The sequence below is a fragment of the Carcharodon carcharias genome, chromosome 6 (assembly GCF_017639515.1).
Source record: "Carcharodon carcharias isolate sCarCar2 chromosome 6, sCarCar2.pri, whole genome shotgun sequence".
Classification (NCBI taxonomy): domain Eukaryota; kingdom Metazoa; phylum Chordata; class Chondrichthyes; order Lamniformes; family Lamnidae; genus Carcharodon; species Carcharodon carcharias.
The window spans coordinates 181241632-181313720 of record NC_054472.1 but is presented as its reverse complement, the minus strand read 5'-3'; positions in this window follow the sequence as shown (position 1 = coordinate 181313720).

Below are 72089 nucleotides of genomic sequence, written 5' to 3'. Positions count from 1 at the left end.
ATACAAACACGCATTAACACACACACACATTAACACACACACACGCATTAACACAAACACACACGCACTCATTAACACACATGCAAGCATTAACACACACACATTAACACACACACACATTAACACACACGTGCATTAACACACACACACATTAACACACACACACGCATACACATTAACACACAGACACGCATTAACACACACACGCATTAACACACACAGACGCATTAACAAACACAAATGCATTAACACACACGCATGCATTAACACACACGCATGCATTAAGACACACACATTAACACACACACACACTAACACACACACAGGCATTAACACACACAAACGCATTAACAAACACGCACGCATTAACACAAACACAGACGCACTCATTAACACACACGCAAGCATTAACACACACACATTAACACACACACACACATTAACACACATGCATTAACACACACACAAGAATTAACACAAACAAACACACGCACTCATTAACACACACGCACGCATTAACACACACACACATTAACACACACACATGCATTAACACACACGCACACGTTAACACACGCACGTATTAATACACACACACATTCACACACACACACGCATAAACAAACATGCACACATTAACACACACACACGCATTAACACACACACGCATTAACACGCAAATGCATTAACACAGACACACACATTAACATACCCACACGCATTAACACAAACACACGCATTAACACACACGCACACATTAACACACACACACATTAAAAGACACGCACGCATTAAAACGCACACATGCATTAACACACATGCACACATTAACACACACACACACACGAATGAACAGACACACACGCATTAACACACACGCATGCATTAACACACATGCATGCATTAACACACACACACGCATTAACACACACACACACACACTATAACACTCACGCACACATTAACACACACACACAATAACACACAGTCACACATTTACACACACACACATTAACACTGACACACACAATAACAAGCACACGCATTATCACACACACTCGCAGTAACACACACGAATGCATTAACACTCACACACGCATTAACACATATGCTTTAGCACACACGCACACATTAACACACACACACACATTAACACACACAGACATTAACACACACAAACATTAACATAAACACACATTAACACACACGCAAACATTAACGCACACACACACATGCATTAACACATACACTCGCATTAACACAAACACACTCACACACACATTAACACAAACACGCATTAACACACACACACATTAACACACACACACGCATTAACACAAACACACACGCACTCATTAACACACACGCAAGCATTAACACACACACATTAACACACACACACATTAACACACACGTGCATTAACACACACACACATTAACACACACACACGCATACACATTAACACACAGACACGCATTAACACACACACGCATTAACACACACAGACGCATTAACAAACACAAATGCATTAACACACACGCATGCATTAACACACACGCATGCATTAAGACACACACATTAACACACACACACACTAACACACACACAGTCATTAACACACACAAACGCATTAACAAACACGCACGCTTTAACACAAACACAGACGCACTCATTAACACACACACACGCATTAACACACACACACATTAACACACACACACACATTAACACAGACGCACACATTAACACACTCGCACGCATTAACACACACATGCATTAACACACACACAGTAACACACCCACACGCATTAACACACACACACGCATTAACACACATGCACACATTAACACACAGACACACATTAACACACACACGCATTAACACACACGCATTAACACATATGCACGCATTAACCCACACATGCATTAAGAGACACACACGCATTGACAAACATGAACGCATTAACACACAGACACATGCATTAACACACACACACGCATTAACTCATACGCTTGCTTTAACACTCACACATACGCATTAGCACACACGCACACATTAACACACGCACACATTAACACACACACACACATTAACACACACGCACACATTAACACACACACAAACATTAACACACACACACATTAATAGAGACGCATGCATTAAAACACACACACGCATTAACACACACGCACACATTAACACACACACACAGATTAACACACTCACATTAACAGACACCGACACATTAACATACACACACATTAACACACACACATGCATTAACACTCACGCATGCATTAACACACATGCATTAGCACACACGCACACGTTAACACACACACACTAACACACACACACGTTAACAGACACACACATTAACACACACAATCATTAACACAAATACACATTAACACACACACACATTAACACACACACACACGCGCATTAACACACACACTCGCATTAACTCTCATGCATGCATTAACACACACAGATCAACACACACACACACATTAACACACACACACGCATTAACACACATGCACACACATTAACACACGCACGCATTAACACACATACACACACATTAACACACATGCATTAACACACACACAAGAATTAACACAAACACACACACGCACTCATTAACACACACGCACGCATTAACACACACACACACATTAACACACACACATGCATTAACACACATGCACACGTTAACACACGCACGTATTAATACATACACGCATTCACACACACACACGCATAAACAAACATGCACGCATTAACACACACATGCATTAACACACACACGCATTAACACGCAAATGCATTAACACAGACACACACATTAACATACCCACACGCATTAACACAAACACATGCATTAACACACACGCACACATTAACACACACACATTAAAAGACACGCACGCATTAAAACGCACACATGCATTAACACACATGCACACATTAACACACACACACACGAATGAACAGACACACACGCATTAACACACACGCATGCATTAACACACATGCATGCATTAACACACACACACGCATTAACACACACACACACACACACTATAACACTCACGCACACATTAACACACACACACAATAACACACAGTCACACATTTACACACACACACATTAACACTGACACACACAATAACAAGCACACGCATTATCACACACACTCGCAGTAACACACACGAATGCATTAACACTCACACACGCATTAACACATATGCTTTAGCACACACGCACACATTAACACACACACACACATTAACACACACAGACATTAACACACACAAACATTAACATAAACACACATTAACACACACGCAAACATTAACGCACACACACACATGCATTAACACATACACTCGCATTAACACAAACACACTCACACACACATTAACACAAACACGCATTAACACACACACACATTAACACACACACGCATTAACACAAACACACACGCACTCATTAACACACACGCAAGCATTAACATACACACATTAACACACACACACACATTAACACACACGTGCATTAACACACACACACATTAACACACACACACGCATACACATTAACACACAGACACGCATTAACACACACACGCATTAACACACACAGACGCATTAACAAACACAAATGCATTAACACACACACATGCATTAACACACACACATGCATTAAGACACACACATTAACACACACACACACTAACACACACACAGGCATTAACACACACAAACGCATTAACAAACACGCACGCTTTAACACAAACACAGACGCACTCATTAACACACACACACGCATTAACACACACACACATTAACACACACACACACATTAACACAGACGCACACATTAACACACTCGCACGCATTAACACACACATGCATTAACACACACACAGTAACACACCCACACGCATTAACACACACACACGCATTAACACACATGCACACTTTAACACTCACACGCATTAACACACACGCACACATTAACACACAGACACACATTAACACACACACGCATTAACACACACGCATTAACACATATGCACGCATTAACCCACACACGCATTAAGAGACACACACGCATTGACAAACATGAACGCATTAACACACAGACACATGCATTAACACACACACACGCATTAACTCATACGCTTGCTTTAACACACGCACATACGCATTAGCACACACGCACACATTAACACACGCACACATTAACACACACACACATTAACACACACGCACACATTAACACACACACAAACATTAACACACACACACATTAATAGAGACGCATGCATTAAAACACACACACGCATTAACACACACGCACACATTAACACACACACACACACAGATTAACACACTCACATTAACAGACACCGACACATTAACATACACACACATTAACACACACACATGCATTAACACTCACGCATGCATTAACACACATGCATTAGCACACACGCACACGTTAACACACACACACTAACACACACACACGTTAACAGACACACACATTAACACACACAATCATTAACACAAATACACATTAACACACACACACATTAACACACACACACACGCGCATTAACACACACACTCGCATTAACTCTCATGCATGCATTAACACACACAGATCAACACACACACACACATTAACACACACACACGCATTAACACACACGCACACACATTAACACACGCACGCATTAACACACATACACACACATTAACACACATGCATTAACACACACACAAGAATTAACACAAACACACACACGCACTCATTAACACACACGCACGCATTAACACACACACACACATTAACACACACACATGCATTAACACACATGCACACGTTAACACACGCACGTATTAATACATACACGCATTCACACACACACACGCATAAACAAACATGCACGCATTAACACACACACACACATTAACACACACACGCATTAACACGCAAATGCATTAACACAGACACACACATTAACATACCCACACGCATTAACACAAACACATGCATTAACACACACGCACACATTAACACACACACACATTAAAAGACACGCACGCATTAAAACGCACACATGCATTAACACACATGCACACATTAACACACACACACACGAATGAACAGACACACACGCATTAACACACACGCATGCATTAACACACATGCATGCATTAACACACACACACGCATTAACACACACACACACACTATAACACTCACGCACACATTAACACACACACACAATAACACACAGTCACACATTTACACACACACACATTAACACTGACACACACAATAACAAGCACACGCATTATCACACACACTCGCAGTAACACACACGAATGCATTAACACTCACACACGCATTAACACATATGCTTTAGCACACACGCACACATTAACACACACACACACACATTAACACACACAGACATTAACACACACAAACATTAACATAAACACACATAACACACACGCCAACATTAACGCACACACACACATGCATTAACACATACACTCGCATTAACACAAACACACACACACACATTAATACAAACACGCATTAACACACACACACATTAACACACACACACGCATTAACACAAACACACACGCAGACTTTAACACACATGCAAGCATTAACACACACACATTAACACACACACACACATTAACACACACGTGCATTAACACACACACACATTAACACACACACACGCATACACATTAACACACAGACACGCATTAACACACACACGCATTAACACACACAGACGCATTAACAAACACAAATGCATTAACACACACGCATGCATTAACACACACGCATGCATTAAGACACACACATTAACACACACACACACTAACACACACACAGGCATTAACACACACAAACGCATTAACAAACACGCACGCATTAACACAAACACAGACGCACTCATTAACACACACACACACATTAACACACACACACACATTAACACACACACACACATTAACACAGACGCACACATTAACACACTCGCACGCATTAACACACACATGCATTAACACACACACAGTAACACACCCACATGCATTAACACACACACACGCATTAACACACAGACACACATTAACACACACACGCATTAACACACACGCATTAACACATATGCACGCATTAACCCACACACGCATTAAGAGACACACACGCATTGACAAACATGAACGCATTAACACACAGACACATGCATTAACACACACACGCGCATTAATTCATACGCATGCTTTAACACACACACACGCATTAGCACACACGCACACATTAACACACGCACACATTAACACACACACACATTAACACAGACGCACGCATTAACACTCACGCACGCACTTACACACACACATTAAGACACACAGACTCATTAACACACACAAATGCATTAACACACACGCGCTCATTAACACTCACGCACGCATTAACACACACACACATTAACACACACACGCATTAACACACACACATTAACACACACACACGGATTAACACACACACACAATAACACTCACGCACACATTAACACACACACACATTTACACACACACACACATTTACACACACAAAAACTAACACACACACATTAAAACACGCACACACAGTAACAAACACATGCATTAACACACAGTCACAGTAAGACACATGCACGCATAAAAACTCATGCACGCATTAACACACATGCATTAGCACACATGCACACATTAACACACATACACATTAACACACACACACAGATTAACACACACACATTAACACACACACACATTAACACACACGCACACACTAACACACACACAAACATTAACAGACACACACACACATTAATAGAGACGCACGCATTAACACACACATGCATTAACACACACACGCATTAACCCACACATACACATTAACACACACGCATGCATTAACACACACGCATTAGCACACACGCACACATTAACACACACACACACATTAACACACACACACATTAACACACACAAACATTAGCACAAACACACATTAACACACACACAAACATTAATACAAACACACACGGATTAACACACACACGCAATAACACTCACACACACATTAACACACACACGCATTAACACACACGCATGCATTAACACACAGAAACACGCATTAACACACACAGACATTAACAGACATGCACGCAGTAAAACACACACACGCATTAACACACATGCACACATTAATACACACACAAACATAAAGACACACACACACATTAACAGACAAGCATGCATTAACATACACACACGCATTAACTCACATGCAGGCTTTAACACACACACACACGCATTATCACACACGCACACATTAACACACGCACACATTAACAAACACACACATTAACACACACGCACACATTAACACACACACATATTAACACACACACACACATTAACACACACATGCATTAACACACACACACATTAACACACACACACACGCATTAACACACACATACACATTAACACACAGACACGCATTAACACACACACGCATTAACACAAATGCATTAACACACACGCACGCATTAACACTCATGCACGCATTAACACACACACATTAACACACACACACATTAACACACACACATGCATTAACTCACACACACGCATTAACACACACACACTCATTAACACAAACACACACACACTCATTAACACACACGCATGCATTAAAACACACACACACACATTAACACACACGCACGCACGCATTAACACACACACGCATTAACACATATGCACACATTGACAAACACACTCATTAAGAGACACACACACGCATTGACAAACATGAACACATTAACACACACGCACACTTTAACTCACACACACGCATTAACACACACACGCACACATTAACACACAGACACACATTAACACGCACACGCATTAACACACAAGCATTAAACAGTTATGCATGCATTAACAAACACACTCATTAAGGGACAAACACACGCATTGACAAACATGAACACATTAACACACAGACACACGCATTAACACACACACACGCATTAACTCATACGCATGCTTTAACACACACACACGCATTAGCACACACGCACACATTAACACACGCACACATTAACACACACGCACACATTAAAATACACACAAACATTAACACACACACACATTAATAGAGACGCATACATTAAAACACACACATGCATTAACACACACACACATTAACACACACACATGCATTAACACACACACATTAACATACATGCACGCATTAACACACACACGGATTAACACACACGCGCATGAACACACACGCACGCATTAACACACACATGCATTAACACACACACACACATTAACACATCCACACGCATTAACACACACACGCGCATTAACACACACGCACACATTAACACACAGACACACATTAATACACATGCATTAACACACACGCATTAACACATATGCACGCATTAACACACACACGCATTAACAGACACACACACATTGACAAACATGAACGGATTAACACACAAACACATGCATTAACACACACACACGTTAATACACACACATTAACGCACACACACATTAACACACACACACATATACATACATACACATTAACACACACACACATTAACCCACATGCATTAGCACGCACGCACACATTAACACTCACACATTAAGATACACACACGGATTAACAAACGCACGCATTAAAACACACACACGCATTAACACACACAAACACGCATTAACACACACACATGCATTAACTCGCAGACACACGCTTTAACACACACACACACATTAACAGACACGCATGCATTAAAACACACACATGCATTAACACACACGCACACATTAACACACACACACACATAAACACACACACACATTAACAGAAATGCATGCATTAACACAAACACATGCATTAACTCACACGCATGCTTTAACACACACACACATGCATTAGCACACACGCACACATTAACACATGCACACATTAACACACACAAACACATTAACACACACGCAAACATTAACACACACACAAACAATAACAGACACACACACATTAATAGCGATGCACACACATTAACAAACAAATGCATTAACACAGACACATTAACACACACGCGCATTAGCACACACATACACATTAATACACAAACACGCATTAACACACACAGACGCATTAACACACACAAATGCATTGACACAAACGCACGCATTAACACTCACGCACACACTTACACACACACATTAAGACACACAGACTCATTAACACACACAAATGCATTAACACACGCGCGCTCATTAACACTCACGCACGCATTAACACACACACATTAACACACACACACGCATTAACACACACACACATTAACACACACACACGGATTAACACACACACATGCAATAACACTCACGCACACATTAACACACACACACATTAACACACAGTCACACATTAACACACACACACACATTAACACACACAAAAATTAACACACACGCACATTAAAACATGCACACACAGTAACAAACACACGCATTAACACACACAGTCGCACTATGACGCATGCACGCATAAACACTCATGCACGCATTAACACACATGCATTAGCACACACGCACACATTAACACACACACACATTAACACACACACACAGATTAACACACACACATTAACACACACACGCATTAACACACACATGCATTAACACACACAGACACATTAACACACACAAATGCATTAACACACACAGACGCATTAACACAAACAAATGCATTAACACACACACACACGCTTTAACACACACAAACGCATTAACACACAGAAACATGCATTAACACACACACACACATTAACAGACACGCACGCATTAAAACACACACACGCATTAACACACACGCACGCATTAAAACACACACATTAACACACACACACATTAACACACACAGACACATTAACACACACACACATAAAGACTCACACACAGATTAACAGACATGAATGCACTAACACACAAACATTCATTAACTCACACGCATGCTTTAACACACACACATTAGCAAACACGCACACATTAACACACGCACACATTAACACACACACACACACACATTAACATACACGCACACATTAACACACACACAAACATTAACACACACACACATTAATAGAGACGCATGCATTAAAACACACACACGCATTAACACAAACGCAGACTTTAACACACACACACGGATTAACACACACAAATTAACATACAAACACATTAACCCATACATGCATTAACACACACACACACATTAACACACACACACACATTAACACACACACGCATTAACACACACAGAAGCATTAACACACACAAATGCATTAACACACATGCACACATTAACACTGACGCATGCATTAACACACACACGTTAACACACACACACATTAACACACACAGACACATTAACACACACACGCATTAACCCACACGCACGCATTAACACAAACACACATACACTCATTAACACACACGCACGCATTAACACACACACATTAACACACACACACACGTTAACACACACGCACGCATTAACACACACGCATGCATCAACACACACACATTAACACACACACACATTAACACACACACACACATAAAGACTCACACACACATTAACAGACATGAATGCACTAACACACAAACATTCATTAACTCACACGCATGCTTTAACACACACATTAGCAAACACGCACACATTAACACACGCACACATTAACACACACACACACATTAACATACACGCACACATTAACACACACAAACATTAACACACACACACATTAATAGAGACGCATGCATTAAAACACACACACGCATTAACACAAACGCAGACTTTACACACACATGGATTAACACACACAAATTAACATACAAACACATTAACACACACACACATTAACACACACACACGCATTAACACACACACGCATTAACACACACAGAAGCATTAACACACACAAATGCATTAACACACATGCACGCATTAACATTGACGCATGCATTAACACACACACATTAACACACACACATTAACACACACACACATTAACACACACAGACACATTAACACACACACGCATTAACACACACGCACGCATTAACACAAACACACATACACTCATTAACACACACGCACGCATTAACACACACATACACATTAACATACACGCACACATTAACACACACACAAACATTAACACACACACACATTAATAGAGACGCATGCATGAAAACACACACATGCATTAACACAAACGCAGACTTTAACACACACACACGGATTAACACACACAAATTAACATACAAACACATTAACACACACATGCATTAACACACACACACATTAACACACACACACGCATTAACACACATACGCATTAACACACACAGAAGCATTAACACACACAAATGCATTAACACACATGCACGCATTAACACTGACGCACGCATTAACACACACACATTAACACATACACACATTAACACACACACACATTAACACACATGCATGCATTAACACAAACACACATACACTCATTAACACACACGCACGCATTAACACACACACACTTTAACACACACACACATTAACACACATGCACGCATTAACACACACGCACACATTAACATACCTACACGCATTAACACACACATGCATTAACACACTCACGCGCATTAACACACTCACATGCATTAACACAAACACACACTTTAACACACACTCACGCATTAACACACACGCACACATTAACACACAGACACACATTAACACACACACGCATTAACACACACGCATTATTACATATGCACGCATTAACACACACGCATTAACAGACACACACGCATTGACAAACATGAAAGCATTAACACACAGACACACGCATTAACAGACACACACACATTAATACACACACACATTTACGCACACAGACACATTAACACACACACACATTAACATACACACACATTAACACACACTCACATTAACCCACATGCATTAGCGCGCATGCACACATTAACACTCACACATTAAGATACACACACGCATTAACAAACGCACACATTAACACACACACACACATTAGCACAAACACACACATTAACACACACACACGCATTAACACACATGCATTAACACACACAGACGCATTAATACACACAAATGCATTAACACACACGGACGCATTAACACTCACGCACGCATTAACACAGACATTAACACACACACACGCATTAACACACACACACGCATTAACACACACACACACATTAACACACACACATGCATTAACACACATGCACGCATTAACCCAAACACACATGCACACATTAACAAACATGCACGCATTAATAAACACACTTATTTACACACAGACACGAATTAACACACATGCACGAATTAACACACACACACACATTAACACACACACACATTAACACACACATGCGCATTAACACAAACACACGCATTAACACCCACATGCATTAACACATACACGCATGAACACACAAATGCATTAACACACACACACACATTAACACACACACAAGCATTAACACAAACACACGCATTAACACACACACACAATAACACATACGCCACATTAACACACACACACACATTAACAGACATGCACACATTAACACACACACACACTTTAACACACACGAACGCATTAACACACAGAAACATGCATTAACACACACACACACATTAACAGACACGCACGCATTATAACACACACGCATTAACACACACGCACACATTAACAAACACACACATAAAGACTCACACACACATTAACAGACATGAATGCACTAACACACAAACATTCATTAACTCACACGCATGCTTTAACACACACACATTAGCAAACACGCACACATTAACACACGCACACATTAACACACACACACACACATTAACATACACGCACACATTAACACACAAACAAACATTAACACACACACACATTAATAGAGACGCATGCATTAAAACACACACACGCATTAACACAAACGCAGACTTTAACACACACACACGGATTAACACACACAAATTAACATACAAACACATTAACCCATACATGCATTAACACACACACACACATTAACACACACACACGTATTAACACACACACGCATTAACACACACAGAAGCATTAACACACACAAATGCATTAACACACATGCACGCATTAACACTGACGCACGCATTGACACACACACATTAACACACACACACATTAACACACACAGACACATTAACACACACACGCATTAACACACACGCACGCATTAACACAAACACACATACACTCATTAACACACACGCACGCATTAACACACAAACACATTAACACACACACACACATTAACACACACGCACGCATTAACACACACGCATGCATCAACACACACACATTAACACACACACACATTAACACACACACACACATAAAGACTCACACACACATTAACAGACATGAATGCACTAACACACAAACATTCATTAACTCACACGCATGCTTTAACACACACACATTAACACACACACACATTAACACACACAGATTCATTAACACACACACGCATTAACACACACGCACGCATTAACACAAACACACATACACTCATTAACACACACGCACGCATTAACACACACACACATTAACACACACACACATAAAGACTCACACACACATTAACAGACATGAATGCACTAACACACAAACATTCATTAACTCACACGCATGCTTTAACACACACACATTAGCAAACACGCACACATTAACACACGCACACATTAACACACACACACACATTAACATACACGCACACATTAACACACACACACATTAACACACACACACACATTAACACACACGCATGCTTTAACACACCCGCACGCATTAACACACACACATTAACACACACACACATTAACACACACAGACACATTAACACACACACACATAAAGACTCACACACACATTAACAGACATGAATGCACTAACACACAAACATTCATTAACTCACACGCATGCTTTAACACACACATTAGCAAACACGCACACATTAACACACGCACACATTAACACACATACACACATTAACATACACGCACACATTAACACACACACAAACATTAACACACACACACATTAATAGAGACGCATGCATGAAAACACACACATGCGTTAACACAAACGCAGACTTTAACACACACACACGGATTAACACACACAAATTAACATACAAACACATTAACACACACATGCATTAACACACACACACATTAACACACACACACGCATTAACACACACACGCATTAACACACACAGAAGCATTAACACACACAAATTCATTAACACACATGCACGCATTAACACTGACGCACACATTAACACACACACATTAACACATACACACATTAACACACACAGACACATTAACACACACACACATTAACACACATGCACGCATTAACACAAACACACATACACTCATTAACACACACGCACGCATTAACACACACACGCATTAACACACACACACACATTAACACACACAGACACATTAACACACACACGCATTAACACACACGCACGCATTAACACAAACACACATACACTCATTAACACACACGCACGCATTAACACACACACACATTAACACACACACACACATTAACACACACGCACGCATTAACACACACGCACGCATTAACACACACACATTAACACACACACACATTAACACACAGACACATTAACACACACACACATAAAGACTCACACACACATTAACAGACATGAATGCACTAACACACAAACATTCATTAACTCACACGCATGCTTTAACACACACACATTAGCAAACACGCACACATTAACACACGCACACATTAACACACACACACACACATTAACATACACGCACACATTAACACACACACAAACATTAACACACACACACATTAATAGAGACGCATGCATTAATACACACACACGCATTAACACAAACGCAGACATTAACACACACACATGGATTAACACACACAAATTAACATACAAACACATTAACACACACATGCATTAACACACACACACATTAACACACACACACGCATTAACACACACACGCATTAACACACACAGAAGCATTAACACACACAAATGCATTAACACACATGCACGCATTAACACACACACATTAACACATACACACATTAACACACACAGACACATTAACACACACACACATTAACACACACGCACGCATTAACAGAAACACACATACACTCATTAACACACATGCACGCATTAACACACACACACATTAACACACACACACATTAACACACACACACACATTAACACACACGCACGCATTAACACACACGCACGCATTAACACACACACATTAACACACACACACATTAACACACACAGACACATTAACACACACACACATAAAGACTCACACACACATTAACAGACATGAATGCACTAACACACAAACATTCATTAACTCACACGCATGCTTTAACACACACACATTAGCAAACACGCACACATTAACACACGCACACATTAACACACACACACACATTAACATACACGCACACATTAACACACACACACAAACATTAACACACACACACATTAATAGAGACGCATGCATTAATACACACACACGCATTAACACAAACGCAGACATTAACACACACACATGGATTAACACACACAAATTAACATACAAACACATTAACAAACACATGCATTAACACACACACACATTAACACACACACACACGCATTAACACACACACGCATTAACACACACAGAAGCATTAACACACACAAATGCATTAACACACATGCACGCATTAACACTGATGCACGCATTAACACACACACATTAACACATACACACATTAACACACACAGACACATTAACACACACACACATTAACACACACGCACGCATTAACAGAAACACACATACACTCATTAACACACATGCACGCATTAACACACACACACATTAACACACACACACATTAACACACACACACACATTAACACACACGCACGCATTAACACACACGCACGCATTAACACACACACATTAACACACACACACATTAACACACACAGACACATTAACACACACACACATAAAGACTCACACACACATTAACAGACATGAATGCACTAACACACAAACATTCATTAACTCACACGCATGCTTTAACACACACACATTAGCAAACACGCACACATTAACACACGCACACATTAACACACACACACATTAACATACACGCACACATTAACACACACACAAACATTAACACACACACACATTAATAGAGACGCATGCATTAAAACACACACATGCATTAACACAAACGCAGACTTTAACACACACACACGGATTAACACACACAAATTAACATACAAACGCATTAACACACACATGCATTAACACACACACACATTAACACACACACACACGCATTAACACACACACGCATTAACACACACAGAAGCATTAACACACACAAATGCATTAACACACATGCACGCATTAACACTGACGCACACATTAACACATACACACATTAACACACACAGACACATTAACACACAGACACATTAACACACATGCACGCATTAACACAAACACACATACACTCATTAACACACACGCACGCATTAACACACACACACTTTAACACACACACACATTAACACACATGCACGCATTGACACACACGCACACATTAACACACCTACACGCATTAACACACACATGCATTAACACACTCACGCGCATTAACACACTCACACGCATTAACACAAACACACACTTTAACACACACTCACGCATTAACACACGCACACATTAACACACAGACACACATTAACACACACACGCATTAACACACACGCATTATCACATATGCACGCATTAACACACACGCATTAACAGACACACACGCATTGACAAACATGAAAGCATTAACACACAGACACACGCATTAACAGACACACACACATTATTACACACACACATTTACGCACACAGACACATTAACACACACACACGCATTAACAAACGCACACATTAACACACACACACACATTAGCACAAACACACACATTAACACACACACACGCATTAACACACATGCATTAACACACACAGACGCATTAATACACACAAATGCATTAACACACACGGACGCATTAACACTCACGCACGCATTAACACAGACATTAACACACACACACGCATTAACACACACACACGCATTAACACACACACACACATTAACACACACACATGCATTAACACACATGCACGCATTAACCCAAACACACATGCACACATTAACAAACACACGCATTAACACACACACACAATAACACATACGCCACATTAACACACACACACACATTAACACCCACGCACACATTAACACACACACACACACATTAACAGACATGCACGCATTAAAACACACACATGCATTAACACACACGCATACATTAACACACGCACACATTAACACACACACACATTAACACACATGCACACATTAACACAAACATTAACACACACACACATTAATGGAGACACACGCATTAAAAGTCACACACGCATTAACACACACGCACACATTAACACAAAAAACAGATTAACACACTCATATTAACACACACACACACATTAACACACACATGCATTAACACACACACACGTTAACACCCACGCACACATTCACACACACATTAACACACGCACACATTCACACACACACATGCATTAATTCACATGCATGCTTTAACACAAACACACATGCATTAACACTCACGCACACATTAACACACACTCACGCATTAACACACACACGCACACATTAACACACAGACACACATTAACACACACACGCATTAACACAATGCATTAACACATATGCTCGCATTAACACACACACGCATTAACAGACACACACACGCATTGACAAACATGAAAGCATTAACACACAGTCACTCGCATTAACACACACACATTAATACACACACACATTTACGCACACAGACTTTAACACACACACATTAGCAAACATGCACACATTAACACACGCACACATTAACCCACATGCATTAACGCGCATGCACACATTAACACTCACACATTAAGATACACACACGCATTAACAAATGCACGCATTAACACACACACATGCATTAACACACACGGACGCATTAACACTCACACATGCATTAACACACACATTAAGACACACACACGCATTAACACACATGCATGCATTAACCCAAACACACACGCACACATTAACACACACACACGCATTAACACACACACGCACACACACATTAACACACACACGCATTAACACACACACACGCATGAACACACACATGCATTATCACACACACACATTAACACACCCACACGCATTAACACACACACACGCATTAACACACACACGCATTAACAGACACACACACGCATTGACAAACATGAACGGATTAACACACAGACACATGCATTAACACACACACACATTAATACACACACACATCAACGCACACACACACATTAACACACCCACACATATACATACACACACATTAACACACACACACACATTAACCCACATGCATTAGCATGCACGCACACATTAACACTCACACATTAAGATACACACACAGATTAACAAACGCATGCATTAACACACACTTACGCATTAACACACACACACACGCATTAACACACACACATGCATTAACTCTCAGACACACGCATTAACACACACACACATTAACAGACACGCATGCATCAAAACACACACACGCATTAACACACACGCACACATTAACACACAAACACACACACACATAAACACACACATTAACAGAAATGCATGCATTAACACAAACACACGCATTAACTCACACGCTTGTTTTCACACACACACACATGCATTATCACTCACGCACGCATTAACACACACACATTAACACACACACACGCATTAACGTACACGCAGACATTAACACACACACACGCATTAACACACACACATTAACACACACACACACATTAACACACACATGCATTAACACACACACACATTAACACACACACACGCAATAACACACACATACACATTCACACTCACACACACATTGACACACACACGCATTAACACACACTGACGCATTAACACACACAAATGCATTAACACACGCACACGCATTATCACTCACGCACGCATTAACACACACACACATTAACACACACACACGCATTAACACACACACAAGGATTAACACACACACCTGCATTACCCCAAACACACACACACTCATTAACACACACGCACGCATTAACACACACACAAGCATAAAGACACACACACGCATTAACACACATGCACACATTAACATGCATGCATTAGCATACACGCACACGTTAACACACACATTAACACACACACACATTAACACACACACACATTAACACACACAAACATTAACACAAACACACATTAACACACACACAACCATTAACACACACACTCGCATTAACACTCACGCATGCATTAACACACACAAATTAACACAAACACAGGCATTAACCAACACACATTTACACACACACACTTTAACACACACACACGCATTAACACAAACACACATGCACACACATTAATACAAGCATGCATTAACACACACACACATTACCACACACACGCGCATTAACACACACACACACGCATTAACACAAATACAAATGCACTCATTAACACACACACAAGCATTAACACACACACATTAACACACACACACACACATTAACACACACACACATTAACACACACAGAAACATTAACACACACACACGCATTAACACACACACACGCATTAACATTCACGCACGCATTAACACACATAGATTAACACAAACACAGGCATTAACAAACAGACATTAACAAACACACATGCATTAACACAGACAGGCATTGACACACACACACACATTAACTCACATGCATGCTTTAACACACACGCACACGCATTAGCACACACGTACACATTAACACACACACATTAACACACACGCACACATTAACACACACAAACATTAACACACACACACATTAATAGAGACACATGCATTAAAACACACACACGCATTAACGTACACGCAGACATTAACACACACACATGCATTAACACACACACATTAACACACACACACACATTAACACACACATGCATTAACACACACACACATTAACACACACACACGCAATAACACACACATACACATTGACACTCACACACGCATTAACACACACACGCATTAACACACACTGACGCATTAACACACACAAATGCATTAACACACGCACACGCATTATCACTCACGCACGCATTAACACACACACATTAACACACACACACGCATTAACACACACACACGGATTAACACACACACCTGCATTACCCCAAACACACACACACTCATTAACACACACGCACGCATTAACACACACACAAGCATAAAGACACACACACGCATTAACACACATGCACACATTAACACGCATGCATTAGCATACACGCACACGTTAACACACACATTAACACACACACACATTAACACACACACACATTAACACACACAAACATTAACACAAACACACATTAACACACACACAACCATTAACACACACACTCGCATTAACACTCACGCATGCATTAACACACACAAATTAACACAAACACAGGCATTAACCAACACACATTTACACACACACACTTTAACACACACACACGCATTAACACAAACACACATGCACACACATTAATACAAGCACGCATTAACACACACACACATTACCACACACACACGCATTAACACACACACACACGCATTAACACAAATACAAATGCACTCATTAACACACACACAAGCATTAACACACACACACATTAACACACACACACATTAACACACACACACAGGAAGACACACACACATTAACACACACACATGCATTAACACACATGCACACGTTAACACACAGACACGCATTAACACACACACACGCATTAACACACGCATGCATTAGCACACACAGACGCATTAACAAACACAAATGCATTAACACACGCATGCATTAACACACACACACACATTAACACACACACATTAACACACACAGACGCATTAACACACATGCACGCATTAACACAAACACACACGCACTCATTAACACACACGCACGCATTAACACACACACACATTAACACACACACACACATTAACACACACGCACGCATTAACACACACGCACGCATTAACTCACACACGCATTAACACACACATGCATGAACACACACATGCATTTACACACACACACATTAACACACCCACACGCATTAACACACACATACACATTAACACACACGCACACTTTAACACATACACATGCATTAACACACACGCACACATTAACACACAGACACACATTAACACACAGACGCATTAACACACACGCATTAACACTCACGCACGCATTAACACATATGTATTAACACACAGTCACACATTAACACACACACACACATTAACACACACAAAAATTTACACACACAGACATTAAAACACGCACGCACACTAACAAACACACGCATTCACACACACAGTCGCAGTAAGACACATGCACGCATAAACACTCATGCACGCATTAACACACATGCAGTAGCACACACGCACACATTAACACACACACACATTAACACACACACACACAGATTAACACACACACATTAACACACACACACATTAACACACACATGCATTAACATACACACACATTAACACACACACACGCATTAACACACACACGCATTAACACACACACACGCATTAACACACACAAATGCATTAACACACACAGACGCATTAACAGAAACAAATGCATTAACACACACACATGCTTTAACACTCACGCACGCACTTACACACACACATTAACACACACACACATTAACACACACACACGGATTAACACACACACGCAATAACACTCACACACACATTAACACACACACGCATTAACACACACGCACACATTAACACACATACAAACATAAAGACACACACACATATTAACAGACACACACGCTTTAACACACACACGCATTAACTCACACGCATGCTTTAACACACACACACGCATTAGCAAACACGCACACAGTAACACACGCACACATTAATAAACACACACATTAACACACACGCACACATTAACACACACACACATTAACACACACACACATTAACACACACACACATTAACACAGGCACACGCATTAACACACACATACACATTAACACACAGACACGCATTAACACACACACACGCATTAACACACACGCACGCATTAACACAAACACACACGCACTCATTAACACACAGGCATGCATTAACACATACACACATTAACACACACACACACATTAACACAGATGCACGCACGCATTAACACACACACGCATTAACACACACACGCATGAACACACACATGCATTAACACACATGCATTAACACACCCACATGCATTAACACACTCACAGACATTAACACACACGCACACTTTAACACACACACACGCATTAACACACACGCACACATTAAAACACTGACACGCATTAATACACACATGCATTAACACACATGCATTAACACATATGCACGCATTAACACACACACTCATTAAGAGACACACACACGCATTGACAAACATGAACGCATTAACACACAGACACACGCATTAACTCATACGCATACTTTAACACACACACACATGCATTAGCACACATGCACACATTAACACACGCACACATTTACACACACACATTAACACACATGCACACATTAACACACACACAAACATAAAGACACGCACACATATTAACAGACACGCACGCATTAACTCACACACATGCTTTAACACACACACACATGCATTAGCACACAAACACACATTAACACACACACACATTAACACTCACACACACATTAACACACATGCACACATTAACACACACACAAACATTAAAAGACAAACACACACATTAATAGAGACGCACCCATTAAAACACACACACACATTAACACACACACACAGATTAACACACACACATTAACACACACACACATGCATTAACACACACACACATTAACACACACACACGCATTAACCCACACATACACATTAACACACATGCAATCATTAATACACATGCATTAGCACACACGCACACATTAACACACACACACACACATTAAGACACACACACATTAACACACACAAACATTAACACAAACACACATTAACACACGCAAACATTAACACACACACACACACGCATTAACACACACATACACACATTAACACACACGCACGCATTAACACTCACGCACGCACTTACACACACATTAACACACACACACGCATGAACGCACACACACACATTAACACACACACACACGGATTAACACATACGCAATAACACACACACACATTTACACACACATGCATTAACAGACGCATGCATTAAGACACACACACTCATTAACACACGCACACACGCATTAACACACGCACACAAGCATTAACACACATGAACGCATTAACACACAGAAACAACCATTAACACACACACACATTAACAGACATGCACGCACTAAAACAGACACGCATTAACACACACGCACACATTAACACAAAAAACAGATTAACACACTCATATTAACACACACACATTAACACACACATGCATTAACACACACACACATTAACACCCACGCACACATTCACACACACATTAACACACACACACATTAACACACACACACGCATTAACTCACACGCATGCTTTAACACAAACACACATGCATTAACACCCACACACACATTAACACACACACACATTAACACACACACACATTTACAGACACGCATGCATAAAATACACACATGCATTAACACATACACACATTAACACACACACATGCATTAACACACACACACATTAACACACATGCACGCATTAACACACACACGCATTAACACACACACACGCATGAACACACACATGCATTATCACACACACACATTAACACACCCACACGCATTAACACACACACACGCATTAACACACACACGCATTAACAGACACACACACGCATTGACAAACATGAACGGATTAACACACAGACACATGCATTAACACACACACACATTAATACACACACACATCAACGCACACACACACATTAACACACACACACATATACATACACACACATTAACACACACACACACATTAACCCACATGCATTAGCATGCACGCACACATTAACACTCACACATTAAGATACACACACAGATTAACAAACGCATGCATTAACACACACACACGCATTAACACACACACACACGCATTAACACACACACATGCATTAACTCTCAGACACACGCATTAACACACACACACATTAACAGACACGCATGCATCAAAACACACACACGCATTAACACACACGCACACATTAACACACAAACACACACACACATAAACACACACATTAACAGAAATGCATGCATTAACACAAACACACGCATTAACTCACACGCTTGTTTTCACACACACACACATGCATTAGCACACACGCACACAGTAACACATGCACACATTAACACACACACACACACATTAACACACACGCAAACATTAACAAACACACAAACAATAACAGACGCGCACACATTAATAGAGATGCACGTATTAAAACACACACACACATTAACACACACGCATGCTTTAACAGACACACGCATGCATTAGCAACCACGCACACATTAACACACACACACAGATTAACACACACACATTAACAGACGCACACACATTAACACACACATGCATTAACACACACGCACATTAACACACACACACACGCATTAGCACATACATACACATTAACACACAAACACGCATTAACACACACAGACGCATTAACACGCACAAATGCATTAACACACACGCACGCATTAACACTCACGCACGCACTTACACACACACATTAAGACACACAGACTCATTAACACACACAAATGCATTAACACACACGCGCTCATTAACACTCACGCACGCATTAACACACACACATTAACACACACACACGCATTAACACACACACACACATTAACAAACACACACGGATTAACACACACACATGCAATAACACTCACGCACACATTAACACATACAGACATTAACACACAGTCACACATTAACACACACACACACATTAACACACACAAAAATTTACACACACAGACATTAACACACACACGCATTAACACAATGCATTAACACATATGCTCGCATTAACACACACACGCATTAACAGACACACACACGCATTGACAAACATGAAAGCATTAACACACAGACACACGCATTAACACACACACACATTAATACACACACACATTTATGCACACATACACATTAACACACACACACACACATTAACGTACACACACATTAACACACACACACATTAACCCACATGCATTAACGCGCATGCACACATTAACACTCACACATTAAGATACACACACGCATTAACAAATGCACGCATTAACACACACACATGCATTAACACACACGGACGCATTAACACTCACACATGCATTAACACACACATTAAGACACACACACGCATTAACACACATGCATGCATTAACCCAAACACACACGCACACATTAACACACACACACGCATTAACACACACACGCACACACACATTAACACACACACATGCATTAACACTCATGCACGCATTAACACAAACACACATGCACACATTAACAAACACGCACGCATCAATAAACACACTTATTTATGCACAGACACGAATTAACACACATGCACGCATTAACACACACACACACATTAACACACACACATACACATTAACACACACGCGCATTAACACAAACACACGCATTAACACACACACGCATTAACACACACATGCATGAACACACAAATGCATTAACACACACACACACATTAACAAACCCACACGCATTAACACAAACACACGCATTAACACACACACACATTAACACATACGCCACATTATCACACACACACACTCATTAACACACAAGCACACATTAACACACACACATTAACACACACACACACATTAACAGACACGCACGCATTAAAACACACGCATGCATTAACACACACGCACACATTAACACACGCACACATTAACACACACACACATTAACACACATGCACACAGTAACACAAACATTAACACACACACACACACACATTAATAGAGACGCACGCATTAAAACACACACACGCATTAACACACACACACATTAACACATACGCCACATTATCACACACACACACTCATTAACACACAAGCACACATTAACACACACACATTAACAGACACACACACATTAACAGACACGCATGCATTAAAACACACACATGCATTAACACACACACACATTAACACACACATGCATTAACAAACACACACATTAACACCCACGCACACATTCACACACACATTAACACACGCACACATTAACACACACACACGCATTAACTCACACGCATGCTTTAACACAAACACACATGCATTAAAAGACACACATGCATTAACACACACACACACATTAACACACACACGCATTAACACACGCACATTAACACACACGCATGCATTAACACACACACACGCATGAACACACATGCACGCATTAACACACACGCACACATTAACACATGCACACATTAACACACACACATTAACACACACGCAAACATTAACACACATACAAACAATAACAGACACACATACACATTAATAGAGATGCACACATTAAAACACACACACATTAACACACATGCATGCTTTAACACACACACACATGCATTAGCACACATGCACACATTAACACACACACACATTTACAGACACGCATGTATTAAAACACACACATGCATTAACACACACACACATTAACACACACACACGCATTAACACACACACACGTTAACACACACGCACGCATTAACACACGCATGCATTAACACACATACACACATGAACACACACGCATTAACACACACGCATGCATTTACACACACACACGCATGAACATACACATGCATTAACACACACACATTAACACACCCACACGCATTAACACACATACATGCATTAACAAACATGCATACATTAACACACAGACACACATTAATACACTTGCATTAACACACACGCATTAACACATATGCACGCATTAACACACACACGCATTAACAGACACACACGCATTGACAAACATGAAAGCATTAACACACATATACACACATTAACACACACATTAATACACACACACATTTACGCACACAGACACATTAACACACACACACATTAACATACACACACATTAACACACACACACACATTAACCCACATGCATTAGCGCGCATGCACACATTAACACTCACACATTAAGATACACACACGCATTAACAAACGCACACGTTAACACACACACACACATTAACACACACACATGCAGTAACACACACGCATTAACACACACAGACTCATTAACACACACAAAGGCATTAACACACACGGACGCATTAACACTCACGCACGCATTAACACACACATTAACACACACACATGCATTAACACACACACACGCATTAACACACACACACACACATTAACACACATACATACATTAACACACATGCACGCATTAACCCAAACACACATGCACACACTAACAAACATGCACGCATTAATAAACACACTTATTTACACACAGAAGCGAATTAACACACATGCACGCATTAACACACACACACACATTAACACACACACACATTAACACACACATGCACATTAACACAAACACACGCGTTAACACCCACATGCATTAACACACACACGCATGAACACACAAATGCATTAACACACACACACATTAACACACCCACAAGCATTAACACAAACACACGCATTAACACACACACACATTAACACATACGCCACAATAACACACACACACACTCATTAACAGACACGCACGCATTAAAACACACACATGCATTAACACACGCACACATTAACACACGCACACATTAACACACACGCACGCATTAACACACATGCACACAGTAACACAAACGTTAACACACACACACACATTAATAGAGACGCACGCATTAAAACACACACACATGCATTAACACACACACACATTAACACATACGCCACATTATCACACACACACTCATTAACACACAAGCACACATTAACACACACACATTAACAGACACACACACATTAACAGACACGCATGCATTAAAACACACACATGCATTAACACACACACACATATTAACACACACATGCATTAACAAACACACATTAACACCCACGCACACATTCACACACACATTAACACACGCACACATTAACACACACACACGCATTAACTCACACGCATGCTTTAACACTAACACACATGCATTAACACTCACGCACACATTTACAGACACGCATGCATTAGAAGACACACATGCATTAACACACACACACATTAACACACACACGCATTAACACACACACACATTAACACACACACACGCATTAACACACACATGCATTAACACACACACACGCATGAACACACACGCACGCATTAACACACACACACGCATTAACACACACACATTAACACACACACGCATGAACACACACATGCATTAACACACACACACGCATGAACACACACACACGCATTAACACACACACATTAACACACACACGCATGAACACACACATGCATTAACACACACACACACACAAATTTACACACCCACATGCATTAGCACACACACATGCATTAACACACACGCACACATTAACACACAGACACACATTAACACACACGCATTAACACACACACACATTAACAGACACGCATGCATTAAAACACACACTCGCATTAGCACACATGCACACATTAACACACACACACATAAACACAAACACACATTAACAGAAATGCATGCATTAACACAAACACACGCATTAACTCACATGCATGTTTTAACACACACACATGCATTAGCACACACGCACACATTAACACACACACACACATGAACACACACATTCATTAACACACACATACACATTAACACACACACACGCATTAACACACACACGCATTAACACACACACATGCATTAACACATACACGCATTAACACACACGCATTAACACATATGCATGCATTAACACAAACACGCATTAAGAGACACACACGCAGTGACAAACATGAACGCATTAACACACAGACACATGCATTAACACACACACGCATTAACTCATACGCATGCTTTAACACACACACACGCATTAGCACACACGCACACATTAACACATGCACACATTAACACACACACACATTAACACACACGCACGCATTAACACAAACACACACGCACTCATTAACACACATGCACGCATTAACACACACACATTAACACACACACATACATTAACACACACGCACGCATTAATACACACGCACACCTTAACACACACACGCATTAACACACACAAGCATGAACACACACATGCATTAACACACACACACACATTAACACACCCACACGCATTAACACACTCACACGCATTAACACACATGCACACTTTAAAAGACACACATGCATTAACACACATGCACACGTTAATACACAGACACACATTAACACACACACGCATTAACACACACGCATTAACACATATGCATGCATTAACACAAACACGCATTAATAGACACACACGCATTGACAGACATGAACGCATTAACACACAGACACACGCATTAACACACACACGCATTAACTCATACGCATGCTTTAACACACACACACGCATTAGCACACACGCACACATTAACACATGCACACATTAACACACACACACATTAACACACACGCACACATTAACACACACACAAACATTAACACACACACACATTAAGAGAGACACATGCATTAAAACCCACACACGCATTAACACACATGCAGACATTAACACACACACACAGATTAACACACACACATTAACACACACACACATTAACACACACATGCATTAACGCACACACACATTAACACACACGCATTAACACACACATACACATTAACACACAGACACGCATTAACACACACATGCATTAACACACACAGACGCATTAACACACACAAATGCATTAACACACACGCACGCATCAACACTCACGCACGCATTAACACACACACATTAACACACACACACACACATTAACACACACACACACATTAACACACACACTCATGGATTAACACACACACACGCATTATCACAAACACACACGCACTCATTAACACACATGCACGCATTAACACACAAGCACGCATCAGCACACACACACGCATTAATACGCACACACGCAATAACACTCACGCACACATTAACACACACACACATTAACACACACACACATTAACAAGCACATGCATTAACACACACACTTGCAGTAACACACACGCATGCATTAACACTCACGCATGCATTAACACACATGCATTAGCACACACACACATGTTAACACACACACATTAACACACACACACACATTAACACACACACACATTAACACACACAAACATTAACACAAATACACATTAAAATACACACAAGCATTAACACACACACACACATTAACACACACACTCGCATTAACTCTCGCACGCATTAACACACACAGATTAACACAAACACAGGCATTAACAAACACACATTAACACACACACACACGCATTAACACACACACTCGCATTAACACACATACACTCACACATATTAACACACACACGCATTAACACACACACATACATTAACACACACACGCATTAGCACACACAAGCATTAACACAAACACACACGCACTTATTAACACACACGCACGCATTAAAACACACACACTTTAACACACACACGCATTAACACACATGCACGCATTAACACACACGCACGCATTAAGACACACACACATTAAAACACACACACATTAACACACATGCACGCATTAACCCAAACACACAAACGCACAGATTAACACACACGCACCCATTAATACACACACGCATTCACACACACACACGCATAAACAAACATGCACGCATTAACACACACACGCATTAACACACACACGCATTAACACACAAATGCATTAACACAGACACACATTAACACACCCACACGCATTAACACATACACACGCATTAACACACACGCACACATTAACACACACAAACACATTAACAGACACGCACACATTAAAACGCACACATGCATTAACACACACGCACACATTAACACACACACACGAATGAACAGACACACACATTAACACACACGCACGTATTAACACATAGGACACATTAACAAAGACACACACATTAACACACACACACACATTAAAACACACACACATTAACACCCACACACACATTAACACACACACACATTAACACACACACACACACATTAACAGACACGCATGCATTAAAACACACACATGCATTAACACACACACACACATTAACACACACACGCATTAACACACACAAGCATTAACACAAACACACACGCACTCATTAACACACACGCACGCATTAAAACACACACACTTTAACACACACACGCATTAACACACATGCACGCATTAACACACACGCACGCATTAAGACACACACAGATTAACACACACACACATTAACACACATGCACGCATTAACCCAAACACACAAACGCACACATTAACACACACGCACCCATTAATACACACACGCATTCACACACAAATGCATTAACACAGACACACACATTAACACACCCACACGCATTAACACATACACACGCATTAACACACACGCACACATTAACACACACAAACACATTAACAGACACGCACGCATTAAAACGCACACATGCATTAACACACACGCACACATTAACACACACACACGAATGAACAGACACACACACATTAACACACATGCACGTATTAACACATAGGCCACATTAACAAAGACACACACATTAACACACACACACACATTAAAACACACACACATTAACACCCACACACACATTAACACCCACACACACATTAACACACACACACACACATTAACAGACACGCATGCATTAAAACACACACATGCATTAACACACACACACACATTAACACACACACGCATTAACACACACAAATGCATTAATACACACTCACGCATTAACACAAACACACACGCACTCATTAACACACACGCACGCATTAATACACGCACATTAACACACACACACACACATTTACAAGCACATGCATTAACACACACACTTGCAGTAACACACACGCATGCATTAACACTCACGCATGCATTAACACACATGCATTAGCACACACGCACATGTTAACACACACACATTAACACACACACACACACATTAACACACACACACATTGACACACACAAACATTAACACAAATACACATTAAAACACACACAAACATTAACACACACACACATTAACACACACACACGCATTAACTCTCTCGCACGCATTAACACACACAGATTAACACAAACACAGGCATTAACAAACACACATTAACATACACACACACGCATTAACACACACACTCGCATTAACACACATACACTCACATATATTAACACACACACGCATTAACACACACACATACATTAACACACACACGCATTAACACACACAAGCATTAACACAAACACACACGCACTCATTAACACACACGCACGCATTAAAACACACACACTTTAACACACACACGCATTAACACACATGCACGCATTAACACACACGCACGCATTAAGACACACACACATTAACACACACACACATTAACGCACATGCACGCATTAACCCAAACACACAAACGCACACATTAACACACACGCACCCATTAATACACACACGCATTCACACACACACACGCATAAACAAACATGCACGCATTAACACACACACACGCATTAACACACACACGCATTAACACACAAATGCATTAACACAGACACACACATTAACACACCCACACGCATTAGCACACACAAGCATTAACACAAACACACACGCACTTATTAACACACACGCACGCATTAAAACACACACACTTTAACACACACATGCATTAACACACATGCACGCATTAACACACACGCACGCATTAAGACACACACACATTAAAACACACACACATTAACACACATGCACGCATTAACCCAAACACACAAACGCACAGATTAACACACACGCACCCATTAATACACACACGCATTCACACACACACACGCATAAACAAACATGCACGCATTAACACACACACGCATTAACACACACACGCATTAACACACAAATGCATTAACACAGACACACATTAACACACCCACACGCATTAACACATACACACGCATTAACACACACGCACACATTAACACACACAAACACATTAACAGACACGCACACATTAAAACGCACACATGCATTAACACACACGCACACATTAACACACACACACGAATGAAAAGACACACACACATTAACACACACGCACGTATTAACACATAGGACACATTAACAAAGACACACACATTAACACACACACACACATTAAAACACACACACATTAACACCCACACACACATTAACACACACACACATTAACACACACACACACACATTAACAGACACGCATGCATTAAAACACACACATGCATTAACACACACACACACATTAACACACACACGCATTAACACACACAAGCATTAACACAAACACACACGCACTCATTAACACACACGCACGCATTAAAACACACACACTTTAACACACACACGCATTAACACACATGCACGCATTAACACACACGCACGCATTAAGACACACACAGATTAACACACACACACATTAACACACATGCACGCATTAACCCAAACACACAAACGCACACATTAACACACACGCACCCATTAATACACACACGCATTCACACACAAATGCATTAACACAGACACACACATTAACACACCCACACGCATTAACACATACACACGCATTAACACACACGCACACATTAACACACACAAACACATTAACAGACACGCACGCATTAAAACGCACACATGCATTAACACACACGCACACATTAACACACACACACGAATGAACAGACACACACACATTAACACACATGCACGTATTAACACATAGGCCACATTAACAAAGACACACACATTAACACACACACACACATTAAAACACACACACATTAACACCCACACACACATTAACACACACACACATTAACACACACACACACACATTAACAGACACGCATGCATTAAAACACACACATGCATTAACACACACACACACATTAACACACACACGCATTAACACACACAAATGCATTAATACACACTCACGCATTAACACAAACACACACGCACTCATTAACACACACGCATGCATTAATACACGCACATTAACACACACACACATTTACAAGCACATGCATTAACACACACACTTGCAGTAACACACACGCATGCATTAACACTCACGCATGCATTAACACACATGCATTAGCACACACGCACATGTTAACACACACACATTAACACACACACACACACATTAACACACACACACATTGACACACACAAACATTAACACAAATACACATTAAAACACACACAATCATTAACACACACACACACGCATTAACACACACACACGCATTAACTCTCTCGCACGCATTAACACACACAGATTAACACAAACACAGGCATTAACAAACACACATTAACATACACACACACGCATTAACACACACACTCGCATTAACACACATACACTCACATATATTAACACACACACGCATTAACACACACACATACATTAACACACACACGCATTAACACACACAAGCATTAACACAAACACACACGCACTCATTAACACACACGCACGCATTAAAACACACACACTTTAACACACACACGCATTAACACACATGCACGCATTAACACACACGCACGCATTAAGACACACACACATTAACACACACACACATTAACGCACATGCACGCATTAACCCAAACACACAAACGCACACATTAACACACACGCACCCATTAATACACACACGCATTCACACACACACACGCATAAACAAACATGCACGCATTAACACACACACACGCATTAACACACACACGCATTAACACACAAATGCATTAACACAGACACACACATTAACACACCCACACGCATTAACACATACACACGCATTAACACACACGCACACATTAACACACACAAACACATTAACAGACACGCACGCATTAAAACGCACACATGCATTAACACACACGCACACATTAACACACACACACGAATGAACAGACACACACACATTAACACACATGCACGTATTAACACATAGGCCACATTAACAAAGACACACACATTAACACACACACACACACATTAAAACACACACACATTAACAACCACACACACATTAACACACACACACATTAACACACACACACACATTAACAGACACGCATGCATTAAAACACACACATGCATTAACACACACACACACATTAACACACACACGCATTAACACACACAAATGCATTAATACACACTCACGCATTAACACAAACACACACGCACTCATTAACACACACGCACGCATTAACACACACACACATTAACACACATACACTCTTTAACACACACGCATTAACACACACACACGCATTAACACACACACGCATAATACACACACATGCATGAACACACATGCATTAACACACACACACATTAACACACCCACACGCATTAACACAAACACACGCATTAACACACACGCACACATTAACACACACGCGCATTAACAGACACACACACATTAACACACACATGCATTAACACACACACACATTAACACACACACACACGCATTAACCCACACATACACATTTACACACACACACACATTAACACACACATGCATTAACACACACAAATGCATTAACACATACGCACGCATTAACACTCACACATGCACTTACACACACACATTAAGACACACAGACGCATTAACATACACAAATGCATTAACACACACAGACGCATTAACACACGCAGATGCATTAACACACACGCACGCATTAACACTCATGCATGCATTAACACACACACATTAACACACACACACACATTAACACACACACACATTAACACACACACACGCATTAACACAAACACACGCATTAACACACACACATTAACACACACACACGCATTAACACACACACACGCATTAACACAAACACACGCATTAACACACACACATTAACACACACACACGCATTAACACACACACACATTAAAACACACACACATTAACGCACATGCACGCATTAACCCAAACACACAAACGCACACATTAACACACACGCACCCATTAATACACACACGCATTCACACACACACACGCATAAACAAACATGCACGCATTAACACACACACACGCATTAACACACACACGCATTAACACACAAATGCATTAACACAGACACACACATTAACACACACACACGAATGAACAGACACACACACATTAACACACACGCACGTATTAACACATAGGCCACGTTAACAAAGACACACACATTAACACACACACACACACATTAACAGACAGGCACGCATTAAAATACACACATGCATTAACACACACACACACATTAACACAAACACACACTCACACATTAATGCACACATGCATTAACACACACACACATTAACACACACACACGCATTAACACACACACGCATTAACACACACACACACGCATTAACACAAACACACACGCACACACATTAACACACACACATGCATTAATACACACATGCATTCTCACACACACACACATTAACCCACATGCATTAACACACACGCACACATTAAGACTCACACATTAAGATACACACGCGTATTAACACACAAGCATTAACAAATGCACACATTAACACACACACTCGCATTAACAGACACACACACGCATTAACACAAACACTCACACATTAATGCACCGCATGCATTAACACACACACACACACATTAACACAAACGCACGCATTAACACACACACACGCATTAACACACACACACATTAACACAAACACACACGCACACACATTAACATACGCACACATTAACACACACACATGCATTAATACACACACGCATTCACACACACGCACACATTAACACACATACATGCACACATTAACGTACAGACACACATTAAAACACATACACGCATTAACAGATATGCACGCATTAACACACACATGCATTTACAGACATACACTTGCATTAACACACATGCACGCATTAACACACATACACACATTAATACACACACAAACATTAAAGCACACACACACATTAACACACACACACTAACACTCACACCAACATTAACCCACACACATTAACACACACATACACACATTAACACACATACATTAAGATACACACACGCATTAACACACATGCATTAACAAATGCACGCATTAACACACACGCACACATAAACACACACATGCATTAACACACAGACACATTAACACACACACGCACGAATTAACACACACATACACATTAACACACACACATGCATTGACAAACACATGCATTAACACAGACAAATGCATTAACACTCACAAATGCTTTAACACACACACACGTATTAACACTCACGCACGCATTAATACATACACCACATTAACACACACACACGCACACATTAACACACACAAACATTAACACACACACGCATTAACACACACTCACACACATTAACACCCACGCACACATTAACACACACACACATTAACACACACACACACATTAACAGACACACACGCATTAAAACACACACATGCATTAACACACACATTAACACACGCACACCTTAACACACACACACACATTAACACACACGCACACATTAACACACACACAAACATTAACACACACACATACATTAATAGAGACGCACGCATTAAAACACACACATGCATTAACACACATGCATACATTAACACACACACACAGATTAACACACACAGATTAACACACACACACACAGATTAACACACACATGCATTAACACACAGACAAATTAACACACAGACACACACGAATTAACACACACACATTAACACACACACATGCATTAACAAACAAACGCATTAACACAGACAAATGCATTAACACAGACAAATGCATTAATACACATGCACGCATTAACACACACACACGCATTAACACACACACATGCATTAACACACACACGCATTAACACAAAGACACACGCTCTCATTAAAGCACACGTACGCATTGCCACACACACACATTTACACACACACACGCATTAACACACAAGCACGCATTAACACACAAGCACGCATTAACAAACACGCACACATTAACACACATGCACGCATTAACACACACACATGCATGAACACACACATGCAGTAACACACATGCACACATTAACACACCCACACACATTAACACACACAGACGCATTAACACACACACACACATGAACACACACACACGCATTAACAAACACATGCATTAACACACACACATGCATTAACACATACACATGCATTAACGCACACGCACGCATTAACATTCACACACACATTAACACACACATTAACACACACACACGCATTAACACACACACACACATAAAACACACACACACATTAACACACACACACGCATTAACACAAACACACACGCACGCATTAATATACACACGCATTAACACACACACATTAACACACACACACGCATTAACACACACACACACATTAACAGACACGCATGCATTAAAACACACACAGGCATTAACACACATGCACACATTAACACGCACACACACGTAATCACACATACACACATTAGCAGACACGCACGCATTATCATACGCATGCATTAACTCACACGCATGCTTTAGCACACACACACACATTAACACACACACAGATTAACACACACACATTAACACACACACACACATTAACACACACATGCATTAACACACACACACGCATGAACACACACACATTAAAACACACTGATGCATTAACACGCACAAATGCATTAACACTCACGCACACATTAACACACACACATTAACACACACACTCGCATTAACACACACACATTAACACATACACACGTATTAACACACACGCATGCATTTACCCAAACACACACAAACACATTAACACAAACAACCATTAACACACACCCACAAATTAACACACACACACACATTAACACACACACACACATTAACACACACAAACATTAACACACACACACATTAACACACACACACACACATTAACACACACACACACATTAACACACACAAACATTAACACAAACATACATTAAGACACACACAAATATTAACACACACACACACGCATTAACACACACATTCGCATTAACACTCGCACACATTAACACACACACATTAACACAAACACATGCATTAACATCACACATTAACACACATACCCGCATTAACACACACACACATGCATTAACACAAACACACATGCACACATTAACACACACATGCAATAACACACACACACACATTAACACACACACATGCATTAACACACACACATGCATTAACACAAACACACACGCACTCATTAACACAAACACATGCATTAACACACACGCGCATGAACACACACATGCATTAACACCCACAATAACACACCCACACGCATTAACACACACATGCATTAACACACACGCACACATTAACACACAGACACGCATGAATACACTCACACACAGTAAAACACTCACATGCATTAACACAAACACACACATTAACACACACGCACACATTAACACGCACACACGCATTATCACACACACACACATTAATGCACAGACACACATTAAAACACTCACACTCATTAACACACACACGCATTAACACATATGCACGCATTAACACACAGACACACGCATTAACACACACACACACATTAATACACACACACATTAACACACACACACATTAACACACAGGCACACAGTAACACACACACATTAAGATACAAACACGCATTAACACACATGCATTAACACACGCACACATTAAAACACACACACATTAAGATACACACACGCATTAACACACATGCATTAACACACGCACGCATTAACACACACACACGCGTTAACACACACACACATGCATTAACACATGCACGCATTAACACACAGAGACACGCACTAACACAGACACACACACATTAACAGACACGCACGCATTAAAACACACACATGCATTAACACACACGCACACATTAACACACACACACACATAAACACACATACACACATTAACAGACATGCTCGCATTAACGCACACGCGCATTAACTCACACTCATGCTCTAGCACACACACGCGCATTAGCACACACGCACACATTAACACATGCACACATTAACACACACACAAACATTAACACACACAAACATTAACACACACACACATTAACACACACACACATTAACAAACACACGCATTAACACACACAGTCGCAGTAACACACACGCGCGCATTAACTCTCACACACGCATTAACACACATGCATTAACACACGCACGCTTTAACACACACACACACATAAACACACATACACTCATTAACAGACACACATGCATTAACACACACACGCATTAACTCACACGCATGCTTTAGCACACACAAACGCATTAGCACACACGCACACATTAACACACATGCACACATTAACACACGCACAAACATTAACACACACACACACATTAATAGAGACACATGCATTAAAACACACACACGCATTAACACACACTCACAACACACACACACGCATGAACACACACATGCATAAACACACACACACACAATAACACACCCACATGCATTAACACAAACACACGCATTAACACACACACACACACATTAACACATACACGCGCATTATCACACACGCACACATTAACGCACAGACACACATTAAAACACTCACACGCATTAACACACACACTCATTAACACATATGCACGCATTAACACACACACGCATTTACAGACACACACACGCATTAACACACATGCATTAACACACGCACACATTAACACACACACATGCATTAACACACACACATGCATTAACACACACGCATGCATTGACACACAGAGACACGCATTAACACACACACACACACATTAACAGACACGCACGCATTAAAACACACACAGGCATTAACTCACATGCATGCTTTAGCACACACACACGCATAAGCACACACGCACACATTAACACATGCACACGTTAACACACACACACACAACCACAAATTAATAAAGATGCATGCATTAAAACACACACATGCATTAACACACACACACACATTAACACACACACACAGATTAACACACACACATTAACACACACACACACATTAACACACACATGCATTAACACACAGACATGCATGAACACACACACACATTAAAACACACTGACGCATTAACACACACAAATGCATTAACACACACGCATGCATTAACACTCACGCACGCATTAACACACACACGTTAACACACACTCGCATTAACACACACACACATTAACACACACACACGCATTAACACACATGCACACATTTACCCAAACACACACACACACATTAACACACACAAACATTAACACACACACACATTAACACACACACACACACCTTAACACACACACACGCATTAACACACACACACGTATTAACACACACAAACACATTAACACACACACGCACATTAACACACACACGCACATTAACACACACACACACATTAACACACACACACGCATTAACACACACGCACACATTTACCCAAACACACACACACACATTAACACACACACTCACGCATTAACACACACGCACGCATTAACCCAAACACACACAAACACATGAACACACACAAACATTAACACACAGACGCATTAACAAGCACACACACATTAACACACACACGCATTAACACACACACACAAATTAACACACACACACACATTAACACACAAACACACATTAACACACACAAACATTAACACACACACACATTAACACACACACACCTTAACACACACACATGCATTAACACACACACACGTATTAACACACACAAACACATTAACACACACACGCATTAACACACACACACATTAACACACACACACATTAAGACACACACATGTATTAACACACACACACATTAACACACACGCACACATTAACACACACACATTAACACACACATACATATTAACACACACACACATTAACACACGCACACATTAACACACACACACGTATTAACACACACACATTAACACACACACATTAACACACACATACATATTAACACATGCACACATTAACACACACACACGCATTAACACACACGCACACATTTACCCAAACACACACACACACATTAACACACATACTCACGCATTAACACACACACACGCATTAACCCAAACACACACAAACACATTAACACACACAAACATTAACACACAGATGCATTAGCAAGCACACACACATTAACACACACACGCATTAACACACACACACACAAATTAACACACACACACATTAACACACACACACACACCTTAACACACACACACGCATTAACACACACACACGTATTAACACACACACACACGCACATTAACACACACACACACATTAACACACACACACATTAACACACACACATACATTAACACACACACACATTAAGACACACACATGTATTAACACACACACACATTAACACACACGCACACATTAACACACACACATTAACACACACATACATATTAACACACACACACATTAACACACGCACACATTAACACACACACACGTATTAACACACACACATTAACACACACGCACACATTAACACACACATCCATTAACACACACATTAACACACACACATGTATTAACACACATACACATATCAACGCACACATACACATTAACACACACACACACACACACATTAACACACACACGCATATTAACACACACACACATTAACACACACACAGACATTAACACACACACATGCAATAACACACACACGCATTAACAGAAACGCACGCGTTAACCCACACACACGCATTAACACAAACGCATGCATTAACACACACGCATTAATACACACGCACACATTAACACACACACATTAACACACATACACACATTAACACACACACGCACATTAATACACACATGCACATTAACACACACACACACACACACATTAACACACACACACGTATTAACACACATACACATATCAACGCACACATACACATTAACACACACACACACACATTAACACACACATGCATATTAACACACACACACATTAACACACACACAGACATTAACACACACACACGCAATAACACACACACACGCATTAACAGAAACGCACGCGTTAACCCACACACACGCATTAACACAAACGCATGCATTAACACACACGCATTAATACACACGCACACATTAACACACACACATTAACACACACACACGTATTAACACACACACATTAACACACATACACACATTAACACACACACGCACATTAATACACACACGCACATTAACACACACACACACACACATTAACACACATACACAATTAACACACACATGCACATTAACACACCTATGCATTAACACACACATTAACACACACACATGCATTATCACACACATGTGTGCGCAGACACACACACACACCCACACTTATCAGATGGATTTTCAGATGGAATCTCTTATGGTTTCTTTGACCCTGAACAACTGTAACTTTTAAAAAGCAGGTATAAACATGGCTGCCTTAACTATGTGACCTGTACAAGCCCAAAGACCTTTCCCAAATAAGGTGAGGGTTTGGGCCAATACACATCCTGCATCCTGGCCTTTCACATTATGAGTGTTTTGATACAAGGGACCATCACAATACAATAAATGGTCAATGAGGCTCATTTGATATTCGTCTAACAACCATTGTGTTTGAACGGGGGGAATTTCCTGAGCACGCTGGGGGTGGGCCTGAGAGGGGGGTGTGCATGTAAAATATGGGGGGACCCACTTAACAACGGTGTGAAGGCAGGTCACATGGTTGTCCACTCAGCCCGTTGATGGTGGGGCTGCTTTTCCCGCCATTGGTCGACGGGGAGCTAATTATAATAGATTAGCATATCATTAAAAGGCCATCCCACCAGGGTCTTGGAACCCCGCTGTATCGTCCGTCCACAGCAGCACACAGGCAACGTGCGCTTGGTGGCCCTCACTTTGGGGGGACTGAGGTGAGTGAGCAGCAGCGTTCTCCACAGCTCCCCCGTTGTTTACAGGCCTCAGGGGTGCCAGGAACGGGGGCAACTGATGCCTGGCCCCGGAGGTGACTGGCTGTGGGGACAAGGGGGTGACCGGGGGCAAGTGCTGACCAGCCTCGGATGTAACCATTGTTGGTGGGGGCTGGGGTGGGGGCGGAGCTGTCAAGTGCTGCCCTGGAGCTGCATCCCCCACACGGGCAATTGAGGTGGGGGCACAGGGTAAGTGAGGGAAGTGGCCGTGCATTAGGGACCCCTGTATAAACTGACCACGTCTCTGCAACTGAGACGGATCAGGCACAGCCACAGTGATATGATTGGGGTTGGGCTCCCAGCCTGCCCACTCATGCAAGCAACGCAGAGACACCAAAGGTCCAACAAGCGCTCCATACTTTATCCCCACAACTCCCATGCCCTCCACCCCCCAGCACAGACTTGGGGTTTGCCACCGCTTGTCTGGACCGGGGAGCTGCACACTTTGTACAATCTCCTCGCCAACGCTGGCCATGTAGCAGTCACGGCCGGAGGTGCTCACAGCCCCTTGCAATCTCAGCATCCTGGTTTGGACCAGTGTCCCCCATGTCGCAGGTTGACAGGGCAGCCATGCAGCGCAATCGTCTCTGGCCATCTGAGGGGTGACCAGCACTCTCCGGGAAGCATTAAGGGGCAGTCACACACAGGGCCGGGAAGGGTGCTAAGTACAGCCATGATAACCATGTCTCTCTCTCTCTCTTTCAAGCTGCAGGAGGACCAAGTCAGGATCATAGATCCTGGTGATCTAGCTGTATGCCTGATAGCCTACAGAGACCATAGAAGATGGAGACGAGAGAGTGACTGAGACTCTTGGCCACACAAAGGCAGGAGCAGCAACTTCAGGAAGAAGGGGCAGCAGGGGGTCCCACACACACTGCCCAGGAGCGACAGTGAGCCATGGCTGGTTGGTGCCTAGTGACACACAGGGTCTATAGAGGCCACCTGCCATTCCTGCAGATGACTGAGAACCAGTTTCACTGATGACTGCACATCTCTAGGGACCTGGTGGCTCACATCTGCCACTTACGATAGGACCTGGCACCAAGTGGACATGGAGAGCATCCACTGCCAGTGGCTGTGAAAGTGACAGTGGTGCTCAATTTCTATGTCAGTGACTCCTTTTAGGGCTCCACAGGTGACCTCTGTGGGATTTCACAATCCACCACCCACAAATGCATCCATGAGGTCAGAGATGCCATCTTCTCCATGGCAACAACTTTGTGCATTTCGCTCGGGACTGGGACAGCCAGGATGCAAGGGCCATTGGATTCACCCTGATCTCGGGATTCCCACAGGTTCAGGGTGCGATTGACTGCACTCATGTGGCACTCAGGTCTCCATCGCTACTCAGTGAACGTCATCAACCAGAAGGGCTTCCACTCACGTGCAGCTGGTATGTGACAACCAGAAATGCATCCTGCAGGTATGTGCATGGTTTCCAGGGAGCGTGCATGACGCCTACATCCTGAGTCCCGCACAGATCCCTGCAGTCTTCCAGGGTCCACAAAGGCTTCAGGGTTGGCCCCTTGGGGACAAGGTGTACCCGTAGAAGCTGTGGCTGATGACACCTGTGTGGTAGCCTCAGACTGCAGCAGAGCGATGGTATAATGAGGCTCATGCTGCAACTCGCAAGTTGGTGGAGTAGACTATCGGGATGTTGAAGATGTGTTTCCGGTGCCTGGACCGGTCTGATGGAGCCTACAATACAGTTCTCAGAGGGTGTCACGCATCGTCATCATCTGCTGTGCCCTTTACAACCTGGCGCTGCAATGGGGAGAGGAGCTGGCTGAGGAGGAGATGGAGGAGCTGGAGGTCTCCTCAGATGAAGAGGATGGGGATGAGGATGAGGGGGTTCTTGGTGGTGATGATAACGGGGATGAGGCTTTTGCACTGGCTAGATGAGGCAGGCCGCTCTGGAGGCCCTCATAGCTGCTAGATATGTGAAGGATGATGATGACATGCAGTGAGGTGTCCCTCTAGGCCCTCACATCGCATCTGTGAAAGATTAGCTCCAGTCTGGCTTATGACAGCGCGAATACCCTCTGTGATAATGCTCCTGTCATGGAGACGCACTGGAAGCCCTAATAGTCGCTCGATTGCAGGAGGATGATGACAACATGCAGTGAGGGCACTCCATAAATCTTCACATAGCCTTTAAGAATGCCTGACTCCCATCTGGCCAAGGGCAGCTCGCTTGCCCTCCATGATCAGGACCATCTCAGACTCGCAGCCATGAAATTTTAGACATATCTAACGCTGTGTCCGCCTTCAGCATCTCAGCCCTTCAGGAGCTGGTGCACAGCATCACTGGTCACAGATGTTGGTGTGATGGGGGCCAGCCCCACCTTAAAGGTGCTGAGAGCACACAGAGAGAATGAGAGAACTCTGTGACACCTGCCCACTGCATTCTGGCAGCAATGACCAGCACCATCGAGGTGCAGGCATCAGTAACGTGTCCAGGGAGTGTGGTGCAGCGGTGGTGAGCTGGCGATGAGCGCTGTGTGCCGGCGGCTGCCTATTAAAGATGGTGGCCTAGCTGGTGCGATGCAGCAGCGGGGCGATGGCGGGTGGACCAATGCGAGCCGGCCCACCACGGAAACCACGTGTTTCGCGGGAGTGGATAAATAATGAGACAGGCTCGGCACGATGTGGCGTGAAAACCCGCCATTGTCGTCAGCGGGTAAGACGCCATTTAATTCCACTTGGTGCCAATCTGGGAAAATCCCACCCAACCCCTCTATTATCTACAGTGAGGCAGGAGGACGAATCACAGGGCAGGATTTTATTCCCCGCGGGCGAGCGCTCGGCTTGATCGAGCGTAAAATAGCGCGAGAGGACGTCAGGCGAGTGTCCCAATGTCGACTCACGTGGGCGCAATCTTCAGGTCGGCGGTGCCCACCATTAATGAAGAGGCCGCTGGGACCCATTAAAAAGCAAATGGAGGCTGGTTTTACGTTGCCTGTGGCGATTTCCAGCTTGTCGCATGGGCAAAGCGGGCGGACGGCCAGCCAACATTTCGCAAAACCTCATCCAAGAGAAAAAATTTCAGCAGCGTTGCCAGTGTGAGCGGTGAGGAGTTTAGGAGATAGCTTGCTGCTGGTTGCTTATTTGAACTTGACAGACAGCTTCATCTCAGTTCTGCTAGCATTTCCAGGCTTCATTTCAGGACGCATTGGTGTCTCCAAGGCCCCCCAGAGGATTTTGGCCGTGTTGGTCCTTCCAGGTATCAGGCTGCCTTCCGTTACCCCGGTAATGGGGATTGTGGTCTCCGCTGGAGGCATCTCCTCTGAGGAGGGAGTGAGGGGCAGAAGGCAGAGGAGGCCGAGTGTCCCAATGCAGATTCCAGGGGAGTGACCTGGAGGTGCAGGCACAAGGGGTGCACGGCCAGCAGGAAGTCCAAGGCCACTATCCGGCTGCCAGGAATTACCGGCGGCGATGCAGCTACCTCAATATGTCCGAGGTGAAATATCGAAGGAGGCCCCACCTCTCCAAGGAGACCATTTGTCAGATGATTGGGCCTGAGATCAGCTCCGACTGTGCGGGTGGACACCTCATGCCAGTGACTCTGAAGGTCACAGCGGCCCTCAATTTCTCTGCCTCCAGAACTTTCCAGGGGTCACTGGGAGATCTGTGTGGAGTCTCCCAGTCAGCTGTCCACAGTTGCATCAAGCTGGTGACAGAAGCTCTGTTCAGGCAGGTAATGACATTTATTCATTTCCATACAGCTGAAGACAATCAGGCTGAGTGAGCCAGAGGCTTCGCGGCCATTGCTGGCTTCCCCCGCATCCAGGGTGCTATAGACTGTACACATGTGGCCATCAAGGCACCAGCAGGTAAGCCTTCATCAACAGGAAGGGCTTCCACTCCATGAACGTGCAGGTAGTGTGTGATCACAGGATGCAGATTCTACAAGTCTGTGCAAGGTACCCAGGCAGCTCCCACGATGCTTACATCCTCAGACACTCCCAGGTGCTGAGGCTATTCAGTGCTCCAGCCCGACTGGATGGACGGCTGCAGGGTGACAAGGGCTATCTGTTGAAAAGGTGGCTCATGACGTCTCTCCGCCACCCAAGAACAGAGGCAGAGCAGCGTTATAACAGGAGTCATGCCTCCACAAGGGTGGTGATAGAGAGAACCATAGGTCTTCTGAGGATGTGCTTCCGATGCCTGGACCATTCAGCGGGGAGCACTACAATACCCCAAAGAGTGGCTGTCACTGACAGTGGTTACATGCTGCACTCTCCACAATCTGGCACTGACAAGGGGGGATCCACTGGAGGAAGAGGATCTTGAAGCAGCTCCAGAGGCCACAGAGGATGAATCCAGTGGTGAATCAGAAGAGGAGCATGGTGAGGAGAACACTGAGGGTGTGGAGGCAAACCTCTGTACCCTTCAGGGAGGCAGGGATACCAGGGACGCCTTGATTCAACACTTCTTCAGTTAGGCTGACAAAGATCTGCTTCCACCTCACACCAGGGCTGCTGCCTCCATCCTGGATGTCTGCCAGGTTGCTATTGGACCCGGTGGCTGACATGCCCCTGGTCCCTTCCCCAGCCATGGGGAGGACGCGTTTCACGCTGGGTGGGCCTTAGTTGGCCAGCCAGTGTGAAATGGCGGGCGGGGGCCGATTGCGGGCGGCTGGCTTGTTTCCCGACTGGTCGTGGGCCTGCCGATCGCGCCTGTCCACCCCGCCCACCCGACAAGGGTACAATTCAGGCCATAGTCCTGTTTGTTTACAGCTCATCATTAACAAAATGGCTTGCGAGTTTCACAATTTCAGGCCCTGGTCTGGAGCTGGCATGGCCGAAGTCATATGATGTGTCGCCAGCCATCTTAAAAATGATTCTGTCCATTAAAAAAAATGCTTTCAAATTTGTAATGCCTTCATACCTGCACTGGGCATGACAAAAGTAATTCATTGGCTATCGAGTGTCTTGAGATATTGTGAATGGTGCTATATAAATGCAAACTCTTTCTTTACCTTTAAGTGCAAATCTCTCCATGTCTTTACCTTCGTAATGTCCTTCAGCTGCAGCCCCAACACCACCTGATGTCCACTCCTCACTATGTCGGCTGCCAATATTTCAGCCACTACGCCCATGCCTTCTGGAACTTTCCTCCCTCAAACCTTTGTCTTGCAACCACTCTCCCTGCTTTGTAAATCGTCCTGAAGATCTTTCTCATCAACCATGTGTTTGTCCTCCCATCTCACCCCTCTCTTTCCTTTTTCCCTGATGTCTACCACACTGCTGTCTGCCTTGCAAAGGAACAGCAGAAGAGAAGCCCACTGAGCCTTATCCACCATTCAATTGGATTGTGGTTGACCTCAGCCTCAACTCAATTCACTTACCTTTCATCCAGATCCCTTGATAATCACGCGTAACATCAAATTTATCAATCTCAGTCCTGAAATTGATTTAACTTGGCATCTAGGCCCTTTTGGGGAAGAAAGTTCTAGATTTCCATTACCCTTTGTTGTAAAAATGTGCTTCCTGATTTCACTCCTAAAACGTCGTGCTCTTACTTTGATAATTCCCTCTTGTCCTGGATTTCTCACGCCAGAGGGAATAGTTTCTCTGTATCAAGCTGACTGAGTTGGCCGGGCGCGGTTCGGAATATTGCCAGCAGCGTGGGTTCGATTCCCGTTCCTTCTGAGGTGGACGTGGGCCCTGCCTCCTCGAGTTGCCCCTGAGAGCGGAAAGCAATGGTAAAGCAGGATTGACAAAAAAAAAAGCTACCAAGAAAATGGCTCAGGGTGAAGCATCAATGAGCCAAGGGCCTGTCTTTGGGAAGACCAGTCATGAATGAATGAATTGGAGGCTGTACAGAGAAAGTTCGCTATGCATACTAGAAATGTAGAGTAACCTGTGCCCCAGGAAGAGTGAAGAAACTAAGGAAATCAACATCAGCGGAGAAAAGTACTGGGAAACTTAAGGGACTACAATTTGACTGATCCGCAGGACCTGATGGTACACATCCCAGGAAGAGATTTCTCCCTGAAGAAGATAGCTGCAGAGAGAGTGGATGCTCTGACTATGATTTTGCAAAAATCCCTAGATTCTGGAATGTTCCCAGCAGATTAGAAGTTAGCAGATTGGAAGTTATTCCAGAAAGGGGGGGAGAGAGAACACAGGGAACTACAGGCCCTTTAGCCTAACATCACTTGCGGGGAAGTTCTGGAATTTATTATAAAGGAAGTCTTAACAATGCACTTAGAAAAGCATAGAACAATCAGACAATGTCTATATGGTTTAAGAAAGGGAAATCATGTTGGATAAATTTATTAGAGTATTTTGAGGATGTAACTAGTAGAGTAGATCAAGGGGAACCAGTAGATGTAGTATACCTGGATTCCCAAAAGGCATTTGATAAGGTGCCACACAAACGGTTAATAAGCAAGATAAAGGGCTCATGCAGGTGGGGGGTGATATATTAGCATGGATAGAAGGTCTGTTAACATACAGGAAGCAAAGAGTAGGAATAAATGGGGCATTCTCAAGTTGGCAGGCTGTGATTGGTAGAGTGCCACATGGATCAGTGATGGAACCTCAGTTATTTACAAGCTATATTAATGACTTAGACAAAGATAGGATTATGTAACTAAGTTTGCAAAGCTCGGTGGAAATATAAGTTGTGAGGAAGACACAGAGACTGCAAAGAGATATTAAGTGAATGCAGGGATGAGGGATTTTCCCATGATGAGAGGCTGAGTAAATTAGGCCAATATTCTCTGGAGTTTAGACAAATGAGAGGTGAACTCATTGAAACATGCAAGATCCTGAGGGGGCTTGACAGAGTAGACACTGAGCACTTGTTTCCCCCGTTTGGGGAATCTAAAACATGGGGTGCGCAGTCTCAGCATAAGGGGCTGATCATTTAGGACTGAGATAAGGATAAGTTACTTCACTCAAAGTGTTGTGAATCTTTGGAATTCTCTACCCCAGGGTGTGGTAGATGTTCCATCTTTGAATAAACTTAAGGCTGGGTTAGACAAATTTTTGTTCTTTCAGGGAATCAAGGGTTATGGGAGCGGGCGAACAAGTATAGTTGAAACCCAAGGTCAGCCATGATGGTAATGAATGGTGAAGCAGGCTCAATGAGCCGTGTGGCCTACTCCTGCTCCAATCGCTTGTGTTCTTGAGATTCCTGGGATAAAAGGGTTGTCTTATGAGGAATGGTTGAGCAGGTTGGGCCTATAATCATTGGTGTTTAGGAGACTGAAAGGTGATCTTATTGAAACATATAAGATTCTGAGGGGGTTTGACAGAGGAGACACTGAGAGGATGTTCCCCCTCATGGGGAAATCTAGAACTAAGGGGATACAGTTTTAAAGTAAGTGGCCTCCCATTTAAGACGGAGTTGTGGAAGAATTTTTTTCTCTCAGAGATTTGTTAGTCTTTGGAATTCTCTACCTCAGAGAGCAGTGGAGGCTGAGTTATAGGTTTTGGATCTACAAGGGAGTTAAGGGTTATGGGGGACAGGCAAGAAAGGCCACACTCAGATCCGCCACAATCTTATTGAATGGTGGGGCAGGCCTGAGGGTAGAATGGTCTACCCCTGCTCCTATTATTTATGTACTTACATTCCAGGCACCAAACCTTTTAACCAATGAAACTCAGTGTTTCAACTCTGAGGACTAGAACCAGTAAATGACACATCCATAAACAAAGAGGCGAATTGAAAGCATGAAAAATGGAGGTGACAGAGTCCCCCGTCTGATCATTACAGTGACCAGGTGTGTGTTTATAATAAGGAGGAGGGAGTGGATCTTCGATCAAAAATACCCTGGGAGTCTGTGGCCCTGAATCATAAAATCTACATCATCTGACATCCCATGTCATGGGCTGCTGGTTTAATGAAGACACCCACACCATTAAACAAACGGACTGCCCTCAAGACTGCCTATGAAAACATTTTACAAATCACTCTCCTTTAACTTATCTAAATAATTCGCTGTGAAGGATTTAAGACAGTAATACAATCCTAACTGTAAGAAGAGCCCAACATTCAATATCAAGTTTCATAGCATCATCTAGACCTTTGGCTTAATTTAGTGTCTTGTGTTTAATTCTCAGTCAATGATGTCCTTAGCCTACAACAACTGGACTCTGAGTCCAGGGGAGAACAGTTTAACCACAAAGCTGGTGTTGCAAGTGCCCACGCTTTATTCAGGAGCCATTTGCATTTGGCCAAGTTCCTTGCTGGAATGAATAACTCGACTATAGTAAACAGCTTTGAAATTCTACTTCTACACGCTGATGAGAGAATGACAGAACTACGCAGAATTAACAGAACAGAGACAGTCCATTCGGCCCAACATCTCCGCCAGAACAGGCTGCCTCCCTACTTCACTGAGTCATTAGAGTCAATACGGCACAGAAGGAGGCCATTCTGCCCATTGAGTCCATGATTCAGCTGTGGGTCAGTCGCTAGCACTCTTAACTTAGAGTCAGGCAATTTCTGTGTTCAAGTCCCACTTGAGCACACAATCAAGGCTGATGCTCCAGTGCAGTGCGGAGGGGGCTCTGCGCTGCTGGAGGTGCTGTCTTTTGGGTGAGATGTTAAACTGATGCCCCCTGTCTGCCCTCTTAGGTGGAGGTAAAAGATCCCATGGCATGAATTGAAAGAAGAACAGAGGAGTTCTACCCGGTGTCCTGGGTAATATTTATCCTTCAATGAACACCACACAAACAGGTTATCTGGTCATTGCAGTTAATGGGAGCTTGCCGTGTGAAAATTGGTTGCTGTGTTTCCCAGAACAGTGACTGCAATTAAAAAGCATTTCATTGCCTTTGGTAGGTCTGGTGATCACAGAAAGACTTATAAATGCAGGTCTGTCTTTGTTTTAAACAGTACAAATCTTTGCACACAGTTTAGTCTTCCCTTGAGATGCATCTATGCTCTACACCTCAGATACCCTTTGTCATTGTGACCTCCATGTTCTCATGACCCTCTAAAGGGGTTCCAACTAAATTCCCTTATGGATTTCTCTGTGGTGATCTTGCACTTAAGGCCCCTAGTTTCGGACTCCTAAATTTTTTAAAGTGCCCTTGGGGGCAAGAATTTGTTACCTGTCACCCAGCATTGCTTTCGTCAATGATATCGCTGCGGAGACCCACCCGCACCCCCCCCTCCCCTTGAGCTGCGCAGGTAGGAGCCTGTGATGTTGCCTGGCGGCCCCCACCCCAGAATCACGTATGAACTTGGCTTGTATTCCCTTGAGCTTAGAAGTTTGGAAGGTGATTGGATCAATGTATTTAAAATCATTGTGGGATTTCCTCCCCCTGTTTTAGAGTAGGATGCAAGAGCTCCCTCTTAGCTGGTAGACTGTGAGCGCCCTCTACTGGTTAACAAATTGTTTTTCTATAGTGGGGCAGGATCCATGAATTCTGCTTGAGAAATGAATTGACTGTGGATGCTGACCATCAATAACATTGATTTAATGCTCCTCTGTTCTAATATTGAAAGCCGGTGAGGTGAATGTGCATAAGTCAACTGTAACTTTATAAGGCTGACTTTAGAAGCCTGGTACATAAATGATTAGATTCGGAGGCATCATGCAATGCTCTGTCTGTCTTTCTCCTAATACACCACAAGTGTTTTGTGGCATTCTAGCATTCAAACAGGTACAACCACAAAACTCTGCGGCGCTTACCAGATACGATATTTCTTTGCAGAGCAAAAGTATGTTTTTTGGCAAAAAAAAAAATCCAAATCAATATTGTTGAAGTAGTGCAGGTTTTAAAAAGCATGGTGGGAGTTGCTAGAAGAGTGAACTGCTCAGACAATGTACATTAATATACTCAAACATGCAAATTAGGAGCAGGAGTATGGCATTCAGCTGCTTGAGCCTGCTCCGCCATTCAATACGATCATGGCTGATCCGATTGTGGCCTTAACTCCACATTCCGCCTACCCCAAGTGACCTTGGACTCTCTTGTTAGTCAAGAATCTATCTACCTCTGTCATAAAAATATTCATTGACCCTGCGTCCATTGCTCCTCAGGGAAGAGAGTTCCAAAGATTCACAGTCCTGTGGGAGAGAAAAATTTCTTCTCGTCTCCCGTCTTAAATGGGAGACCCCGTATTGGACATGCGAGTTACTCAGACAGAGTAGGTTGATGAGGAGCAGAAAAAAATCCCTCACGCGGTGCTACTCATCCTGGTGTGGTTGGGGCTGGGGTGCTGCAGGGTGGCATGTGGAGTGAAATTTCCAATGCTTTTTATGCCCAGGGATATGTGTAATCAGAGCAAAAACCAAATGCCCAGCATAAAAGAGCAAGGAAACTCAGGGAGAAGGGAGTGCAGTCTGCATGTAGACACACCACGCCCAAATTTCCTCCCTCTTTCATGACTACAATTGCTCCCTGCCCCCCCAAATACATCTCACCTCATTATAATGACTGCGCCCCTGGGGTAAAGGGTGTGAATTTCCTGCTGGTTCATTAGGAGCAGCGAAGAATTATTATTTATCTGTCTGCTTTGCTCTGCACTTTGTTTCTTTAATTGCATTAAAAGTTGAAAGGATTCTGTGGTTTACGTCCATAAACTTGATGTCCTGGGTTTCCAGACCAGCAGTTTGGGGGGGGGGGGGGGAGTTCTCACCATTGACCTCATTGTCAGCTGCCCAAAGGGTTTTCAAAGGCTTCCGAGTGGAGACTTGCTCAGATCCAGTGTCTAGTCCAATGCAGCACCCTCTATGGGGAATCCCTGGCATCTCTGAGCAGGGGGTCCTCCTCAGCCAATCAGACTGAAGAATCCTCACTGAGACATGCAAAGCTTAAACCAGGAAGTACAACGCAGGAAGTATAAATTAGATTTAAATCATGTACAGAAAAAAGCAAAATCAAGATTGGGAGAAATGCCGACGGGATTAAGGGAGATAAAAGAGACAGAACAAAAGAGTATCTTTTTTTTCAAATCTCCAACAGGAGTTATCCTGAGGGAATAACACTTGTAAAATTAAGTTTTCAGGGTCAGAGATGCTGTTCATGAGTATCAAGGTGTTAAAAAGTACACTTACTCCTGACTGCGACAGCCCCAATCTTTTCATCCATCTTTAGTGAGGAACGAGGAAGTCTTGCGGTGCAGTGGGTAGTGTCCCTGCCTCTGGGCCAGAAACTCCAGGTTCAAGTCCCACTTCAGAACTTGGTTAGGCCATGAAAGGCATGTTCATCATGCGGCCAATCAGGTTGATTATCAACCGGTAAATCTTTCCAATATGCTCAGGGCAGGTGGTAAGAGTGGGAGAGTCTCCTGGTCAGCCACGCTTGATGCTGAGTAAGCGGCCCTTCAGATACAGCCTCTGGCGACACGCTAATGACCTGTTCCACGAAAAACTAGCTGTGGGAATAGTCATAAGCACAAGGTTTGTCTGCTGCTGACATGGAAAAGCCTCCAAGTCCAAGTTAGTGAGGAACAAGTGGGCAAGTACAGCAACTTGATGCATTGATTTTGGTGTTGAGTCTATCAAGGAGCAGTGCCACTTAGTGAAGGAGCAGGCGGCTTTGTATGTTTAACTGCACTCGTGTATTGGAAGCCATTCTCTGTTTTTACCCTGTTTTAAGTGTGGAAAATCCAACCCGCTGTGCCTACCATTCACGAATAATGATTAAATGGATCGAAGCTTCGGTTTTCATACCTAGGGAAGGAATATCTGGGTTGTAAAAGTACTTTCTCAGGCCCTGAACGTTTACACTGATTTCGGTTTTGCCAGTTATTATGTTCCACCACACATTGACGGGATTGGCGGATGATGGGGTGGCAGGGGGTGGGGGTGGGGGGGTGTTAAAAAACCTGCTGCAAATTACTGCAAACTTTGTATAGAATCAGAATGATACAGCACAGAAGGAGGGCATTTAGCCTCATGTCATTGTTAGAGCTATCCAGTCAGTCGCAAACCCCGGACTCAAACTGCATCATGTGTTGAGTTATCTAATCTCAGCTGAGGCTAGACTAGGGCCCCTACAATTTGGTCTCAGTGCTCTTAAAGAGTGACTTACACTTATAGGGAATATAGGAACAGCTTGAGGCCACTCAGCCCCCTCAAGCCTGGAACGCCATTCATCAAGACCATGGCTGATCTGCGATCTAACTCCTCCGATCGGCGCCCCTTTTGGGGGTGTGCCGCCATTTTACTTGGACAGGCCAATTAAGGCCCACCCAGCGTGACGTCCGCCAGGAGGCACCATGAGGTCCCTGTGCAGCCAGCGGGGGGATTCTTTCAGCCAGGAGTGTGCTCATTCACGCAAAGAGCGCACTGACCTCCCTGAGGCTAAGTGCTGCCTCAGGGAGATCAGCTCTGAATTAAAATTTGCATAAAAATGATAGAAAAATTTCCCTGACAGGTGCCCTCATGTGACACTGTCACATGAGTTGAGGACATGCCCAAAACTTTAACTGAAGCCTTTATTAAAAATTTAAGTACCATCATTAAACCTCATCGTACCCGTGGGTGAGGTTTGATGCTTTTTCTGAAGCCCACCAGGGCTCCCGGCCTGCCTGCCAACCTTAAGGTTGGACGGGCAGGTCCGTTAATGATTTTAATTAGTTTCTCAATGGCCTCAATAGGCCTTTGACAGGTTGGCAGGCGCGCAGCTGACTCGGCTGCACCCCCGCCGACCTGGAAATGGAAATGATGCGGGGTGACGTCGGGAATTCCACCAGACATCACCGCGCATCATTTTACGTGTCGGCAAGCGGGACCCACACCCAGCTCACCGACCGGAAGATCCTGCCCTTAATTTCACCCCTGAAAGGTCTGGCTCTTATTTTTAGGTTCCCAGACTCCTCAACCGGAAGAAATAGTTTCTCTCCGTCTACCCTATCCATTCCCCTTCATATCTTTAAAACTTTGATCAAATCATCCCTTCACCTGTTAAATTCCAAGGAATGCAACTCTAGTTCCTGTTATCTTTCCTTGTAACGTAATCCTTGGAGTCAAGAGTTGCAATATGCTTTTAAGGGATAGCAGCATGCTGCTCACTGGAAAGGAAGTGGGTCATTTGACCCTGTTTTAGTTTCACTTTTGCTTTTAAGCTGAGCTTGCACGCACAGAGTCAAGGCACCTTTCTGATGAATCTGTACTGCACTCCCTCCATTATATCCGTCCTAAGTTGTGGTGCCCAGAATTACTCCCAGTACACCGGGTGTGGCCTAACCAGGAACTTGTACAGCTGAAGCAAGACATTTACACCCAATTGCATCCTAGTCTGCTAAAGGTCAACGGTCCATTGAAAGGGAACAACAGCGAAGCCCTGATTGTGCCAGTCAACCATGCTAGACTTCTTGAATAGAAATTATAGCACAGAAACTGTCCACCCAGTCCAAAGGGCCCACGTTGGTGTTCACACTCCATATGAACCTCCTCCCACCCTGCATCATCTAACTCCATCGGAAGAGCCTTCTATTCCTTTCTCTTTCATGTTTCTACCTTGCTTTCCCTTAAATGCATCTATGCTATTTGCCTCACCCAGTCCTTGTCATAGTCAGTTCCCCACTCTCACCACTCCCTGGGTAAAGAAGTTTCTCCTGAATTCCTTATTTATATTAATGACTGTCTTATATTTATGGCCTTTCATTCTGAGGGAGCTTTTTCTATGTCTGATGGTGAAAGGTAAATAGCTCAACACACAGGCTAATTATTGTCGTCTTTCTTTCTTTTAAGTTCACTAGTGCTGATAAAGCTTGTACCAAATGATATAAATTCCCCATTTCACCAGCCACCATGCGGATTTCAATCACGAACATCAGCAATAGGAACACAATGCAGCATGGTAATCGTCAAGTTGAGCAGTAATATGGTGGCTAACATGTCCTATCTGGCACTGACTTCCTGTAAAATGAGTGAAGGTGGGAACTGAGCATTTAATAATTTGCAAAACTTCATTTTTCCAAAGCTGGGAGCCAGCTCACTGCCGAGGATGTGCAGTGGTGCTGGGAAACAGAGCAAGAAGCAGCGTTCACCGAAATCAAACAACTAGTGCTGGCAATATCCTTGCTGGAGTATGTGACATCACCTTGCAGTGTGACGCCAGTGAGACAGGTCTTGGAACAACCCTCATGCAGCGAGGGCAACCAGTTGAGTTTGCATCCAGGGCATTGATACAAACTGAACGACTCTACGCTCGGATCTAGAAAGAGTGCCTGGCTATTGTTTTTGCTTGTGTGCATTTTCATCAATACCTGTTTCAGAGAGACTAAGTACCATTGGATTCTGACCATGAGCCGCTTCAAAGTATTTTCCTTGAGCCGTTGGCTGTCTACTCCAAAGCGTCTGCAAAGAATGTTGCTTCGTTTATAGAGATATCGGGCCGTATCTTCCAAGCTCCCTCAGTGTCGGATTTGGGGGTTACCCCAAAGATGCGCTGGGGAACCCCTCTCGGAACTCAGCCAGGGTTGGCACGGCATTTGCCCAGAAATGCAAACTTTCCCTGGGCAACTCCCCTGCTCTGGGAACCATTTGAAAATCCGATTTAAATGGTGAACCTCCTCACCGTCATGACCCCCCCCCCCCCCACCAACCGATTCAACCACCTCTCCACCCCTGCCACCGGCCCTAACCTTGTCTTGACCCGACCGGACTTCCCACCTGCCCCTGGACACCCTTCCAACTCTGCCCCGCCCCCACCGATGTCTGACCCACCCCCACAATGTCCAAGCCCCTGATGTCTGACTAGGACTTACACCAGCTGCCTTCCATGACGACTGGTGAGATTGTAGAATGCCTGAAAGCACACTTCAGATGTTGTGGCATTCCAGATGTTGTCATAGCGACAATGGTCCTCAGTTCATGGGTGAAGAATTCAGCTGCTTCATAAGCGATTGGAAAACTCAACACCATATATCATCTCCACATCATCCCCAGTTGAATGAAAAGACTGAGGCAGAAGTGAAAATTGCCATAGGAAATCACCAAGAAATTAAGCAAATCTGGCACAGGGCAGTCCTCCAGTGGAGAAACATGACTCAATGTTAACTCTGTTTCTCTAACCACAGATGCTGCCAGACCTGCTGAGTATTTACAGCATTTTCTGTTTTAATTTCAGATTCCCGGGTTCTGCAATATTTTGATTTGATTTATGGAGAAACGGCATGGAAAGTAGTCCAGTCCAAGGACTGATGTCACACTGCACCCAAACTACTCCTCCAATAGCAAACCAGCTACTGAAGCCAGAAGTAGTAACAGGCGTGAGTGAAAAACATCAAGGTGAACAGGCAGAACGCCAAATTTGAATTTGACATAATTACCAAATCATTGCCAGAGTTGAGCATTGGAGAGATGGTCAGAGTCCAAATCTTCAACGCTCTCAGCAGGAGTCAGCCCACGTGGCAACTTGGGGCACACGTGGAGCAGTTGTCACCTCGATCGTTTATGGTGAACATGAATGACCAAATATACCAGCGCAGCCACAAGCCTGTATGCAAAAACTGGAGAAGCTGCTCCTTCAGTGTAGGCGGCCGATCAGGAAGATGGGATCTCACCAGCTGCACAGAGTACGGAACGACCATCACTTCCAGAGGCCCACCAGTACTCAACAACGGAAATGGAACAACAGCAACAGTTAGCACGGCAGCAATAAGTGCCACAGGATTGACACTCCCTGGAGAGGAAATATCACCCAGACGAACGGCCAATGAGAACATGCACGCGCGCCATTGAGAGACCCGTACAATTTAACAACTATGTTTGCAGTGCCTGTGCAGAGAGTGACTAGCACAACAGTTTGTTAGTGCATGAGAAGAGTTGTTGTTAGAGTGGGTAACTTGGATAACTCACAGTTACACATGATAGTGCACGCAAATTTGTCTTTTGTTTGTTATGAAAAGGGGGATGTTTGCTTTGAAACGCAATCATTTACTAAAGTTCCTACCAGGCTTGCTCTAGTCATGTGACCTCTGCCATGAGGCACTGGCTAGAAGTAGTCATGTTACATCCAGTTCTAATAAAGACACTGTACAAAAAAACATTGTACTCTTTGAGCTTGTAACAATGCCCACTCCTAATGAACAAACAATAAAAAAGGTTGTGAATTTAGCATCGGGAAGCTTAAGGGAGATTTAATGGGGGAGCTCAACATTATAATGCATTTTGAATAGAGTAAATAAAGATAAATTGTTCCCACTAGCTGTAGGGTCAGTAACCACAGGACACAGGCTGAAGGTTAATTGGCAAAAGAATCAGAGGGGAGGTGAGGAACAATTCATTTTTACCCGGTGAGTTTTTATACTCTGGAATGCATTTCCTCAAAGTATGGTGGGAGCAGATTCAATGATAACTTTCCAAAGAGCAAATACTTGACAAGGAAACATTTTCAGAGCAATAGGGCAGAAGCAGGGCAGTGGGACTAATTGGATAGTTCTTTCAAAGGGCCAGCACAGTCATGATGATTCTGTACTATGTGACTCAAAGGGAATAAGGTACTGATGATCAGTAAGCTGTGACATGGAACTGCAGGAATAATTTTCTATTAAAAGAAAACCGAAGCACTTTGTAAAGTTGAAATCATTAAAAATTTTCACCCATCATTTTTGCAGAAATAGACGGCTTCTCAGTTCCATAAATATTAATTTGTGTCCTTACCGAGTGTTACGCTGAAATTATTTCATTGATGTAAAATAAGTCAGGGGAGCTTGGAGCTTGGGCAATTAAAAATTGTAATTTCTGTGTTTGACCCCACAAGTGCCGTTTAAAATGAACAATCAGAAAGCTTCTAGAGCAAGGTTGTACTAAAAGGAACGAGGGTTCTTTGGACAGTTAAAAATATAGTTTTTTACTTAGACGTATGTAGAATATAAAGCACAAAAACAGGCTATTCAGTCCAATGGTCCATGCTGGTATTTATGCTCCACTCCTCCTTTCTTTCCTTATCTAACTCTGACAGCATAACCCTCTGTTGTATATTTAATATCTCAGGTCTATGCGGAGATGACACCAGTTCTTATGTGTCTAACAGGTTATATTCGCAGCGTTTTAAAATGTCTGCTCCATGCTTCAGCTCTGGCTTCCAGTTCTTTCTACAGCTTGTTTATTTTTCTCTAAGTCCACACCCAGGCTTAATCAATCAAGTACAGTGAGCCTCAGTTGTAAGCAGACTCACATAATCAAACATAGAACAATTGAACACTACACCCTTTGGGCAGAATTTTGCCGTCAGCAAGCAGGGGGCGGGGTCCACTTGCCAATGCATAAAGTGACACTGGATGACATCAGGGGGAACTCCTTGATGTCATCCCGCCCCATTGAAATTTTCAGGAAGGCGGGGGCGCAGCAAAATCAGCTGCGGGCCCGCCGACCTGTCAATGGCCAATTGAGGCCATTGACAGGATAATTTAACCAATTAAAGGACCTGCCCGTCCAACCTTAAGGTTGGTGGACAGGCCAGGAGCACTGGTGGGGAATAGATAAAACATGAAACCTCATCAACGGACAGGATGAGATTTCATGTAGGGGTTTAAACAGTTTAATAAAGTTTCAGTGTAAATTATGAACAGGTCCCATCTTGTGTGACATTGTCACATGAGGGGGACATGTTAAGGATTTCTTTTTCTATTTTTAATCTTTTTAAAAGTGTCAGCGATCTCCCTGAGGCAGCACTTAGCCTCAGGGAGCTGTGTGCTCTTTTGTGCACATGCGCGATAGAGCACACTCTCGCTTTTAGGGATTCCCCCCGCCCATAGCGCTTCCCGCTGGATGTCACGCTGGGTGGGCCTTAATTGGCCTGCCCACATAAAATGGCGGCGCCGCCCGCTTCTCCAGTGGGGATCAGCTCCCCGCCCGCCAGAGACTGGGTCAGGCCCGTCCACCCAACAGGCAGAAAATTCCCTTCTCCCTCATGTGTTTTTCTAGCTTCCCCTTAAATGCATCTGTACTATTTAGTGAGTTCGGCATTCTCACCACTCTCTTAGTAAAGACATTTCTTTTGAACTCACGACTTGATTTCTTGGTGATGATTTTATAATGATGGCCTCTAGTTATGCTCTTTCCTCACAAGAGGAAACATACTCTCTGTATCCACTCTATCAAAACCTTCTGTATTCCTAAGGACCTGTACTAGGTCAAACCTCAGCTTTCCTTTTTTCAAGAGACAAGAGACCCAGTCTATTCATCCTTTCCCAAGGGATTTGCACTTACATTCCTGGTATCATGCTTGCAAATCATTTTGACATTGCCTCCAGAGCCTCTGTATCCTTCTTCTAACATGGAGACCAGAACAGCATAGGGCTCTGCTTATAGTCTAACCAAGGTTCAGTGCCACTTTAGCAAAACCTCTCCACTTTTTAATTCTATCTTTTTCAATTTTGAGTCACCCTTCTTTTTAAGAATGCCAGTGGTTATATAGCTTGTGCCAGTTGTTGCAAAGCAAGTCGAGAGATCCACTATTTGTTTTAATTACTGATTGCGCCTGTTAAACACGATGAATGATTTCTTTCACATGCAGCTTATTGGATGGAATTACTTATGGGAGTAAGTGAAATGCTTTTTTTTTAAAGGTGACGTGTTTTCAATAGGATAAATAAGGGGAAACTGTTTCCACTGGCAGGAGGGTCGGTAACCAGAGGGCACAGATTTAAGGTCATTGGCAAAAGAGACAAAGCGAAACTTTTTGACTCAGCAGGTTATTATGACCTGGAATACACTGTCTGAAAGGGAGGTGGAAGCAGGTTCAATAATAACCTTTAACAGGATCTTGGAATAAACACTTGAAAAAAAAAGGGAAATTTTCTGGAGTCTGGGGAAATTGCAACTAATTGGATAGCTCTTTCAAAGGGCCAGCAAATGAGTTGAATATCCCCCTTCGATGCTGTGTGAATCAATGATCCTATTCCAGGAAAGTGTCACCAATAGCAACCTGTCTGCACGGCAACATCAAAAATGGCAACTAACTGCAGCCTACTGCTTAATTCATTCTCACTTCTTAAAGAAAGTGGTGTCAATAGAGTAACATAGAATTTAAATTGTGACATTTTTGAAATGAGAGCTTGTGTGTGAAGGGTACATTAACAAAACACCTGGGAGCCTAATCTTTTACTTTGCCTGTCAGTAATAATTCAGGCAAATTGAGATTAAAGTTGTCGAGCCTGTGAGGAGGAGTAGAAATCAATGTCATCCACTAGATGGAGCCATAGGTAATCACGTTGCTGAATGTTGAGGCTATGACTGAACGTTTTTAAGGGTCATAAAAATTTTCAATTTCAACGTGCAGATTTTATCTTGAGTCCTTTGTACATGAAAATGAGACTGTTCTCATTCAATCCATCCAAAATCACAAGTTTTACACTTCGGTGGCTGGGATCACAGTTATTTACAATATATATTAATGACTTGTATGAGGGAAGTGAATGTACTATCGCCAAGTTTGCAGATGACACAAAAATAGGTGGGAAGGCAAGTGGTGAGGATGACACAGAGTCTACAGATGGATATAGGCAGGTTAAGTGAGTGGGCAAAAACTTGGCAGATGGAATATAATGTGGGAAATTGTGAGGTTATGCACTTTGGCAGGAAGAATAGGGGAGCTGAATATTATTTTATTGGGGAAAGACTGCAGAAAGCTGCAGCACAGAGGGATTTGGGGGTCCTCGAGCATGAATCCCAAAAAGCTAGCATACAAGTTCAGCAGGTAGTAGGGAAGGAAAATGGAATGTTGGCCTTTATTTCAAAGGGAATGGAGTATAAAAATAGGGAGGTCTTGCTAAAACTATACAAGGCATGAGTTAGACCACACCTAGAATACTATGAACAGTTTTGGTCCCCTTATCTAAGGAAAGATATACTGGCATTGGAGGCAGTCCAGAGAAGGTTCACTAGGTTAATCCTGGGTATGGAGGGATTTTCTTACTTTTGAGTAGGTTGGGCCTGTACTCATTGGAGTTTAGAAGAATGAGAGGCGACCTTATTGAAACATATAAGATTCTTAGGGGGCTTGACAGGGTAGATGCTGAGAGGTTGTTTCCCCTTGTGGGAGAGTCTAGGACCAGAGGCCATAATCTCAGAGTAAGGGGTCACCCATTTAAAATAGAGATGAGGAGGAATTTCTTCTCTCAGGGGGTAGTGAATCTGTGGAATTCTTTACCGCAGAGGGCTGTAGAGGCTGGGTCATTAAGTATATTCAAGGCTGAGATAGACAGATTTTTAACCAGTAAGGGAATTAAGGGTCATGGGGAAAAGGCAGGAAAGTGGAGTTGGGGATTATCAGATCAACCATGACCTCATTGAATGGTGGAGTAGGCTCGATGGGCCAAATGGCCTACTTCTGCTCCTACATCTTATGATTATCAATCTATCCAATTAAAATTAATTTCTAGTGAAGACCATTTCTATAGTTTCTTTTGCTCAAGGAAATTTGATTCCGTGGGGAGGATCTTCTGGTCGGCGAGCGGGGGCGGGGCCCATTCGCCGATGCGTAAAATGACACGGGATGACATTGGGTGGAACTCCCGACGTCACCCCGCCTCATTTCAATTTTCAGGTCGGGGGTGGGGGGGTGGGGGGGGTGGGATGCAGCAGAATCAGCTGTGCGCCCGCCGACCTGTCAATGGTCTACCGAGGCCATTTAGAAAGTCATTAACATGATTAATGGACCTGCCCGTCCAACCTTAAGGCTGACACGAGAGGCCGGGAGCCCTGGCGGGCTTCAGAAAAAACATAAAACCTCATCCACGGGCGGGATGAGGTTTCATGAGGGTTTTAAATATTTATTAAAGGTTTCAGTAAAAGTGATGGACATGTCCCAACTCATGTGACAGTGTCACGTGAGGGGACATGTCAGAGAAATGTTGATATCATTTGCTTAACATTGTTAAATTTGGAGCCAATCTCCCTGAGGCAGTACTTAGCCTCAGGGAGATCAATGCGCTCTTTCGCTGAGGTAATCCCCCCCACCCCAGCCCACACAGGGAGCGCATAGCACTTCCTGGCGGACATCATGCTGGGCGGGCATTAATTGGCGTGCCCCCGATTGGGGGTGCCGATCAGAGGTGTGCCTGCCTGCTCCTGCACTTCCCCCCAACGGGGGGGAAAGTTTCCCCCATGTCTGCCCAGCATTGCTGGGAGCTGGACCATTATCTTCAGCATTGTAAAGTAATTTCGGTGCCATTAAACTCAGTTTATCCAGAACACTGCTGCCCAGGTCCTAAACCAAACCAAATCCCATTCCCTTGTCAGCCCTGTGATCACTGACCTATGTTGTTTCTCAGTCTAGCAACACCTCGAACTTAAAATTCTCATTCTTACATTCAAACCCTTCCTTGGCCTCACCCCTCCCTACCTCTGTAATATTCTCCAGCCCTTCAGCCAACAGCTCACCACCACCTTCTCAAGGGCAACTAAGGGTGGGCACTAAATGCTGGCCCAACCAGCGAAGCCCGCATCCCGTGAATGAATTAAAAAAAACCCTCTGAGATACTTGCGCTCCTCTTTTTATGGCCTCTTGAGTATCCGCATTCTTTGGGTGTGCCTGTAGCTGCCTGGGCCCTGAGCTCTGGAATGCCCTCCCTAAACCTCTCTGCATGTCCACTTCTCTCTCTCCTCCTTCAAGAAGCTCCTTAAACCCCTTTGACCGAACTTTTTGTCATCTGTCCTAATAATATTATGTAGCTCACTGGGAAATCCTGTTTAATGCTCTGGTGAAGTTTTTACCAAGTTTTCATCCTAATGCCAACCTGGACAGTAAACATATCAAAGGGCCAAAATAAAAATGGAATTACCTGGAAAAACTCAGCAGGTCTGGCAGCATCGGCGGAGAAGAACAAAGTTGAAGTTTCGAGTCCTCATGACCCTTCAACAGAACTGAGTAAAAATAGGAGAGGGGTGAAATATAAGCTGGTTTAAGGTGGGTGGGAGGGTGGGGGGGAGAAGTGGGGGGTGGGTGGTGATGGTTGTAGGGACAAGCAAGCGGTGATAGGAGCAGATAATCAAAAGATGTCACAGACAAAGGAACAAAGAGGTGTTGAAGTTGGTGATATTATCTAAAAGAATGTGCTAATTAAGAATGGATAGCAGGACAAGCAAGGTACAGCTCTAGTGGGGGTGGGGTGAAATAAGACTAAAAGGGCATAAAAGGTATAGATTTAAAAATAATGGAAATAGGTGGGAAAAGAAAAATCTATATAAATTATTGGAAAAAACAAAAGGGAGGGGAAAGAAACAGAAAGGGGGTGGGGATGGAGGAGGGAGTTCAAGAACTAAAGTTGTTGAATTCAATATTCAGTCTGGAGGGCTATAAAGTGCCTAGCCGGAAGATGAGTTGTTGTTCCTCCAGTTTGCGTTGGGCTTCACTGGAACAATGCAGCAAGCCAAAGACAGACATGTGGGCAAGAGAGCAGGGTGGAGTGTTAAAATGGTAAGCGACAGGGAGGTTTGGGTCATTCTTGCAGACAGACCGAAGGTGTTCTGCAAAGCAGTCGGACTAGGCACTCAGGGAGATTGAAGCTCTCTTTTGTGCGCATGCACCCACCCGCACAGGTGGCACTGAGCGCTACCGCTCATGTCTTATGCTGGGCAGGTCTTAATTGGCCTGCCTGCGTAAAATGGCAGTGAGGAGCCGATTGTGGGTGGTGATCAGCTCCACCACCACTCCCCGCCCGCTCCTGCCGAGCCTGAAAAATTCAGGCCGTGAAGAAGGAGTAGAAGGAAGCCATTTGGTCTCTCGGTCCTGTTCCACCATTTGATAAGATCATTCTTGATCTGTTCGTGTTTCAAATTCCACATTCCCGTCTAACCCCGATAAACTTTGATTCCCTTGCCTAACAAGAATCTATCTACCTCCACCTTAAAAATATTCAATGACCCCACCTCCACCGCCTTCTGAGGAAGCGAATTCCAAAGTTGCACAAACCTTAGAGAGAAAAAAAACTCCCCTCATCTCTGTCCTAAAAGGGTGACCCCTAATTTTAAAACAGTGTCCCCTAGTTCTGGACTCACCCACAAGAGGAAGAAACATCTTTTCCATGTCCACCTTGTCAAGGCCGTTCAGGATCTTATATACTTCAATCAAATCACCCCTCACTCTTCTAAACTCCAGTGGAAATAAGCCCAGACTATCTAATCCTTCCTTATAAGACAATCTGTTCATTCTAGGTATCAATCTGGTAAGCCTCCTCTGAACAGCCTCCAATGCATTCACATCCTTCCTTAAATAAGCAGACCAAAACTGCACACAGTGTTCGAAGTGTGGTCTCACCAATGTCCTGTATGACTGAAGCATAACACCCTTACTTTTATGTTCGATTCCTTTCTAATAAAGGGTAGCATGTCATTAGCCTCCTTAATTACTTGCTGTACCAGCATGCTAACTTTTTATGCCTCTTAAGCGAGAACATGCTGTTCCCTCTGCATCTCGGAATTCTGCAGCCGTTCTCCATTTAAGTTTTTATTCTTCCCAGCCAAAGTGGACAGCTTGACATTTTCCCACATTATACTTCATGTTCCAGGTTTTTGCCCACTGACTCAACCTATCTAAGTCCATCTGCAACCTCCTTATGTTCTCTTCACAACATGCTTCCCTATCACCACCATCAACACCCCTTTGACCTTTTGTTTATGACATCTTTGGCAATCTCCCCTTTGCCTCCACCTATCACTGGCCCTCTATCCAGCTGCACCTGCTCCAACCCCTCTCAAACAGCTTATATTTCACCACATTTCTATTTCTCTTTACTTCTGATGAAGAGGCATATGGATTCAAAACATTAACTCTGTCTTCCTCTCCACAATTGCTGTTAGACCTGCTGAGCTTTTCCAGCTATTTTTGTTTTGTTTCAGATTTCCAGCATCCGCAGTATTTTGCTTTTATACTTCCCTACCTATCTTTGCATCATCTGCAAATTTAGCTACCATGGCTTCACTCCCCTCATCTAAGTCATGATATAAATTGTAAAAAATTGTCACCCCAGTACAGGCCCCTGCAGGACCCCACTTGTCACATCCTGCCAATCAGAAAAAGACCCATTTATGCATACTCTCTGTTTTCTGTTAGCTAGCCAATCTTCTATCCAGGCTAACATGTTACCCCTACACCAAGAGCTTTTACTTTCCCCACAACCTTGGATGTTGCACCTTATCAAATGCCTTCTGCAAATCCAAGTCCAGCACATCCACTGGCTCCCCTTTACCCACCGCACATGTTACTCTTTCAAAGAATTCCAATAACTTGGCTAAACTTGATTTCCCTTTCACAAAACTATGCTGACTTTTCCGATTACCTCGAGTTTCTCTAAATGCCCAGCCATAACCTCCTTAATGATCGATTCTAACACCTTCTCCATGACAGATATCAAATGCACTGCAGGAATTCACCAAGACCCCTTCGACAGCTCCTCCCAAACCCACAACCACTACCATCTAAAAGGACAAGGGCAGCAGACACAAGGGAACATCACCACCTGGAATTACCCCTCCAAGTCACTCACCATCCTGACTTGGAAATATATCGCCGTTCCTTCATTGTCACTGGATCAAAATCCTGGAACTCCCTCCCTAACAGCACTGTGGGTGTGCCTACACCAAATGAACTGCAGCAGTTCAAGAAGGCAGCTCACCACCACCTTCTCAAGGGCAACTAGGGATAGACAATAAATGCTGGCCCAGCCAGCAAAGCCCACATCCCATGAACGAAAAAAATGTTTTCCGGCCTATAGTTTCTGTTTTCTGCCTCCCTCCCATCTTGAATAGAGGGGTTATATTTGCTACTTTCCAGTCTGATTGGAACCTTTCTAGAATCTAGGGAATTTTTGGAAAATTAACACCAATGCATCGACTACCTCATTAGCTACCTGTGGTATGAAGTCCATCAGGATGCGAAGACTCGTCTGCCTGCACTTCACCTGTTCGCTCAGCATCGCTACCAAACATTTCACCAGTGCTAAACATTGTAAGGCACTTCACAGAAACACTATTAGATATAATTTGATGATTGGAAATCCTTCAGGAAGCACACACTTAAATCTCCAACATTTCATTTCAAATCATTTTAGAAATATAAAATAGTTTGAAGGGGTTCCACATTTGACTGATAGGGTTTCTCCAAAGTGAACAGCATTGCTGTCTGTAATTTGAATTAATTACTATACCATTGTTATCATTGGGTTCTTCAATTCCAAAGGATTGAAGTTATATACAGTACCTGGTTTAAGCATCTGCCATTGGCTCTTTCTAGATTAAAGGCCAATTTTTCACATTCAATGAAACTTTATCTTATCTGTAGGAAATGTCCTTTATTAGCTCTCCATCATTATCAGTTTTCCCTTTTCACCTAAAGCCATCAGCCAAACATTGGATTCACTTATGCAGAAGAACAATTTAATTATTTTTGTTCTCTGACGGGATTTCTATTCATCACTTTTACCTTTCTCACCTTCATTACCTTCTGTCTCTCTTCTTGCGTTTGATCCTGTGTCTGGGTCTGTGTTTGATTTGATTTGCCAACTCTTGTCTTTTTTCATGCATAGGATGTGAGTGTTGCTGGCTCGGCCAGCATTTGTTGTCTATCCCTGGTTGCCCTTGAGAAGGTGGTTGTGAGTGTTAATAGCCAATTGGTGAAGTCTAAACCAGGACACACAGCTGCTCTTTACCGAGAGAATTTATTGGCTCTGTTCAGTTTCATAACTCTCCCCAAATACCTTATTTATACTCTTCTAAAACCCCAAAATAAACTACTTAACAAATTAACAGGGGCACTGTAACAAAAAAAACTAAACTTTAAAGGAAACCTATCTAATTAAATTAAAATGTTGTTTCCGGGGCTGACGATGTACTCCAGCCTCTCTGGTATCCACTAGTCGCAGAAGGCCTCAACCTTACTGGTGAATGTCATGTGCTCCCTCTCCAGGGTCCCCTATTTATACGTACTTATTTATATATATTTATACTTATATGTAAATAAATATAAGTATTTAATTAAACATTGCCCTTCACCTGTATTTCCTAACAATGTAATGAACAAACCATTAACAGTGAGCCACCTTCTTGAACTGATGCAGCTCATGTGGTGTAGATACACCCACAGGGCTGCTGGGGTGCAAGTTCCAGGATTTTGATCCAGCGATAGTGAAAGAACGGTGATGTAGTTCCAATTCACGATGGCGTGATGGCTAATGCTGTCAAGTAATCACAGAATAATACTGCACAGAAGGAATCCATTTGGTCCATTGTGCCTCTACCATTAATCTATCCATTTATTGTCATACTCCTGCCCTTTTCCCATAGCCCTGCAATTTTTTCCCTTGCAAGCATTCCAAATCCATATCCGTTTTGAAAGTTATTGTTGAACCTGCTTCTACCAGCCTTTCAGATCACACATCTTTCCTATGGTTCTATTCCAGATCTCAATTCACTGTGTAATTTTGTTCCTCTCCAGTTCCCCCTTTTCCCATGACCTTATATTTATGCCCTCTAGTTACCAAGCCAGCTGCCAGTGAAAAGTTTCTCTTTATTTACTCCATTAAAACATTTCATAATTTTGAACACCTCTATCAAATCTCCCCCTAATCTTCTCTGCTGTAAGGAGCACAATCCAGCCTCTCTGGTCTCTCTACATAACGGCAGTCCTTTATGACTGGTATGAGTCTAAAAAATCTCTACATCTTCTCAAAGGCCTTGACATCCTTCCTAAAGTGTGCCACCCTGAATTGGCCACAACAATCCAGCTGGGCCTAACCAGTCTTGTATAGAGGTTTAGCATAATGTCCTTGCTTTTTTACCCCATACCACCATTGTTCATCACAATCCTGTGACTGCTTCACGATGATATGCCTGCAGCTGTCTTGAGTGGGAAACCTGAATCAGATGCCTTCAAAATCCAGGCCGGGGTCAAGCAAGGTTGTGTGATAGCCCCCATATTATTTATAATCTACCGGACAGTGGCTATTCACCTTATCAAAGATCAACTGCCCTCTGGTGTCAATATTAAATATGGCCTAGATGGAAAATTCTTTAATCTCAGTCGTCTCTGTGCCAAAACTAAACTGGCC